Source organism: Chlorocebus sabaeus, chromosome 3, assembly GCF_047675955.1.
Source record: "Chlorocebus sabaeus isolate Y175 chromosome 3, mChlSab1.0.hap1, whole genome shotgun sequence".
NCBI lineage: Eukaryota > Metazoa > Chordata > Mammalia > Primates > Cercopithecidae > Chlorocebus > Chlorocebus sabaeus.
This window is the reverse complement of record NC_132906.1, coordinates 70,831,246-70,903,334: the sequence shown is the minus strand read 5'-3', so window position 1 is coordinate 70,903,334 and position 72,089 is coordinate 70,831,246.

Sequence of the window (72,089 nt, the reverse complement as noted above, 5' to 3'; positions counted from 1 at the left end):
AAGCAACATTATCCTCATAAACTCTGCTGTGGTGAGTGTGTAGACCATAAATTATGTTGGGAAAGACATCCCTAAAATGAATAAAGTGATTTCCATGAGTGTGATTACATCCAGAACAGCAGAACCAAGATATTAGTACTCAGCAATCAGAGACAAAGTAAGCTTAAATACAGTTACAGAAAGGAAGAATAAGATAGTAACTGAAATGCTTTGATCTACAGCTTCTTTGCAGTGATCAATGAATGACAGATTACTAGCAATAAAATATGGGGTCAATGTACTAAGTTATTATTTCCCATATATTTTTGAAAATTATCTTTAGGTTTAATAAAACTGTATTTGTATTGCCACATGGAGAGTAATAACCTTGCAATAAACTATGGACCTTAGTTAATTCAAAGTTCTGTAATCACTTGATTCAATGTAAAGCTAGATTTCTTCATAGAAAGACCCCTATCACTGACAAATATATGCTATAATTTTGTTTCCAGTGCTATTCGTAAAGGAACTGAGGTCATTTACAAAGGCGACACAATGCTAGAAATGGATACTATTCAAAACATTTGAGGCTTAATGGATGTAATTTTGATTTAATGCTATTTTCCAAGGATCAAAAGCAATACTCTGCCTATAGTCACCTGAAGATGAATGGAGTTTTGGTACAAGTTCATCTCACAATGGTATAAGGGGCTTGTAAGGACACCCTATAATTATTTTGGAAATTCTTAGATGAATAATTGAAATAAGCATAATCTATGGCTTTTAGAATCCTAACAAACATTAGCTCCTGAACCTATGGACTGAGAGAAACACTTGTATTTACTCTACATTTTTGCCAAACCCAGTTCTCATCTTCTTGTCCAAATAGAATAACTGCATTCCCTTTCACCCAGAAAAGTATTTGGGTATGCACAATAAATTAAATGTTCACCCCAGCTATTATAGTATGAAAAATACTATAAATTACTCTTATCAGAATAATGAAAATATATGATAATAGCACGTATCTTGAGGAAATGCAAAAATTAGTGCCACAATTAAGACTTGGAAGATACAGAGATGAGGATTCTTATTCACATCCTCATGTAACTGGACTGTTTTTCTTGTGCAAAAGTCAATGAATCTTAACAATAATGTGTGGATGATAATAATCTTACTCAGAAGCAAATGCTTCTCCAGGCATGCTATATCACCTACAGCAATTTTTACCTGACACTTGGTTTACAGCTATTGATTTGACACATGCCTCTTCTCCTGTACACTGAATTACATGCAACACCTTGAGTTGTTTGCTATCATCTGACTGGGACAACGGGACAATTTTATGGTCTTGCCTCAGGGCTATGCCAGCTCTCATATTCTTATCCATAATCTCCTCCAGTGCTATCTGACATCTAGTCTCTGGACTTATGTCAGTCTGTAACAAGGTAAGCGAAAGCTTACATTCAATATGTACTTCTCTCATTGTAGGCCAATAAATATGCAGTTTTTGAATTAGTGCCAGACCACAGATCATACTTTGAGTACCACTGATCAAGTTCATCAAGATATTAATTGCTAGCCACAGACAATCACAGTGGTCAATTGAATTCATGACATTATGCTGATTGGACTGAATAAGAAAAAAAAAGTAGCAAGTCTATGAGATGCCTTGGTGTTACATATATCCCGGTTAAAAGGAAACAAAGCTATTCATCTTAGTAAAATGTATGTTCAGTGGTCTTGACTTGGAAAAAACAGACCCTTCAAAGTCAAAGCCAGTTGATTACATCATGCATTGACTATGACTGAAAAAGTGGGATATATTTTTTTGTTGTTGTTGTTTTGAGATGGAGTGTCACTCTGTCACCCAGGCTGGAGTGCAGTGGTGCGATCTCGGCTCACTTGAACCTCCCGGGTTCAAGCAACTCTCCTGCCTCAGCCTCCCGACTAGCTGGGACAACAGGCACACACCACCACACCCGACTAATTTTTGTATTTTTAGTAGAGATGGGGTTTCACTATGCTGGTCTTGAACTCCTGACCTTGTGATCCACCTGCCTCGGTCTCCTTTTAATGGAACTTTTTTTTTTTTAACTTTAGAGGGAATAAAAATTATATATGTATGTTTCTGTGACTCATTAATGAGTTAACCACAAAGTTGTGGTTTCAAGTTGGGCTCAGAACAAGAGAAGACCCTGCAGCAATTTTAGGCTACTATAAAAGCTATTCTGATATTTTTGTTTCATAGCCAAGCAGATCTAAATATCTCAGTATCCTTGACGAACAGAATACTGTATAGATCTACCATAATGCCTTAAATGGAGAATCACTAAAGGAACTTCCAGAGTATTGGAGAAAGGCCAGACTCTTTTTCTCCATTTTTGTGAAACAATTTCTGTCTTATTACCAGAATTTGGCAGAAAATAAATATTGATCATAGAATCAGTAAACTTATGTTTATGAATTGGTTTCCATTTGATTCAACATGTTATAAAATTTGTCATGCACAAGTATAAATGATCATCAAGTAGAAATAGCATATACATGACCACACTTGAATATGTCTTTCTGATAAAAAAAAAATTACAGAGGCATGTGGCTCAGTCTCCCACTGCACCTGAACTTTCTACATTACCTCTTTTGCTTCATTCCACAGCAATGGACCTGTAGGAAGTTTCTCAACACCAGTGGTTTGAAGAAGAAGAAGAAAAAATAAAGTTTGGTTACAGATAAATTTGCTGGCATCAATGAAAACATTTGGTGTAGCATTAACATTCTAATTGAAAGTGTTCCTGACACACTGGTGAAAGGAATCATCTATTTAATTTGAACTTTGAGTACTACATCTGGTTTTCTTGTTTTAACTGAAATAGCACAGAATCACAAGGGCAACAGTGGTCAAAAGTTTGACCAGATGAGCAGAATCTTGGAAATAATGGGATTGGAAGATTTGTGACTAAGAGGTTCATAAAAGAAATGTGTGGATGAACTTCTCAGAAGGGGTGCAGTGATGAAGATACTTGTATTATGTTTTTATGTTTACAGAATAATAGCAACAGCAGGGCCATGTCTTAGTAATCAGGTAGACAAGGTTATATGTTCTATGTATTCCATACATTCTCTTTACTATCTTGCTTCCATAATTGCCTGTGTACAAAGTTGTCATGACAGCAAGGATGGAGGCTAAGCCTGAGTTAAATAATGTGGATATTTGTTTAAGGTTGATGTGAAGACTATAATTTCTAACAGACAAACCTGCCAAAACTGAGACCATTTCTGAGACCCTGGCATATTATCCTTCCTCCAGGTGAAAAAGCCACTCACCTGATAGCAGTATATAGCACTGGATCCTTTTCTCAAGAGGAAAATCATCCACTCTCACTGCAATTTGCCCATATTCCAGATATGGATTTCTCTTCCTTTCTTAAATGAATCTGTTAACACCATCATCTGTAGGCTTCCAGCATGCCTTATCCAGCACCATGGTACCCAAATCCAACATTTTTCTTGAAGGAACATTATCTCACAACAAAAGATGTGCAGCAGTATTCTCACGCCCATGCATTACATTGGTTTCATCATATAGCCCATGGCCCAGAAGCATTTGGTCTTTCTGTATGGTAGAATAACCTACTGTAAAGTTGAAGTGCTGTATGTTGAAGAGATGTTTCTAATATTTATGATAAAACAATCGTTCTTGGACTAACAATCACGTGGCATAATTCTGTGTAGCATCTCTCACTATTAAACTATAGTTCTTCTGAAGAATGTTTGCCTCCTGTCTTTGCAATTCTGGGCTCTGTTGATATAGAATTCTCAATTCCCAATAGGAAGAATGCCTCCATCAGTTGATACCAAAATAATTACAATACAGAAGAAGTTTTTTTAAAAAAAAATCTTATTGTGGTATTTTACAAATGCTATACTATAAAATAGTTAGTGTTTAAGTCTTTTCTGTGAACTAGAATCTTGTTTATACATGTAACATCAAATAATTTTTTACCAAAAATGTTTACATATATGTTCAGTTACCAAAGATGTTCGTTAGTAGCATACTAGTACCAGGGGTTCAAACTGATGTGCTTTCCAAAGTGTAAGGTAGTAACTATTTTGTAACACAAGCTTCCATTACATATGGTCCCCCTATGCTTTTTTCTTTTAACTTATCCAGAAGATGACAAGCCCTCTCATGGTAATTAACATTTATTTTTCATTTTCATCTCCTCAATATGTTACACTTATTGCACATGATAAATTTATACTTACTGAATCAGTACATCTAGTTATTTAAAAAAGTTTTAAGTTTTAATTTTATTGTTTTCACATAGTTGTGTTATCCTCTTACCTAATATTCACTTGTAAGGTCTATTTAGTTTCATTTCATGTAACTTTATATAATACTGATGACAACAAAAACTAACTGCAAGATGAAAAGTATAGTATATATTTAAGAGAAAGTTAAAATCCAACAAAAAATAAGTACATTTGAAATATTGGTATAAGTTCCAAGTGATATTCCAAAACAAAGATAAATATCTAGATAATTTAAAAGTAGGTATTAAGAAATATCAGGTTTTTATTGTATATAACATGAATAACATGCTATACAGAAAAATAAATCCCAAGAGGATGTAAAATATAAAATATTTAAAAATATCAAAAACTGGCCAAGTGCGGTGACTCACACCTGTAATCGCAGCACTTTGGGAAGCCAAGGTGGGCAGATCATCTGAGGTCAGGAGTTTGAGACCAGCCTGGCAACATGGTTAAACCCTTTCTCTACTAAAAATACAAAAATTTACCAGGCTTGGTGTCAGGCACCTGTAATCCCAGCTACTCGGGAGGGTGAGGCAGGAAGAATTGCTTAAATCACGGAGATGGAGATTGCAATGAGCTGAGGTAGTGCCACTGCACTCCAAACTGGGCGACAGAGCAAAACTCCATCTGGAAAAAAAAAAAAAAAAAAAAAAAGAAGAAGAAGAAGAAGAAGAAGAAGAAAAAGAAGAAAGAAAAGTCAAATACATCAAAGCTCTTGCAAACATGTATGTATGACAATATCTTTATGACTTTGGGATGTGGAAATGAAAAGCATTCTTAAAACAAAGAACAAACACATATATATCATAAAAATGTACAAGCATATCATATGGACATGCACACACACATTCACATCCAAATAAATAAATAAAATGAACAAAGTGACAAACTGTGGGATGACATGTGAATTATATATAGCAAGTTATGTCTTTTCAGACTACAATTTCAAAAAGTCAGTAAGAACAGGACAAAATATTCAATGAATAAAATCACTTGTATTTTTAAAAGTTCACAAAATGGGAAATACAAATGACCAATGAATATTTTTAAAACATTGTCAATCTCCTTAATAATCAGGGTAATGCTAATTAAAGCAATAAGGTGTAATTAGTTACTTGTAAGCTTGGGAAAAATTTAAAATAATCTAACAAAATCAACTGTTGGTAAGAATGTGAGAAAATGTGCAAGTTTATACCCTGCAGTGGAAATGTAAGTTAGTGTATGAATTTTCTATTATTATTTGGTCAATTTTCACAAACTTACTGACTTAAGACCACACATTTATTGTCTCATGGTTTCAGTGCTTTTAGAGTCCAAGCATACCAACACTCAATTGAGTCTTCTGCTCAGGGTCTCACACGGCTGAAATCAAGATGGTAGCTGGGCTGCATTTTCCACTGGATGCATAATTAGGGATAGGTTATTGGCAACATTTGTGTGTGTGTGTGTGTGACTGTAGATTATACAGTAAGTTGCTTCCTCAAGGCTAGCAATGAATAGAGTCTCTGCTGGTTCAATTCTCTACCCTTCAGAATCTCTGATTATCTATAGAAGTTAAAGTTTAGCTCAGTTCCAGATACAATTATTTCCTTTTTGATTAAATTCAAGTCAAGTGTTTGGGTGCCTAATTACATCTACAAAATACCTTCATCTTTGCCAAATAACCTTATATCTTGGCAGTGATATTATAGCACATTTGCCATACTCTGCAGGTTAGAAGAAAGTTTCAGGTTGTGATCACACCCAAGCAAAGGGAAATAACACAAAGCCTGGATAGCAGGAGGCATGACTCTCTTGGGTTGTCACAGGATTCCGCTTATCTAAATGTGAAGGCATTTATGAGAATAACTTTTAGTGCCTAATTAAAGGTATGTGTATACTGCATTTCTGTAACACCATTTCACAGATACATAGCCATGAGTAACTTCCCCACATATGTGCAAGGAACTATGTCAAAGGATAAATGTTGCAGCATTCTATGTGACAGAGAAAAATAGAAATCAATCAATCATTCTGTTAGACTCAATGGCTGGAATACTGTCTGCCAATTAAACAGAATGATTTAAATCTAAGTAGATTTAGATAAAAAATAATATTAATAAAAAAACTCCAAAGTAATTAATAAAGTACATATTTCATTTTTTTCTTTTCTTTTTTCTTTTTTCTTTATTTATTTTTCCTTTTGAGACAGAGTCTAGCTTTGTCTCCCAGGCTGAAGTGCAATGGTGTGATTGTGGCTCACTGCAACCTCCGCCTCCCGGGTTCAAGCAATTCTCCTGCTTCAGCCTCCCCAGTAGCTGGGACTACAGGTATCCACCACCACACCCGGCTAATTTTTGTATTTTTAGTAGAGACAGGGTTTCACCATGTTGGCAAGGCTGGTCTCAAACTCCTGACCTTGTAATCCGCCTGCCTTGGCCTCCCAAAGTGCTGGGATTACAGGCGTGAGCCACTGTGCCCAGCCTAGAGCACGTATTTCATGACAATGAAAATATACCTACACAAAGACAGTATTACAGATTATTCATGCAGATATATAACCCAGTTAAAATGACTTGAAGTATAAATCAGACTGATGTTCATGGCTCCTTTTGGAGACAGCTGTATGAAACTAAGAATGTGGCTTATAGGTGACTAATATTTTAATGTTTTAATTATATTTATATATCAAAATGTAAAACAAATAATGCAAAAAGGACTCATTATATTATTGTTAATATATAAACTTTGAAGCCGAACTGTTTAAAATGCTGATCCAGCCATTTACTAGCTTTGTAAATTTGAGTAAGTTCATTTCTAAAGAGAGATACTAAAGGGGTAATCATACTGGAGATTAAAGCAGCTATTACATAGTTGGAATAAACTTAACTTTTTTTTTTATAAAACAAAAAATGGGAAAACTGATTGGATATATTATAATATAAAGGAACTATGCTAATCGAGTGATAAGAATTGTTTAAGTTGGTATTTGATACAAAATAAGGTGGGGAACTAAATAAAATAAAACTGACTTGTTGAACCTTAGATCTAGATAAATCAAAGTCATATTATTTCTTCTAATTGTGAATGTGTGTAAAATTTTTTATAATGAAAAGTTTTTAAAGAATAAAAAGTTAAATTTTTTGTTAACCAACCATCCCTCAATCATTGCAGGAGTTTATTGATATTTTATAACATTCTAATTTGCCATTTTGTTTTAAATTTTAAAAAATTAAAAGGACAAAAAATCAGAATTTCTTTACTAATATTGGGTTAATTAACCCTATTAAACTTAGAACAAAAATAATTTACAAATGTAGTGTTAAATTATTAAAGATTATTTTTAAAAACTTGGCAATGCATGTGGCTTTACGATATTCTCTGTCTTGCAGTTTTGCCATTATTAACCATATATGCCGCACTGTAAACACAACAATTCAAAAATGTCCCCTTATTGTTCTGAATATTCCCCTATCTTGCATCTTGCATGGATAGGAATATATTTAGTGGCAGTGGGAAAAAATCTTGAAAGTATCTCAAACCATGGTGTTTTTATGACTGCCTAGTTCATTGGTACTAAATGATTGAACTTAGAATCAATAAAATATTTCTGACATGTTATGGTATCTGAATGATATCAGGTAGTAGATGCGAGCTATTTTCTTTTTCTTCTCTTTATTTTCAGATGTTTAAAATTGTAGGCAGAGTTGGTGGTACTCAACCTCTTTTCTCCTCTCCTTTCTATCAGTGATAATGTATCTTTTCTACAGTGATTCATAAGTATTCTGAAAATATTCTTATTACCTGCTAATGTTGTGTGTGTGAGGGAAGGAACATCTATCTCCCTGGGAGACATCTAAAACATGGCATCCCTAAAACTATTCCTTCTATTATCAAATGTAGCAAGGAATAAAAAGAAATATAGTGACAACTTACAACTTAAAGAGACAATCAAATACAGTGAAATGGACCTTATTTGAATCCTAAATCTAAACGTGGAAACTGACAAAATATATGATAATATAAAAGAACTATGCTAATAGAGTGGTAATAATTTTTTAAGTTGGTATTTGACACAAAATAGTAATAGAACAAGGAAACAAAATAAATTGACCTTTGTTGATGCTTAAGTCTAGAGGGATCAAAGTCATATTATTTTTCTACCTTTGAATATGTTTGAAGTTTTTCATAATGAAAAGTTTTTAAAGAACAAAAAATTAAGTATCTATCTTAAACTAGAAATTTATCATTCTGAATTTCTGATTGACCATGGAAAAAATATTTTCTGACATCCTTTTAAAACCTGTTATCAGTTTATATATGTTTTAGAATTATCAGAGGATATCGTTGCTTTAATATCTGACTCAACACTTAAGTTCAGACGTATTTAAAACCAACTTAAATAAAATAAGGCAGAAAAACTGTTAGAACGTACTAACAGTAATTCTGTCTGGACAGAAACAAGAAAAACCGTTTCCTGCTAACGCTTGAGGGCTTTTCTATCATATACTCTAAGTAATAGTCATTCCATAGAAAAGGCCCCACTTGTTTACTGTTTAAACAAATTATGTTACATTGTTTATAGATTGTATCAGAATTACTGTAAAGGGTTATGAGTGGATTTGCCAGAATGGCACATTAAATACAGCATGATTGATTCTTTGGTTCATTCTCCCAAACATTTTTATCATTGACAGAGCTTCTCGGAATATACTAAATGTTACAGTTAGATCATGACATAAAACACATGTATGCACGCATTTACAATTTTCTGAATGCATTATTGCATACAAAAACTTTATGAACCTAAGCAGGGTTATTGAAATGTTTGTTTTAAAATAATGAAAATATTTCATATTTATATGTTTTAAAAAAAGAAATGGGATACTTCATCATATCATAATCTTCTTTGTAACGACTTCCCTGATATCATTTTAAAAATGACTTTCTTAATTGACTTACAGTAAAAATGTTTACAAAATCATTTTCTCATATCTTTATAAAGACGAGAGTAGTCATCTTGTGTTTCTTCTTTACTTGGACATATTTCTCATTCTGGAAAAGAAATACATAGCTTATATTTTCTCTTCTTATATAGTACATTAGTCCATTTTCAAACGGCTGTAAGGAAGTACCTGAGACTGGGTAATTTATAAAGGAAAGAGATTTAATTGACTCACAGTTCCATGTGGCTGGGGAGGCATCAACAATCTTACAATCATGACAGAAGAGGAAGCAAACACGTCCTTCTTCACCAGGTGACAGGAGAGAAAAGTGCAGAGCGAAGGGAGAAGCGCCCATTACAAAACCAACAGATCATGTGAGAACTCACTCACTATCACAAGAACAGCATGGGGGTAACTGTCCCCATAATACAATCACCTCCCACGAGGTCCCACCTTCAACAAGAGGGAATTACAATTTGGATTACAATTCAAGATGAGATTTGGGTGGGAACACTGAACCAGACCACATCACATAGTTTCTAAAATTCCGATGGCATTTGAAATTAAGAATAGTATACTTTCAGCAGGATAACTTTACATAAGCTATAGCTTTTCTTCTTTAAATTAATTTCTATTGATTTCTGGCTCATGCACTTTTTTCTAATAATAAACAAGATTCTTAGACCAAATTTAGTTGGTTTAAACATGCTTAGGAGACCATCCATGATTTGTGGGTATGAATATTTGGCTAAATTTTTCATGAGATCACACCTGTTAAAAAGACCTTAATAATTTTGTGTTAGAAAAATTATTTCATTTTATCTGAACCATAAAAATAAGTAAATTAAAATATCACCTTTGTCTTGAGCCTTCAAATATGATTTTTATTTCCTTTACCAGCTCTCGTTTGGAACCCGTTGTACCTTTGATAATTCAGGAGCAGGTCTAAGAAAACACGACTGTGGTAATAAAACATAACAATAAATAAGTGGATTTGATTAAACAATCAGCATATTAACATAATAATTTTGTTTAATTCAAATCATGGAGTCAAAATGATTGCTCTGGCAGCCTCTTGCTCATTAACCCATACATGATCCCTGTTCTGCACTTCTTACAATGACTTTTTCCTTAGCGGGCATCACTTCATCTGTTGGGAATCTCACCTCAGGTTTAATCAAATTCTTTTGTAGTTTTGATTCAACATTGCCTTTTTAACATTCCGAGATAAACTGAAATTCTAAACATTATTGAAAGTCAAAACTCTTTTAACACTTCACAGGGAGCTGGTTTCTGAGAACTTTATTTAATATTGAGTTCTCCAGCATCTGTTCAACATACACCTTGAAATTTCTGAGTTAAAGCAAATAGATAAATGGTGCATGACCTCTACAAAAACTGTTCCCAGTGGTCTCTTCTTTCTATTTGAAGTCATATCAGCTTTTATTTCCCCACAGTTATCATATGCTGAAATATTTTAGTGTAAAACACAAAATATTAAATTATAAGATATATTCAATAAAATAAAATTCAGTTTACTCTAAGATCTTATAACAAATAAGTATTATGCTTCAGAATCTAAGGTCAAAGGTTTTGTTTTGTTCTGAGAAGCAACAAGATTAGATCACACATGTTATTTGTATCTTTCAGCTTCTACACAGAATAATCAAAATGTATGTGAATAGCCCTGTCATAAATAATGTTTTCAGGACTTTTGTGCATTCTGGTTTATCAAAGCATTTGTGCAACATTAATTTTAAAGCATGATCTCTTTGAGAAACTCCTTAAGACATAACTTTGTTAGTATCATTTAAGTCTTGTCAATATTATGAAGTACATTACAACTATATTCATAACATTTTAAAAAATGAACAAAAACATAAAATAGGAAATATAGTAAAATTTTAAAGAAATATATGGTAAGTTTTTTACAGTCATAATGATTCCATAAAGTCCCTTTGGAGCTATTTTATTAATATGAAAAAAATGTTTTCCTTGAATTGAAAGTTGTTTTAACAATAATAGATATGTTCACAATGTCAGGTTTATTAAAAAAGAAGCAAAAGGAAAATAAAAGAAAAGAAAAAGTATTGGAAATTTTCCTTCTGGGTCATAAGTTGAATGTAGAAAATGAGATTTTTGTCATTTCTTGAGTGTTAATGGATAGGGAAAAATCAGTTGAGAACAAAAATAACAGTTCTGAGATGCAGAATGTAGGCTGCACAGCTGGACTGAGCAAAAAGCCAAATCATTGGCTTTAACTTACGTAGCATCTTTGACGGTCCATAACATAAATTCATGACCAAGTAGTAACAGGTCACTTTGTATCGTGAGGTTCAAATCACTTGCAAAACTTTTAAACTAAGAATATTGAACTTTTTAGCTGGGCGCAGTGACTCATGCCTGTAATCCCAGCACTTTGGGAGGCTGAAGAGGGCAGATCACCTGAGATCAAGAGTTCGAGACCAGACTAGCCAGCATGGTGAAACCTCATCTCTATTAAAAATACAGAAACTAGCCAGGCAAGGTGGCAGGCACCTGTAGTCCTAGTTACACAGGAGGCTGAGGTAGAAGAATCATTTGAACCCAGGAGGCAGAGGTTGCAGTGAGCCAAGATCATGCTGCTGCACTCCAGTCTGGGTGACAGAACCAGACTCTGTCTCAAAAACAACCAACCAACCAACAACAAAAAAAAGAACAGTAAACTTGAAAATTCCCAAGCATTTGCTATACTTTTGCACTTCAAATTAATTTGAAAAATGGGTAAAACATGAGTTGTCTGATACTTTTCATTGTTTAGAGTGGTATTACCAAACATATCAATAAATATAATCAGTAAAAATATATAATCAATAAAAATAAATCTCTTAGTGGCTTAACATTGCAGAACATTTTTCCTCATTAATTTAATCTAAAATGATTTTCCCTATTAGGAAGAGGGTGATTCAGAGATATAAGATACTTCTATCTCCTGGCTGTGTGGAAGGGAATGTTTATAGAGAAAACTGAGCAGGACTCAAAACGGTATATAGTACTCCCATCCACATCCTTTTCCCTAATCATATGGCCTCACAGACAAGTAAATGAGGCTGGGGAATTTAATCCAACACTGTAACTAGGACGAAGGGCAAACCAATTTAATTATCATCCAGAAATCTCTCATACCCAACCTGCAGTACTTTCTGGTTCCATAAAAATGTGTGGTGGGCCTGTGCAGAGTTGGAGGAGCAATTTTACTGAACAGATCAAGAGTTGGAGACCAGCCTGGCCAACATGGTAAAACCCTGTCTCTATTAAAAATACAAAAACTAGCCAGGCAATGTGACTGAATTTTGACCTAACCTGGTTTGTATGCTTATAAAATCAAATGGCAATAAGATTTAATTAAAAACTTTAAAAACTTGACATTTAACATTTTCAAATAAATGATTCTAAATCAATAACATCTGCTTTTCTGGAATATATTTCCATCTGGTTTTCTTGTCACATGTTGGAATCTCAAAGATAGGAATGTGCAATAAAATTAGTTAGTGAGAAGAAGATTATATGTGTGTGTGTGTGTATATACACACACACACATATATATATGTATTTTCCAACTCTCCACATCAGTAGCTGAATATTCAGTGCTTTGCTCTGTTAATTTGTTAATTTGTACATATATATATATACACACACACACACACATATATAGAGACAGAGAGCATATTATCAAGGGTAACAGATCCTTTACCTCTTAGTCTGTTTTACATAAATAAAGGTTGTAGCTGTGCTTACAGTAGCAGTTTCTAGTATCTTCTTACTAAGTGTGTATGCCACCTGTGTTCCCCTTGCTTTCATAGATGGAAACCTGTATGTTTGGTTTATTGCTTATTGTAATTCAAGGGCTACTCAAATTCTAGATTAAATACTCATTTCATCCTGATTAGTTTTAAATTATAAAATTATGCTTAAAGAAAAGATGACAAAATTGAAAAGGGTGAATATTTGTGAATCATTATTAAATTAGGCTGTAAATCTGACCACCAGTCTCAGTTACAGACAATGTTTGCGAAGCTAAGAAACTACTAGCACTGAAGAATACGTATTGCAAATTCAAGTAACCTTTTAAAGCAAAGCCTTTTCTTTTGGTGGATATTAATTTCCCATCAGATTTAGCATATCTGTATTTCCAACTAAATCTGACCCAGGTTTTTTACCTAGTTACTAAATAAAAATTGTAAGAATTAATACTGAGGCATGGATCTCCTGATAAGCTAGGCAGGGCAGCTGAAGATGAGCTTAATTCAAAGTTGCTTCTCATGTCATGTCGGTGCATGTGCAAAGCAGGAAAACAGCAAGGATATGTGGTCATTAGTTAATAAGTCTTAACTAAAGTTACATGCCATTAATGGCTATTTTAATTATTATTGTTTTCACCACGTTTAGAGCAAAAATAAAAACATAAAGCAGTCTAGATGTTTCCATCGAGGGTATGGAAACAGCATATCTGTTGCAAAATCATTAGAAAAAATCTATAGGGCAGGGAAAGAAAGAAACTCTTGCAGGAGGCAGGGCCAAGAGAAATAGAAGGGAGATACCTGTGGGCTAGAGTATGTAAGTCATCACCCACTCTGCAGCTGAAGATAATGTTGCATTTAATTCCTTTTCTGCCTAACATGCACCACCTCAAATTAGCCTAGAGTCACCGAAATTGTGCTGACTCTGTCCTACCCACTGAGGACAAGAAGAAAAACTGACTTCTGCCATGAAAGCAACAACTATTGGAATCAGAGCCAGAAGCTTTTCCATATCTTGAAGCCATCTTATTTTTTTTGATGACCTAGCAATTTCAGCAACATTGGGACAAATTTCCCTCATAGAAGTCTATCTGTCTGAAATAAGGAGAATAGAGACTGTTTTCTTTTTGGTCAGGAGTGTGGTTTTTTTCTCTGTCAATGCATAAGTCTCACAAAGGCATCTAGGATACTTGCTGCATCCAGATCACCAGTTCTAATTAGCATGCCAGCAGCAAAGTGGATGGGCATGATGTTCTATGGGCTGCTGAGAAAATCAAGGCCCATGAGTGATAATTAGGGAAGATAGTCAGAATATCGACAGACTTTGATTTAAGATACTGCACGTGAACTGCTGTTCTGGACATTTGAAAGTACTTACCTCTGGTGGTCTTTGCTTGTTGATATAAAGGAGAAAAAAGAAGGCACAAAGTATTTTCCAGCTCTCCACAACAGTAGCTGAATATTCTGTGCTTTGCTCTGTTAATTTGTTCCAATAGAGAGATCACAGCTTGAATAGCAGCTACAACTGGAGTCACTAACAAATTATTCTCTGTAATGGATCATTCTCTATAATGGATGCCTGTGATGAGCACTCATAGTAGATACTAATATCCTTACACTCCATGTCATTATATTTATCTTTCTCAACTTCATTTTGAATAAGCTTCTAAGCATGTTGTTTTTTATTATCCTACATAGCTATTTGGTTCTATTCTATTAAATTGTTCATGAATCAGCATCAACCTGTTCCTCTTACTATATCTCTATTGAGGCACAGTCAACAACCAAATGTACTTCTTGATGTTTTGCCTATTGGCAGAATTTTTCCTCCCTACAATCCTAGGGTGGAGCCCTTTAGGGGACTGTGATGTTTCAGCTGTATACTTCCGGTTCATGAGAACCCACTACAAAAAATATTTGAAACTCTATTCTTTTTTTTTTTTTTTTTTTTGTATTTAGTGAACTGGTTCTAGGGAGCATTAAATGCATCATCCGATATGCAAGGAAGGAAATAAAGCAAGATACTGAAGTGCATGTCTCGGGAACCTGAGCCACATATTCTCTTAAGACCAGCCTAGGTAATATAGTGAGACCCTGTGTATTAGTCTGTTTTCACACTACTGATAAAGACATACCTGAGACTGGGAAAAAAAAAAAGAAAAAAAAAAGGTTTAATTGGACCTACAGTTCCACATGACTGGGGAGGCCTCAGAATCATGGTGGGAGGCAAAAGGCACTTCTTACATGGTGGTAGCAAGAGAAAATGAGGAAGAAGAATAAGCAGAAATCCCTGATAAACCCATCAGATCCTGTGAGACTTATTCACTATCACGAGAATAGCAGGGGAAAGAGTGTTCCCCCATGACTCAATTACTTCCCCGTGGGTCCCTCCCACAAGATGTAGGAATTCTGGGAGATACAATTCAAGTTGAGATGTGAGTGGGGACACAGCCAAACAATGTCACCTTGTCTCTACAAAAAAAAAAAAAATCAAAAATTAGCTGGATGTGGTGGCATGTGCCAACAGTCTTAGCTACTTAGGAGGCTTAGGCAGGAGGATCCCTTGAGCCCAGGAGTCGTAGACTGTTATGAGCTATGATCATGCCACTATACTTCAGCCTAGACTCAAGGATTCCTCCTACCTCAACCTCCCTAGTAGCTGGGACTACAGGCATGTGCTACAACTCTGGGCTATATTTTCAGATTTCTTTTAGAAATGGGATCTTGCTATGTTGCCCAGGCTGGTCTTGAACTCCTAGTCTCAAGCTATCCTCCTGCCTCAAACTTCCAAATAGCTGGGATTGTAGGTGTGAGCCACAGGGTCTGGTGGTTTTTAAAAAATCGTCATAAACTGTTTAAATGAAATGTTTTCTGTAGTGTGCTGCTATAAGACTGTCTTATGAACATTAAAGCAAACACAAATACCATTCAGTGAAAAAAATTGTTAATTACATCTTGGATTATGTTTAATTGAGTTAATTGAATAAGATGGATTTATGTTTCATTATTTATTATACTTTACCTGAATATATTTAAGAAACTGTATAGATATGGATTCCCAATTAATACTCTTTAATCTTAGGCTTTTAATAATCAGTGTTTGAACCTTTGAAATATATGTGGTTACCTGATTCATGAAAACTATTGTTGACATATATAACTTTAAAAAGTTAATTGTCATATGTGAAATACATGAAAACATAGGTAGGTATAAATATTTCTAACACCTGTTTTTTTTAAAGGGTTGTTAGAAAGATATGGAAGTTAAGCAAAACCATCCTCTGTGCTATTGAAATTGATATTAAATTATTGCTTATTAAAAAATAAGTAAGACTAAGATTTTAGACACATGTGTTTCTTATAGTTCAAACATTCATCTATGGTAATGTCTAACATTATAATAATAATTATAATTGTAGTGATTTAAGATATCTATCAATATATTATTTATAACAATTTCCTTCCATAAATTTGATTGGAGCACAATGGATTTATTTGTTTTTAAACATTGATCTTTTTGGAAAAATCATATGATTTCTTGAGGAAGAGCCTTAAGCATCTTAAACAATAACTTTTTTCTTGAACAATCTATGAATGAGAATGTGAAATTTGGCAAAATAAAAAAATTTAAATGTCCATTTAAAATATCTACTTATTATGAGATTAATATAACATCAGAGGTTTTTAAAAATAGGCTGCAAGAGTTAACAGGGTATATATTTAAAAAGTAAATTTGAAAACAGACTGTCTCTCAAAGATGTTGATTTAAACAGTCACATTCAAATAATAATGGTTAGTAGCTTTCAAATTAATTTAGTAGTTAAACAAAAAAGGTTATTCTTAGATTCTGTTGCTGTTTCTCTAGGTTGACATAGGCCTCAAGTTTTGACCTTAAATAAAAACCTCCTTGTAACACTAGATGAAGAAATGTATAAGTTTATACTACTAGATCCAAGAAAAATGACATCCTGGCCATATTCCCATGTACCAGAGCAAACAACTCTACTTCCTGTTGAGGTTATTTATTGAATAATGAATAATCAGATGCAGCTGCACCAGAAAATGGGCATTAGGCATGTAACCTTGAGGATGCTTTTTAATTAGCAAGAGAACACTCAGAAGAGATTCTGAGGGTTTCTCTGAACTGGAAACATCTAAACCCACACAGTCTTATCACTTGTGAATACCCAGAATCCCAGTGCAGAGAAACTGTGAAGTTGTAATGTGTGCCTGTGAGTGCAGTGATCTCTACTTTACTATTGCCATACATGCCGTGACTTTGACTCATGTTTATTCATTCCTCGGGCTAAAAAACTTGGTATTGGGTGAAGCCCATTTTGTCTCATAAATTGCAAACCTCAGGCCACTGCTGCTGGTCAAGTAGAGTGCACACTGTAGTTGTAAATGCAGTCAATTATCCATTGATCATAAAAGTAGTGAGTATTTCCTAAATGATGTGAGACAACATTAGGCACTATGAAAACAATGAAGAAACATGACTAATGCTTCAGATAATCACATTCCACCCATTTGATGTGAGACACCATGTAAGACATTTTATAAATTTGATTAGGTAAGTGATATATTAGAACTGGAAAAAGATGTTGAAGGAAACATGATGAAAAACGGTATTATAAATAAATTAAAAAAAAAAAACAAAAAACCAAAAAAAAAAAAAATTATAAATTATGCTGCTATAAAGACACATGCACACGTATATTTATTGCAGCACTATTCACAATAGCAAAGACTTGGAATCAACCCAAATGTCCATCAGTGACAGATTGGATTAAGAAAATGTGGCACATATACACCATGGAATACTATGCAGCCATAAAAAAGGATGAGTTTGTGTCCTTTGTAGGGACATGGATGCAGCTGGAAACCATCATTCTTAGCAAACTATCACAAGAACAGAAAACCAAACACCGCATGTTCTCACTCATAGGTGGGAACTGAACAATGAGATCACTTGGACTCGGGAAGGGGAACATCACACACCGGGGCCTATCATGGGGAGGGGGGAGGGGGGAGGGATTGCATTGGGAGTTATACCTTATGTAAATGACGGGTTGATGGGTGCAGCACACCAACATGGCACAAGTATACATATGTAGCAAACCTGCACATTGTGCACATGTACCCTACAACTTGAAGTTTAATAATAATAAATAAATTAAAAAAAAAAAAAAAAAAACAAAAAAAACAGTATTATGAAAAAATACAAAGTGCAGGAAATCTGACAATCGTGAGCAAAATATGTGTCCCTTGCTTTCATGGAGCACAAGGCAAATATCACTGATTATAGGATAAATGTGGGGGGATATTTGCAGTTTCTGAAGCTACAACTGCATCCAAGAGGAATCTCTTGATCATGCTAAGGGAGACAAATTTTATTTAGTCTTCCCACGTTTTTGCTTAACTTCCATATTTTTATTTTTAAAAAAATATTTGGTAGAAACTGGGGTCCCATTATGTTGCCCAGGCTGGACTCAAACTGGACTCAAGTGATCCTCCTGCCTCTGCCTCCCAAACTGCTGAGATTCCAGATGTGAGCCAACATGGTGGCCTTTGTTTAACGTTTATTCATTTATTTATTTTACTTATTTATTTTTGAGACAGAGCCTCCCTCTCTCTCCCAGGCTGGAGTCCAGTGGCGTGATCTTGGCTCACTGCAACCTCCACCTCCCAGGTTCTAAGCAATTCTCTTGCCTCAGCCTCCAGAGTAGCTGAGATTACAGGCACACATCACCACATTTGACCAATTTTTGGTATTTTTAGTAGAGATGGGGTTTCACTATGTTGGCCAGGCTGGTCTCCAACTCCTGCCCTCAGGTGATCCACTCACCTCGGCCTCCCAAAGTGCTGAGATTACAGGCTGAGGCACCACGCCTGGGCTGTTTAAATTTCAAAGTGTCACTTAACTGACTTCCCATATACTCATCTGTCTAGAATCTCTAATTACATTTTTATATTATTTTGCTGAATGATAAATAGTATCACTGATACATAAATTTACATTCCTTCTGTTACAATTCAGAAAATAGTAAGTTGTTTATTCAAAAGCCACTGTATCATAAATAATCTGATTGCTATATGGCAAAGACTGTGCTAAGTATTAGCAAAATAAAGATGGCTGGGTAATATCTGCTCTTCTTAAATCATTCAGCCTAGAATTCAAATTAAGAGTAAATGAGAATCCTGGCCCTTTTCTATTCTCTAATTATTACATTATTTTATCCTATATAATTTAGAGTGGTTTTCCTCTGAATTGATCTGAAAATATTAAGTTGCACAAGCTCTGGCCTCAGTAATATTTAGTACTTAAGATACTAAACGCATTAAAAACAAAGGGCAGTTAAAAGTGTTATGTTAAATGTCATAGTCCCCATCAAATAACCTAAAACAAAATCTTGTTATCACATACATGTGAAAATTATTTGCTTATCTTAAATACAAAAAACTGTATACAATATACATAAAAAAGTATATATGTGAACAAGGACAGCAAAGCAAAATTTCTCAAGCATAAAAACAGTATATAAAGTAATACTTCAATTTTTCTACATAATTATATATGGTTTTGTTAATGAAAGAAAATTCATTTTCAAAAGTTAATTCCTGAACCTCTGCCCATGTCTACTCCATAACTAGAGTTAATATTAATTTAACATTAAAAGCAATTAATTATAAATGTAAAAGTATGTTAACATATGAAAGTTTATGGAACCATAGAGTGAATTTTTCAGATGCAAAAGTAATTATAACATTAGGATCAATTTGAACATATAGAGTGGTCTAAAATTTCATATACAGTTCAATATATTTTATAAGAAAATTTATGTCATTGAAATAAATAAATGTATCATATTATTTTAGAATTGATTTTTAAGCATTCTATGAAGCCATCTGCTTGCTAAGAAAGTAATAAAAGTCAAATGCAAAAGATACCCATAATATATTCATGTCCTTCAGCACTCAGTAGATAAATCATTTTTATTCAAATGAAATCCTTGAGTTATTTTTTTTTCCTGCTCCTATGTTCAAGAGATATGCTATGGGTATACAATTTTTCAGAGAACACTCTGTCGCTCCATTGTTTCCCCCTCTGAGGATGAAGAATGAAACTAATGGGAAGAATGCAACCTAAAATGAATCCTCAAAGGATAATTCATTGAAAAACGATGCAGGACATGGACTATTTGGCAGAGAATTTTCACGTATCTTGTTATTTCTAGCCACAAAGTCCTGTGAGATTTTTCTCTTTATCATACAGAATGTTCAATGTACTAAGGAACGGTAAACTTAAGGAGAACTGAGACATTTTATAACTCTATTACTGCAGCAATGTTATTTTCCTCTAAATTGGCTTAACGGTGATTGCCCAGGGACCAGTTTGAAGTATCAGAAAAAAACTTAACTAGGGCCGGTGTCACCTGCAGTGTATGGCTAAGGCAGAATTATTCACTGTAAACATGGTGACAAATTAAATGGAAGTCAGGTGAAAGGAGTCAAATGTGTCTTAGCATTATAATATCAGTGCTATTATGTTTTTAGAAATAGTAACAAGTTCTTAATAATGAGAAGAATGTGCTTTTTGTGTGTATATATATAAAATGTTAGAATGGATTACCTCCAGAAAAGTAGTCATAAATGTAATTATAATAAAAAATTGGGTTAATCCTCACATTTGTAATGTATATTTGATTTCTAAATTACTAGCACGGAAATCAATAAAGTTCTTTTATTCATTGGAGACTGTAATGAATGGCATTATGACATAAAAGATGAGCCAAAGCAAACATTTTCCCTTTCAGTCTAGAAGCAGATACAAGAGAGGCTCCATTTGCACCTAGTCAATGTCTGAGAAAGCTGCCTTTGCAAGACAAAGGTATTAAAACATATATATTTCTTCCCCTTTCTATGAGAAGTAGCTGAAATCTCTAAAGAGAAGATAAATCAGATTGAGGGTGTTCAAAGACGAGATTGCAAAAGGAAAGAAAAATACTTAATGACATTAATACAATCTTTGACATGTGTCTATTTTATATTTGCATTAAAGTCATAATTTTACCTTTTTAAAAATTATACTTCAACAGTTGTGTAACTTATTCCCAAGTCATACATGAGAATTCACCTGATAAAGGCAATAAACTGTGTGCTGGAGAAGTGTTCCTTATGGGCTGCTTAACTCGTACATGTCTTTTCTCAGCTTCTAAGAGTAAATACAAATCGACTTCTTTTTTTTCTTTTTTCCTTTTTGTATATAAGGTTTCATATTTGAGTATAGTTCTTGTACAATCTGTTCTGACAAGGACACTATTATGGAACACAAACACTTGATAGGTTAAATCAATGCCCACACAATGGTCTCAAGGAAACCGGGTTGGTAGCTACTTGGAAGGGATCCTGTCTCTCTGGACAGGCAGGTCAAAGACCTTAGTAAATTTTTGAAACCTCAGTAAGAAAGGTATTCACCCATATTTATAGAAACTAAAGGTAAAATTCAATGGAGGGAATGACTTGAGCTTATTTTCTTTGTGTCAAAATAGAAGGGATAATTGTAGAATCTTTTAAAAGTTCAAGAGTCTGTGTGAAAATTTACAAATAGAAGTTAATTATCTAGTCTTAGTTTTCTCAATAACATATGTTTAAAAATAGTCTCTATCGTAATTAATACACTTGGTGAATCTATAGAAATAAATAGGCCAAACTTAATGAGAACAGCCCTTTTGCGATTATGAGTAATCTTTGGAGATTATTTATGACCATACATGGTTTGATTGTCAGGACAATTATCAGAACCTGGGAGTAGGCTAAAGAAACTGATGATTTTCCTTGCAATGATGTACTGGGTTTGCCTCTTTAATTGATTTTGTATGTACTGATCCATCTTACTGTTCTATAGAAAGAAAAGTTAACAAAGTAGATATTTGTCTGTTACACATGTAGATAATTTCTGTCCAGCAGGAAAGATAATCCCAAAGGTCATCATTTATTGCACTGTTGTTATTTAAGCAGTTTGTAGTTAAATAAAAGAACATTTAGCTAATATTCCTTTTCTAAGATATCTTTATTACATGGCCTATAAATACTTACCTCTTTAAATGCACTTAAAACTAGCTGTAGTATCTTGCTGATTCTTTTACCTTTGAAACACAAAAAAACACATTAGCATCCACTGCATAATACATATTTGAAAATAGATAACATAATTTTGAAAAATATATGCTGAAAAGTGTGAACTTCTAAACATAAAAATACATTGTAGGCAGTATAGTTCTGAAATAAAAATAAATGACTCAGAAAAATAGACTAAAATATCCTGAACAAAGTGTGTGAAGTTCTTTTTTATTATCAATTTGGTTTTAATTATAAGATAATATATGCAGATTATTTTAGTAAAGAGACAATTTTATTACATATTATATGCAAATAGGTACACAATATATAAATGTTTAATGTGAGAATGATACGTCACTGATAAAATTAAGAAATTTAGACATTTAAATTTCCCTATATTAAAAACAAAATTAAAAATATTAAATTATATCATATATTAAAGTCACATGAGAGAAAATATTTTCATTTTATGAAATTAACTATAATTCAAATCATTACAGATAAATAACCTACATGGAAAATTGGATGAAAAATAAAATTATGAAGTCACACAAATACTAAACTAAAGTTTTAGGCTTCCATTTAGCTAAATGAATGCAAAGTTAAACAAACATTTTGTAAGATTTTACAAAATGGTTTCTTTTCAAATTGTTGGCAAGAGGGTGGGTTGTATAGCAGTAATAGGCAATGTTGTCTCAACCACTTCTTTTATAAATGGAATGAATTCCGGCTGGGCGTGGTGGCTCACACCTGTAATCCCAGCACTTTGGGAGGCCAAGGCGGGCGGATCACGAGGTCAGGAGACCGAGACCATCCTGGCTAATACAGTGAAACCCTGTCTCTACTAAAACTACAAAAAAATTAGCTGGGCATGGTGGCAGGCACCTGTAGTCCCAGGTACTCGGGAGGCTAAGGCAGGAGAATGGCGTGAACCCGGGAGGAGGAGCTTGCAGTGAGCCGAGATCGCGCCACTGCACTCCAGCCTGGGCAACAGAGCAAGACTCTGTCTCAAAAAAAAAAAAAAAAAAAAACCTGGAATGAATTCCAATAATCTTGCAAAACATTTTATTGTACAGGAATAGACAAATGTATAAATTGTAGAAAGAACAGTGATTATCAATTAGCAAGTGATGTATTTCAATGTGTAAATATTTGTGTGTTGTATGAATTAGTTTATTCTATATCATACTAACAATTTTACTGGATTGTGATTTCTATTGGTAAAAGGATAAAATTTTCAAATATGTGTATATAGATATATATGCAAGGGTAAAAATATCAAAGCTGGAAATCAACACTTTGAAACACTGTTTTGTAGTTTCCTAATTCTGTAATTACCTAAGATACATTGTTTCACAATAAAATATGAAAACATCAGGGGAAAAGATTGGCATGTAACAACTTTTGGTTTTTAAAAAGTTACAATTTTGTACTTCAATTTACTTAAATTTAAAAATTGAACTAAATTAAAGTTTATAATTCAGGAACTATAAGGGTATATAATAGTGGATATTATTGTTGAATGTTGAGTCATTTTACCTAATACTCTTAACATAGTGGCAATGTAGCTGCTAGTGTTTGATTCACAAGTATGATCAAATTATAGCTAAATATTAGCAAAAAGTATCATAAGAAATTAGCTGAAAGTCATGATGCTAATTGCTCCCAACTTCCACGTCAGATATGAAGAAACCTCAATCTTCCCCATCTCTCTCTTTCCTTCCTCCCTCTTTTTTCTTTCATAAAGCATTTAGCCTAATTTGTTTTTTTGCAGCCATCCTACAACCAAGAGATTACAGAACCTATAGAACTGATAAAACACTGTGGATTTCACATTGAGACCCAGAAATACTTGTGTGCTTTGATGACATCATTAAACTGTTGGATCAGCCTGAATACTCTTCCTATTCTGGACTTTATGATAAGTGAGAATATACTTTCTCACCATTTGTGCCACTTTGATTTCAGTGTTACCTTGTTACTGATAAAGATTTTGAGACCAGGAAGTAACGGTATTGCCGTGAACATACAATGGAATGGATTTGTCAAAGCAAAAAGAAATGCACAGTACAAAGTTAAACAGGCAAGGGAAATTTTATTCAAGGAGATTGTAATGGGGAATTGAGGACAGAATTTAGCCTGAACTCAACTCTGCTGAGATAAAAGGCTGGAGGGTTTTAAGAGCTGGATGGGAGACTCATAGGCCATCTGTGTTTGCTAATTGGCCTTTATCCAAAGGAAAAGTAAACTTTTTAATACTTTGATAACAGGCAGTAGGTTTATAACTTGGAACAAGGTGGCCACAGAAGTTAAGTTCTTATTCTTTCACAGAAAATAAGAGATAAGGGAACTCTCTTTCTTGATGATTATAGATATAAGAAATGGCTGACTGTCCTTGAGAAAGACTTCCCTGGATTGTAAAACTAGCAAAAAGACTTTTTAAAGATTTATATCACAAAGGATAGGAGAAATAATTTACAATGACGGTTGTTCCAAGAAAAGAGAGATGATGGGCCTAGCTTTAGGCTAAGGGGAACAGTAAGGCCTCTTGCTCAGGCTGAGTGAGAAAAAGGGCAGAGGGAGGATAGTGAGGACCTCACTGTTCCAAGCCTAGGAGATGTCAGCACTTGTGCTGTTGGGGAAGTAGTATGTAATGTATGGCCTGGTGCCTGTTTCTTATTTACTGATGGAGTGGCAATAATCCCTGTTGCTGGTAATCAATAAGCAAACAAGCAAGCAAACAAATAAATGAAAACATTACATTTGGTATTTCTCAGGGCATTTAGTTTGTCACTATGTGTAAGGGACTTAAAGACAGAGAATAGAGGAAGTGTAGTTATTCCTAAAAAGATTGTTTTACAGAATACAATTAAAATGTGCTGTAAATAAGATATCTGACACTCTATCTGATTTTAAACTAGGCAAATTTTCTTATCCAATAATGAATGTACCAGCATATACACAGAAGTAAGAAAAATTTGAAAATTACATTAAGAGAAAAACTAAGCATCGTGGATCATCTGGGCTTCTCCTGAGTCTCCTTATGTTACTCTCTTTACAGGAAAAGTAGAGCAAACATACTTATTATTCAGATGCTCCTAGAAGGTCAGTGGGGGCAGTTGACTCCCTAGTAGTCAAGGGTATACTTTCAAATACCTGAATTAAAAGAACTTCATTAAAATCAGCACAAAAACATTAATAAAGTTGGAGAAACAGGAATTTCAAGAGTCGAAAACCCATTTCTAGAACATTTCTCAGACTCTAGTTTTTAATTTCCTAGAATGGATCTAAACAGCAGGCTCATGCAAATATGGTTCACAGAGTGGTGAGGCCTCCTAAAATGTTTTTAATCAATTTGCTTGTAAATAAATACAGAATGAGAATGACTAGATGACAATCTAGGCAATACCATTCAGGACATAGGCACAGACAAAAATTTCATAATGAAGATGCCAAAAGCAATTGCAACAAAAGCAAAAATTGACAAATGGGATCTAATTAAACTAAAGTGCTTCTGCTCAGCAAAAGAAACTATCAACAGAGTAAACAGACAACCTACAGGATGGGAGGAAAAAATTGCAACTTATGCACCTGACAAAGGTCTAATATTGAACATCTATAAGGAACTTAATAAAATTACCAAGAAAAAACAACCCCATTCAAAAAGCAGGTAAATGACATGAACAGACATTTCTCAAAGGAAGAAATGCATGCAGCCAATAATCATATGAAAAAAAAGCTCAACATGACTGAACATTAGAGAAAAGCAAATCAGAACCACAATAAGATACCATCTCACACTAGTCAGAATGTCTATTATTTTTTTAAAAAGTAACAGGTGCTGGCGAGGTTGTGGAGAAAAAGAAGGAACACTTATATACTGTTAGGGAAAGTGTAAATTAGTTCAACCATTGGGGAAGACAGTGTGGCAATTCCTGAAAGACCTAGAACCAGAAATACCATTTGACTCAGCAATCCCATTACTGGATATATACTCAAAGGAATATAAATCATTTTATTATAATAACACATGCACGTGTGTGTTCATTGCAGCACTATTCACAATAGCAAAGTCATGAAATCAACCTAAATGCCCATCAATGATAGACTGGATAAAGAAAATGTGGTGCATATACACTATTAAATACTATGCAGCTCTAAAAAAGGATGAGATAATGTCCTTGCAGGGATGTGGTTAGAGCTGGAGGTCGTTATCCCCAGTAAATTAACTCAGAAACAGAAAACCAAATGCCACATTTCTCGCTTATAAGTGAGAGCTAAATGATGAGAGCACGAGGACACTTAGAGGGGAACAACACACACTGGGGTCTTTCAGAGGGTAGAGGGTGGAATGAGGGAGAGGATCAGAACAAATAAATAGTGGGTACTAGACTTAATACCTGGGTGATAAAATAATCTGTACCACAGGCTCCCATGACACACGTTTACCTGTGTAACAAACATGCACTTTTACCCCTGAAATTAAAATGCAACTTCAACAAGAAACTTCTGTAATATTGCCTCAGTATTTAATACTCTGTGTTTTTCTTTTCATTTTTCTAGCAATTCACTTTAAATTGAGTTTTTCAAAATTGTATTCTGCTTTGTTTTGTTTTTGAGACAGGATCTCACTCCGTCACCCAGGCTGGAGTGCTGTGGTGCATCACAGCCCATCACAGCCTTGACCTTCAGGTATTAAGCAATCTTTCCACTTCATTTTCCACTTCAGCCACCTAAGTATGCCCACCATGCTCAGCTATTGATTGATTGATTGATAGATATGGGGCCTCAAGCAATCCTTCTTCCTTAGCCTCCCAAAGTAAAAATTAAATTTCTGAGAGATTGGAAAAAAAAAAAAAAAAAAAAAAAACCTTCACAGATACATTTAGATGCATTAATCTAAAACAACTAGGTCATATACCTACTAAGTATTTAAGAAAACTACATGGTCAAAGAAATTTCAAATTCCAAATTGATAATGTTAAAGACTTGATTCCTTTCTCAGGCTCCAGACCTACACCAACAGAAAGTTTTCTCATAAGGATGCACAAGAACAGTAGAAGTGGCGAACCCCCATCCCAAATAAAGCAAGAGATGACAATGTTCAAGGCAGTGTAACCCAGAAACTGTCACTGGGTCCTTGGGGTGTTGCTTTTCTGGCCTGAAACCTCTGTGATTGGTGGCACATTTGCCCTAGTTTTGCCTTGGACTGTTGGGCTTGTTCCACCCACTTGGCCTGGAAGGCTGCCCTTGGCTCATGCTCCCAGCCTGGATCCCATGCCTTCCAAGGGCAAGCCAGATGTGGAGGAGCATGAGGTGTGTGAGAGTGTGAGCGTGGGATCTGGCCACTGCCCACAGCCAGGCATGCCAGCTGTGGCAAGGCAGGCAGCTCCAGGCACTGGCACTGTGCACCGGCTCTCTGTGAGGCTGTGGCTGGAGCAGGCATACCACAAACAACTTTCATTGCTGGTACTGGGGAACCTGGTGGTACTTGGAAGCTTGGAGACACCAGGAACTGAAGAGCCCCAAAGAATGAGTCACAGTCCTGGCTCAGGGAGTTCCTAGGTCTAAGCTCCCCAAAGGACTGCAGCTCTTCTTTCCTTCTCCCCTATCCCCTTCTTGTCACCTGCAACGTGGCAAGCAAGAGACATGTTTCAGTCCTGCCATTTGGTGGATCCTGAGTTCTTGTCCTGCATCCAGGAAGAATGAGACATGTGGACATGTGGAGGGTGAGCAAGGCGAAGAGGTGTTTATTGAGTGACAGAATATCTCAGAAGAGACCCACAGTGGGTAGCTCCTACCCACAGGCAAGTCATTCACATGACTGTCCAGCTCTCAGCAGAGAGGAGACTCACAGCAGGTAGCTCCTCTCTGCAGGCAGGTTGTCCCATCTGCTTAGCTCTCAGCAGAGAGGAGACCCACAGTAGGTAGCTCCTCTCCACAAACAGCTCCTCCATTTGTCTGCCTGAGTCTGGCTGAGTCTGGGATTTTTATGAGCCTCAGAGGGGAGGAAGTGGGTGCTGATTGGTCCATGAGCGACCATGGGTGGACCTGGAAAAAGTACCATAAGTTTTCACTCCAGTCCACAGAACTGGCAGCCTGGGGCCCAGGCCTCAGGTTATCCCTGGCCTGAAGGTGGGGTTTCACTAGGGACTGCCCCTTTCTGTTTAGGAACCTGTCTGGCTCCTGCCTATATTAACCTGCCATCTACAATGCCCACAGTGCCCAGGGTGTTCATGCCAAGGGGTGCCTGGAGGCTCATGCTGAGCTGCCTTTAGCACCCCCTCAGCCTGTCTCCTGTGCTTGTTGGCACCCATATTCCAGAGGGACCCAACATGGCAGGGGGCTGGCATACCACAATTAGTGCTTCCCCAAGTGTATGCATACCTGACCTAGTCATGACAGTACCTGGGCAAGGCCACAACTTTGCTACAAAATCAGAGTAGACATCAGGAGTGGGGAGAGGCCAGGCGGTGGAAGTAGGCACTTCAGAGCTTGCAGGGGCAGAGGCCTTCCCAGGCTCCTGAGAGTGCAGAGATGCCTGAGTTTGGTGGCTGCAGCTGCACCCAGGAAGGCAGAGCTGCACCCAGGAGGGCAGGGCTCCCACCCCTCAAACCTGGAAGAGGGAAGTGCTTATACCTGCTCCCAGGTCACACCAGCTCCATGGAGTGTCCAGCCCTGGCTGTGCCTCCCCAACAGCCTCTGGCATCATGGCAGCAGCCACTCCAGATGAGCCACAGCTGCCACCAAAATCAGATCTTTGTGTATTAGTACATTTTCATGCCACTGCTAAAGGGAAGAGACTGGGAAGGAAAAGAGGTTTAATTGGACTTACATTTCCACATGGCTGGAGGCCCCAGAATCATGGCAGGAAGCAAAAGATACTTCTCACATAGCAGCAGCAAGAGAAAATGAGGAAGATGCAAAAGCAGAATTCCCTGATAATACCATAAGATTTCGTGAGATTTATTCATTACCACAAGAACAGTATGTGGGAAACTGCCCTGATGATTCAAATTATCTCCCACCAGGTCCCTCCCACAACACATGGCAATTATGAGAGTACAATTTAAGATGAGATTTTGGTGGGGACACTGAGCCAGACCATATCATTCTGCCCCAGCCCCTCCAAATCTCATGTACTCACATTTCAAAATCAATCATGCCTTCCCAACAGTTTGGGAACCTCTGCCTACATTGCAGTTGGAAAGTTTGGGAGTCTGAAAAGCTACACTTAGATTTCAGAAGATATATGGAAATGCCTGGATGCTCAGGCAATGTTTACTGCAGGGCCAGGGCACTGGCAGGCTCAACACCATGTGGAAGCTGCCAAGGTTTGGGACTTGCACCCCCTGAGGCCCCAGCCTAAGCTCTACGTTGGCCCCTGTAAGCCATAGCTGGAGCAGCTGGAGCAACTGGGGCACAGGGCACCAAGTCCCTAGGCTGCACAAAGCACAGGGCCCTGGTCCTGGCTGACAAAACCATTTTCTCCTAGGCCTCTGGGCCTGTGATGGTAGGGGCTGCTGGGAAGACCTCTGACATATCCTGGAGACATTTTTTCCCATTGTCTTGGGGATTAACATTCAGCTCATTACTCTGCAAATTTCTGCAGCTGGCTTGACATTCTCCTCAGAAAATGGGTTTTCCTGTTCTACCACATTATCAGGCTGCAAATTTTCCAAACTTTTATACTCTGCTTCACTTATAAAACTGAGTGCCTTTAAAGCAGCCAAGTCACCTCTTGAATGCTTTGTTGCTTATAAATTTCTTCCACCAGATACCCTAAATCATCTATCTCAAGTTAAAAGTTCCACAGATCTCTAGGGCAGGGGCAAAATGTCACCAGTTTCTTTGCTAACATATAGCAAGAGTTACCTTTGCTCCAGTTCCCAAAAAGTTCCTCATCTCCATATGAGACCACCTCAGCCTCGATCTTATCGTCCATATAGCTATCAGCCTTCTGGTCAAAGTCATTCAGCAAGTCTCTAGGAAGTTCCAAACTTTCCTACATTTTCCTGTCTTCTTCTGAGCCCTTGAAACAGTTCCAGACCTCTGCCTGTTACCCAGTTCCAAAGTCGCTTCCACATTTTCGGGTATATTTTCAGCAATACCCCACTCTACTGGTACTAATTTACTATATTGGTCCATTTTCACACTGCTGATAGAAACATACCGGAGACTGGGAAGGAAAGGAGGTTTAATTGGACTTACATAAGTTTCACATTGGTGGGGAGGCCTCAGAATCATGGCGAGAGGTGAAAGGCACTTCTTACATGGCAGCGGCAAGAGAAGATGAGGGAGCTGCTAAAGCGGAAACCTCTGATAAAATCATGAGATCTCATGAGACTTATTCACTACCACAAGAACAGTATGGGGGAAACTGCCTTGATGATTCAAATAATCTCCCACCAGCTCTCTTCCACAACACGTGAGAATTAAGGCAGTACAATTCACGATGAGATTTGGGTGGGGACTCAGAACCAAACCATATCACTTGGGAATATCTAATTGTCCCACTGTGTTAATCCTGAACCTCTAAAGGGCAGATGCCCGATGGTATCAAATGTACAAAGATTTTATTAGGGAAAATACCTGCCTCAAAGAAAATGGTGATGTATCTGGAAAAGGCTGAGAGATCCAAGGACAGTGATACAAGTTTGACCATAAGTGAAGGAGAAAAAAAGGCAAGGTTGGGTGGAAGCATGTAGACTGCTTCGAAGTCTAAGGAGGGTTTAACAAAAGCTCCAGGAGTCACTGAGCCTTGAGTGGGCTGTTAAAGGACTCCCCAGTTTCCCAGGAATAGACTTTCTTTAGGTTCCCTTTGTGGTCTGTCACTGGTAGGCAGGAGCAAAGCAAACCTTGACGATCCAGGTGTGACTGGATCCCTCTAATTTATACCGCCATCTTCACATGATCATCTTGTCTTTTTGTATCTGTGTCTTAATTTCCTCCTTCCTGTAAAGGTACCATATATATCAAATTTACAGCCTACTCTCATCTAGTATGACCTTGTCTTAACTTGATTACATCTGCTAAAATTCTATTTATAAATAAGGTCTCGTTCATAGGTTCCATGTGGACATAAATTTTGGGGAGACACTATTTAACCAAGAAAAATGACATTTGTATATACTTTTGAACAATGAAGAAGTACAACGAATATCTAAGATTACCAAAATGTCCTCTATATTTCCAAGAAAATAAAATAGCTGGATACTTGCTGAGGAATTTTTATTTTCATTTTAACTGTTTTGAAAATTTATTTAGTTAACTTTATATTAGAATCTTGAACTTATGAAAAGATATTTTTAAGTATATGACAAATATGGGATATTCACTGTGAAGTTATTTGATAAAATATTTTCACTTGGTACTCTAGCAAGTAGGCAAAACAGCCACCACTCAATCCCTCCTTAGCTAACTTTACCTGAAATTATATTTTTGCTATATTTATTTGTTTATATTTTTACCTTTTAAAAATTTTGTATCTGCTTGTCTATCTCTCCCACTGATATTTCAGTTCCATTAAGGTAGGAACTTTGCTTTATTAAACAAAGATGAATAAATTAGGGAATAAATTAGAGGGTCCTTAAAAAATCATTATCACCTATTTTGAAAGAAAACTACTGAAAGACAAGCAAGTGTTAATCAATTGCTCAAGAAGCTTTCAATGTTATAGAGCATTAAATCTCTATTGCAATTCTAAAATTACAAATAATGCAGTCATACAGTCTCAAAATGAATTTACAAATTGGGATTAAACTCTGCTAATTTATTAATATTTTCAAAGATATTTTAAAGTTTCATATTGTTATACACTATGGAACACTACAGAGTATTAAAATTCTTTATAATATTAATACATTAAAATATTTATGTAAATTCAAACATACAATAAAATCATACCTAACAAACCTATAATACCTGCAATTTCATTCACACATTTTTCTTTTTCCCACTGTCAGAATGGAGAAAGTATCTCTCTTAATTTCTAAAGCTAATCATCTGTTCTGAAATCCATCCTTTCTTCCCTCCTCTGACCTCATTTTGTGCTGCTCCTTCACATGCTATTGTATAGCTTTGGGTCAGTGTTTTCTGGTTATTGTTATATGTGATCTGATCACTGAGTCCCTTTGTCATGTGCCCACCGCATCACCTGCTTTGCTAAAATGTATGTCTTCATTCTAATACAAGTAACCTGCTTTGGTGAATCAAATACTGTAACCTCACATAATGCTTCTACATGAGGCTCCGATGAAAAGGCAACCATACTTGGATAATGTTTACAAACTAGTCGAGAAGAATCACTGCCCTTCCATGAATCAACTTGGTAACAATTAGATGGCTTATTTTCTCAAGGTATAGTGCATTATACAAATGATGGACTTGTGGACTTATTGTGCCAATTCTGACGAAGGTGTGTTGACATCAACTTTTCAAGTTGTCTTATCTACTTCATTGGTAATGGTGGCTGCTTTCTGTTTGGTATTCATACAGTATTCAAAGATGTTTAGGAGTAATGTATACTCCTAAAGATTCCACTCTCTGCCTCTACACTAAACCTCTTTCTCTCTACTAATCATTTTATTTCTAACCACCTAACCATCCAATCCAAACTAATGACTCCAAATATTCATATTTAGAGTCGTTTTTCTTTCTGGAACTAAAAAAAAAGGAGGCATGACAACAGTACTAATGAAATTTCTGCCCATAAGCAGGTTTTCTTCTCTCATCTCTCTTCTGTATTTTAGGGTCATAACTGGATGAACTATAGATGGACTATAGGGTAAGAACTGTTTATTTTGAATTGGTACTTACATGCTGAGCATACAAAGGCTGAGAGAAAGTAGGGATAACAGATTTACAAATGCATCTAGGCTGATGTTCTCACTGCCTTACCTTAAGGTTTCACATTTTCCAAATATGAAATATTTGCATGGAAGAATACTCTTTGTGCCTCAACAGCATTCTATAATACTTAGTTTTATAAGTCTGCTTATAAAGTCTGCTGTTTATAATAGAGTTTATAAACAGTTTATATGCTGCTTATAGAGTCTGCTGTTTAACAGATTATCTATTTTTGTCTGAAAATGACTTAATTAGGCTTCTTCATTAAATGATGTTTTACTTGGATAAAGACTTTTAGGATGGCACTTACTAACTTTTAACATTTTAAAGATAAGTATCTTTTGGATTCCATTACTTCTGTTACCAAGTCAACTATTAGTATTATTTTGAATCCACTGAAGGAGGTATGTGTTTTTTTTTTTAAAAAAAAAATAAGCCCTCAGGCTGATTTTTAAAATTTTCACTTTGTCTTTGACTAGTTTTTATATGATGGGCCTAAGTATAGTTTTATTTGAATTTATCCTGTTTGGGGTCTTCATATCTTCTTCAATCCTCATCTTCAGGTCTTTAGTTAGTTTTGGAAAATTCTCAGTTCTTAACATTTTAACTATTTCTTCCCTCTTACGATCTCTTTCCTATTTATCTGGGTTTTGAACCCTATTTATCTGGGTTTTGAACTAGACATATGTTAGAACTTTTATCACATCCTGTATTTTCTTATGCTTCTGCTACTTAAGAGAACATTTAGTTCCTTCTATCGAGCAGCTAGTAGATGACATGAACCAATAAGAAATTGAGATAATTCACAGCTGGTTTTTCTTAGTTATCCTTTATTCCCACTTTTTGCCTTTATGTGACCCATTGAAAGTAATGGACTCCAGCTTTTCTCTCATTGCAATTTCTGCCAAAAGTTTTCTCCAACCTTTCAGCCGCCGTAGTTTTGATTCTGCACATACCTCAAAAGTTGAAGGGCCCAAAGTCCTTGGATGTTTTGGGTTTTCTTCTCTCCTGATATATGCCCTGTAATTTCCTGCTACCTTGGTGACATCCCAAAACATCTGAATAGATTTTAAAAATCATCCTGTTCATACTCTCTAGTGGAAGTGCTGGTCAAAATCAATCTAGTCACCATTACAGGAAGCAGATTGTTGGCAAAAAAAAGTCAGCCCTTCCTATTTGCATGTTATGCAGCTGTAGATTCAACCAACCCCTGATCAAGAATATTCGGAAAAAATATATAAAACAACACAAATTTGAAAAATACATTATAACAATTATTGACATAGCATTTACATTGTATTAAGTGTTATACGTAATAGAGAGATATTTTGAATGGGAAAATATGCCTAGCTTATTTGCAAATACTAACACCATTTTATGTAAGGGACTTGATGGATTTTGGCATCCAAGTGGGGGGTGGCAGGTGGCGGGGGTGGGTTCTGAAACCAATCTTCTGTGAATACCAAGGGACTGAAACTGAAACGGGAGAGTTGCTTGATTCTCCTTGCAGGACTTGTGACGGGTGTGGCTCACCAGTTCGGTTCCCATGCTGCTCAAACCCCTAGCAGGACAGAGAGCATGCAGAGGGGCAAGCGCGGAGGCCAGGAGGAGCGCTGTGGGCTCCTGCCCCACCTAAGTGTCTAGGGGTCACGGTGCCTGCCACCCTCGTGTTACAAAGCTCTTTCAGCTTTGCTGTCTGCAGATGGCTTGAGTGTTAATCAGCTCAGTGGCCCCTCTGCCTTTTCTCAAGGGCAGAGTCAGTGTGTCAGCTTTCTGTATTCGGAACTCTTGCCCAGCGTCCTGGAAACATCGGGTCACACACGGGCTTGAAGGATGAATAGGAGGTTTTACTGAGTGGCGGAGTGTCTCTCAGCAGCCTGGATGGGGAGCCAGAAGCGGGGGATGAAGTGGGAAGGTGATCTACCCCTAGGGTCGGGCCACACCGTGGCCAGACTCCTCTCTAACCGCCTGGCGGAACTCCTCTCCGCGTTTAGCTGTCCCTCCTCTTCCGTTCTCTGCCGCATCGTTCTGCCGTATATCTGCTGATCTGCGGGCTTGCTGGTGGGCTTCTGGAGCCTGGGATTCGCGGTTTATGTGGGTGCAGGACAGGGGGCGTGGCGGGCCAAAAGGCAATTTTTTAGGTGTAAAAACAGGAATGCCTGTCCTCATTTAGGGTCGCGGGTCTTCAGGCTTAAGGCTTGAGAGGAGCGTTGGTGGGGTGGTTTCCTGGTAAACAACCCTCTTCTACCCAGTATTTCCCTGTCTCCTGTCGGTATCAGGACTACTATACAGTGCAACATTTAGAGAATGGGTTTGACAACGGGGAATCGTGAAATTGAGCCCTGGCTCTCTTATGTAGAAGCAGCTTTAGCATTGTGTTTAAGAGAATAAGCATTGAAGCCAGAGTGCTTTGGGATTGAAGAGGGAGACCCTTAGATACTTGATGTTTCTTTTTATTTTATATTTATTATTATTTTAATTTTTTGTGACAAAGTCTCGCTCTGTTTCCCAGGCTGGAGTGCAGTGGCACAGTCATGGCTCACTGCAGCCTCAACCTCCTGGGCTCAAGCAATCTTCCCACTTCAGCCTCCCAAGTAGCTGGCAACTGCAGGTGTGTGCCACCACACCCAGCTAACTTTTATTTTTTTGTAGAGAGGAGGTCTCCCTATGTTATCCAGGCTGGTCTTGAGCTCCTGGGTTCAAGCAGTCCTCCCACCTCAGCCTGGGCAAGTTTCCTAATGTACCTCTGCCTCATACCTTCATCTGTAATAAGGGAATGCTGTTAGCTTCTACCTCTTCTATTATTGTAGGGATTGATATGTTTAAGCAATTATAACAACATCTGACATTAAATAAACACTTGGTAAACATTAGGTTATTATTGCCCGATATGCTCATTGGTAAAAAGGGGATAATAATGACTTGCTAGTAAGACTGCTTTAAGAAATGGAGGTTTTAAATCGGGTGCACTATGAATCTGTAATCCCAGCCACCAGGGAGGATGAGGCAGGAGGATCTCTTGAGCCTAAGAATTTTAGTCCAGACTAGGCAACATAGTAAGAACCCATCTCAAGAAAAGTAGAAGCTTTAATATAAAAAACAATCTTTTTCTCTGAAGCTTGGTAAACAGTATATACTATTATATAATATAGAACATATAATAAATGAATGATGTCAGAAATTGTTTTCCCTTTCATAGCATCCCTGAACTCCTTTATGTTTCAGTAGATTACACTGTCAAATTGAGAGTTAAAGAAGGGCTGATTGATGCTCTGATCCTTATTTTTAAGATGATTACTTGTCATTAAAATCAAATTAGAAATGACAAGAAATTGAATAGTGTCTCATTGGAAAGCACTTTTTCATAACTGCATGATTGATCATGCACAAGCTAAAGAAAAATTGTATTTACTTTTCAAGTCAGAGGTCAGAGATCTGTAGGCAGTTATAATATTTTTAAAGAAAGTAACTTTAAAAATTTTATGCATTGATAAATGTATTATTTTATTAATAGTTGTAAATGTTCTTTGTAAGTAAAAAGTAGTCAAGTTTCTCATAATAATAGACATGATACAATAATTAGATTATATATACTTTCGTCGAGCCTCATAATTACTATAACTATAGAATACTAAATTACGAATCAGTGTTACCATGAAAAATGATCTTTTATTGACACTATGTTTTGCAAGAATTTTATTAGTCTTTGAAGAAGCTCATCAAATGTGCAAACAATTAACCTCTGAGAGGATAATAATAGATTTTGGATAGAAAACAACAACAAGAACAACAACAACAACAAAATGTGTGTAATGATGTATCTGTAACTTCTGCATTTAAGGTCAGAGAAAAAAACCACAGTAATTTATATATATTGTCCAATAATTAAAAATGCAAAACATAAACCAGAACAGTTGAATTCAGGATGTTAAACATAGAAATTAGAAGACAGGTGTTAGAAAACTGTATATAGATCTTACCTAAATTTATTTGATCTTAAATGTAACCTAAAAATAGAAGGCACAAAATAAGAGGTCAACAAATTATAATTTATTGTAAAATTTCAAAATATAAAAAGGAAGAGAGCAATGTAACAACCACCCTATGCCATTACTTAGGTTAAGCAAGTTACAAATATATGGATTAAGTATCCTTGTGTGCACCTAAACGAGCTCATTCCTCACTCAAACACTTACCTTCACGAGAGCTAGCCAATCTCCTAAATTTGGTATTTTTCATTTACATGCATGTCTTTAAACATTTACTTCACATAATTATATACTTAACACTACATAGTATTTTTGCATATAACTTTAATCATGTGTTTTAATTTATATTTTACCTTCTGGGAAATGATGTTTACATTATACAACTAACCTATTTCAGTCAATAACTATATGCTTTATCCATGCTGATATATGTAGTTTGAGGTATTTACTTTCACTGCTATATATTTCATTTTATAGATGTGCCATAATTAATGAATTATTTACTTGTTGATAGTATTTGCTTCCAATATTTTGCTTCCCAAACAGTAGACACCAGCCATGTGTAGTACTGTGTACTTGAACTGTACTCCTGTGGCTGAAGCACTGAATATTTACCTTCATTTAATTTTAATAAATACAAGTATAAATTTAAATAGTCACACATGCCTAGTGACTATGACACAGTACTAAGTACTACACTACAAAGGTACTATACTACTAGAAGTAGTACCACTGGAATAGATGTCTTTGTCACTTGGGCTGTTAAACAAATCACCATAGGTAGAGATTTAACATCAATTCATTTTTCACAGTTCTGGGGGCTGGAAATCAGAGATCATGATAACAGCATATTGGGTTCTGGTGACAGCCCTCTTTAGGGCTGCAGACTGCTGACTTTTTGTATTCTCATGTGGTAGAAGGAGAGTGAACTAGCTCTACAGTTTCTTCTTATAAGGGCACTAATCCCATTCATGAGGGCTTAACCCTCATGATCTCATTTTCGCACAAAGACTGCATCTCTCAATACTATTTTATTGGGGATTAGGGTTTCATCATATGGATTTGGAGGGGACACAATCATTCAGTCCACGGTAAAAGGTATATTTATCTTCAACTACTATTTTAAATTGCTTGAAAAGTGTTCAATTTAAATTTTCGCCAGCACATATAAGAATACCTGTTTCATTTTCGTATCTTCACCAATTCTTGGTATTATCTGTCAAAATGATGAGTTCAAAATTGTTTACCTTTTAAAATAAATTTTTTTGAGATGTAGCTTCTTTCTACCAATAAAGTATTATTTCTTATGATTATTAGCTATTTGATTTTCTTTCCTATAAATTTTCTATTTGTATTATTTGCTAATTTTCTTTTTGGTTTATTTTTCTTATTAACTTATGAGAGCTTTAAAATACATTATTAAAATTAATCTCTCTTTAATTATATTCCAAAGCATGTCTTCACTTTTCTGGCCTGTCATTTTACTACTTAATTATATATTTAGGCTGAGAAGACTACAAATAAGTCATGTAGTTTAATTAATCAAAATTTCATAAAGTTTTGCTTTTAGGGTCTTTTTTAAGAAATATTTTTCTAATTTCAGGTCTTCAAAATCTATTCTCCTATATTTTCTTCTAAAATAATTATATATTATATTTTCTATTTCATGATTTAACTAAATTGGAATTGACTTATACATACAATACGAAAGATAAATCTAATTTGATTTCAATTTATATGGAAAACATTTGTTTCAACACCTTTTAATTGAAATTCTACTGTGTTCCCACTGATTTTGCAAAACCCCTTTCCCATATATCAAATTTTCAGATATTCATTGATTTGCTTCTCATGCTCAGGTCTATTTTTCTCTTCGTGCACAAATATTGGATGGTATTACTTGTTCTACTTTTACAATTATTGATAAAAGGCAAAAATAAAAAAAAAATAGTGCCCTCCATCTTTTCCTTTATTTTTATTTATTTATTTTTTTGAGATGGACTCTCGCTCTGTAGCCCAGGCTGGAGTACAGTGGCGCGATCTCGACTCACTGCAAGCTCCACCTTCCTGGTTCACCCGCGTTCTCCTGCCTCAGCCTCCTGTATAGCTGGTACTACAGGCGCCCGCCACCGCGCCCGGCTAATTTTTTGTATTTTTAGTAGAAACGGGGTTCCATCGTGTTAACCAGGATGGTCTCGATCTCCTGACCTCATGATCTGCCCGTCTCGGCCTCCCAAAGTGCTAGGATTATAGGCGTGAGACACCGCGCCCAGCCTACCTTTCCCTTTTTAAAAAATTGATTTGGCAGATAGGGTAGGACAATCTTAAGATTTATTTAAAACCATTTTCTGCCGGGCGCGGTGGCTCAAGCCTGTAATCCCAGCACTTTGGGAGGCCGAGATGGGCGGATCACGAGGTCAGGAGATCGAGACCATCCTGGCTAATTCGATGAAACCCCGTCTCTACTAAAAAATACAAAAAACTAGCCGGGCGTGGTGGTGGGTGCCTGTAGTCCCAGCTACTCGGGAGGCTGAGGCAGGAGAATGGCGTAAACCCGGGAGGCAGAGCTTGCAGTGAGCTGAGATCCGGCCACTGCACTCCAGCCTGGGCGACAGAGCGAGACTCCGTCTCAAAAAAACAAACAAACAAACAAACAAAACCCCCATTTTCTATATTCCCTTACCCGTGGTGTGCTCTTGGTTCCAAGCATCTTAATGTTACTGGAACTCAGGGTCTATAAACAGGAAGACAGCAGCAGCCCCTAAACAATGACTGTGGAAACGTAGATATATGAAAGACCAGAGTCACTGTCTTGAAAGGACATAATTGCGAGCAGTCAGTTTACTCCAGAACTTTCCTATGAAACCAGACTAGATCTGTTCCTTATGGTGATTTATCTGAAATCACAGCCTTGCTAAGTTCCCTTTTGTCCTTGCCACATTCCTCTCACCTTGGTAGGGGGTTTCTCCTTGTCATGTTTTTGTTGAAAACACTAGCACAGGAATGCTTATTTTTCAGGCTGCTTCTGAAAAACGGGATTAAAACAGCAGCTGCAAACCCTTTGTTCCTTAATGTATCTACATTCCGCTTGTTTCTCACATGCAAATACGAACACCCCCCCCCCCACACACACACACACACACACACAAACCCCACCAGTGCACACAGACAGATAAATTATTTGGGATTTCTGATGAAAAAAACACTGAATTTATCAAATAATTAATCATATTGCTTCTTTTTCTCCAGGAACCTACATCCCCACTTTTACTCAGTTCTATTTTAATCATTCAATTAAAAACACCTTTTAATATTAAAAGTCATGTATGTTTTATTAGATTTATTTGTAGGTGCCTTGGACTTTTGTTGCAATTACTGGTGGCATTTTGTTACCAATTTAAAAGAATTGAATTTGCACTAATCTAATATTTACTATCATTGCTAAACTCTCTTACTTGATACCTTTCTTTGGATTCTTTGTATTTCTAAGTAAATTAACATAAAATTTGAGAATGATAGTTCATTTTCTCTTAAATTATTGTATTCCTGTAACTTTTCTTACAGTGATATTAATGAAATTATTGAAGAGATTTCGTGATACAAGGTTGAGCATTGTTTATAAGTTTGTGATTTTTAAAAATTTACTATTTAATCTTTTGTTAAATGTGATTTGTAATTTAACTTGTATGTGGTGATTCTGCTTTACAGAAAGTCTAATTTTAAATTTATTAGCATTCATTTCTGTCATCTATGTTCCATCTGTTTAAGAGATTTTCCCATACACTGATGTAATAAGCATAGTTTCTATAATTTCCTAATATGTATTAAGAAAACATAATTATTACACTTATAAAAATCTATTTTTAATTTTGTTTTATATAATGCAATTTATAATAGGTGAAAATAATTTAGAATCCTTGTATATTCCTGGTAGATTAAAAACATATTTTCATGTTACACACTCTTTATTTGCAATATTAATTTGCAACTCTAATTTTATTTTTTTAGTCACATTCATATGACTATGTAGGTTTCCTTTGTTTCATATTTGCATGAAATTTATTTTGTAATTTGATCTTATGTAAATAACTTATAATCATTTAAAAAATATTTACTCTTTCAAGTTTGGTCTTTGTATTAGTTTGTTTTCACACTGGTATAAAGAAATACCACCCAAGACTGGGTAATTTACAAAGAAAAGTAGTTTAGTTGACTCACTGTTCCATATGGCTGGGGAGACCTCAAGAAACTTACAATAATGGTGGAAGGGGAAGCAGGCATGTCTTACATGGCAGCAGGTGACAGAGAGAGAGAGAGAGAGAGAGAGAGAGAGAAAGAGAGAAAGAAAGGGAAAGAGAAGAGCTCCTTATAAAACCATCAGCTCTCATGAGAACTCACTATCACAAAACAGCATGGGGAAACCAACCCCATGATCCAATCACCTCCCACCAGTGCCCTCCCTCAATATGTAGGGATTATGGGAATTACAAATCGAGATTAGAGTTGGGTGGGGACACAGAGTTAAACCATATCAGTCTTTTAACTGTAGAGCCTTTTAAAACTAGATTATTAAAATACTATGCTAATAATACAATTGAAAGTATTTTTAGATTATGTACCCTCTATTTGATTTTTTTCTATGAATTTTTATCTCAATCTCTTTTGTTCCAGTTAATTTTTAAACATACTTTTTCTGCATTACAGCTTTAGAAATTATACATTCAACTTTTATTTTATTTATTGCCCTTCAAAGCTATACTTATTTAAAAGAATAAAAATTATTCATGTTTTTACACTGCTTATAGATGTTTCAAAGATTTTTGGAGTCAACTTCAGTTGCCCATTTGAATTTTAAATGTAATTGATATCCAATAGTAGACTTACACGATTTCCCACTAAATTAATCATTAATATTATTGTTTGCATAGTTGATTAATATTTACATTTTCCACACTTATTCCTATACTTCCCATTGTCTTTCACACCTTAGATTTTAAGTCCAGGCTTAATTTCCTTATTTTAAGAAATGTTATTTAAAAGGACTTTGGATTTGAATGTTTTTCCTAGTTTGTCATTTCATTAAAGTTGAAACTCTTTAAAAGCCTTGGATTTAAAAAGCATCCCAGGTTGTGCTTTCCAGATAATGTGGCCACAGGGCCTTTTTTTCTATTCCTGTTTTAACTATTTACTAAAGCCTGTTTATTTTATAGGTAAGAAAAGCCTTATCTTTATTTTAAAGATAAGAAAAAAACACATTCTTCACTCCTTTTTTCCTTCCTTCCTTTTCCTTCCTCCCTCCCTCCCCTCCCCTCCCTCCCTCCCTCCCTCCCTCCCTCCCTCCCTCCCTTCCTTTCCTGTCTCTATTTCTCTCCCTCTCAATACTGACTGTGTCTTACTTTCTTCTGAGTGTTTTCAGACAATTTTTGAAAATATATTTTATCAGTATTTGAAGGTTTTTTTTTTTTTCAGGGTTTTCAGGATATTTAGTTCATCATCTTATTAGAAACAATAAGTTTTGTCTAACCTATTAGGATTATGTACTTCACACATCAACATCTCTGATTATTCATATGTAAATAAATACCTATTCAATTTCATAATCTGAATGAAAGGTGAATGCTAGTGTTTTTTTCTTTTTGTTTTTTGTTTTGTTTTTTTTTTTTTTTGAGATGGAGTCTCGCTCTGTCGCCCAGGCTGGAGTGTAGTGTCCGGATCTCAGCTCACTGCAAGCTCCGCCTCCTGGGTTCATGCCATTCTCCTGCCTCAGCCTCCCGAGTAGCTGGAACTACAGGCGCCCGCCACCTCGCCCGGCTAGTTTTTTGTATTTTTTAGTAGAGACGGGGTTTCACCGTGTTAGCCAGGATGGTCTCGATCTGCTGACCTCGTGATCCACCCGTCTCGGCCTCCCAAAGTGCTGGGATTACAGGCTTGAGCCACCGCGCCCGGCCTAGTGTTTTTTTCTTAATGTTTAAGGTATTCCAGCCATAAACTTCTTTTTGTCACCTTCCTGATAATTTAGCTTCAACATATTCTTGTTCTTTGCATTTGTCATAAAATGAAATATTCTTCTTATAAAGCTACATTGTTTGCATTTAGAGTATTTGTGTTTAGATGGCATTACCGAAAGCCCCAAATCAGAGTTATAGCAAGTGCAATGCTAGTCAAATGGTTGAGGCTAATTGTTGATAATAACAAGAGTTCTTCCTATTGCATTTCTTTTAAAAACTGCATTTATTACTGGATATCAAGATAAAACTGACAACTATAATAAAGAGCTAATAAGAGAGATGTACTGAGGATGCCATTCTGTATCTCTCTGTACACATAATTCAATTCTAAAAATTGAATTGAAGTCTTCCCCCAGCTTTTTCTGAAGCAGAAAACCATACATAAACCCCAATAATGTCCTTAAATTGTAACATATTTTATAGTAATTTGAAGTTAAATTAGCACTTTTACTTCAGTGATTTCATGTGATTTGATTCTGATTATCTTTGTAATGTAGACAAATGGAAGCATTCTTGTTATTTGTATGATTGAGAGAACCGAACTTCAGAAACGAAGATCAAATCCTCAGAGATTCTTACTTCTGTAAACACGATAAGGGAAGAGGTTTTGGGGTCTCTGCTGCATATTACAGAACAGCAAATTTTTCAAGTCTACTGTGCTTTTAGGCACATTCTGCAGGGGTTTAATAAGGAGATCTTAATAAAATGATTCTAACATGCAGAATGCATATTCTTTTAGCATAATGGGGCAACTAATCAATAAAGTAAATGTACTGTTATGCTATCAATTTGAATTTAGTAAGCAAATTCAGGATGAGAAATCATGTTGAAAGCCATAATACCTTCTGTATGATCAGAGTTAAAGTACCAACTCACAAAACTGAATTTTTAAAATACTTTTGCTTCTATTATGCATTTGAATAAACACTTTCCACTGAAAGTATCAATGTGGCTATTTTATATATAAAGAGTAACACTACCATTTTTAAAAAACTTTCCTCCATTCTTGATTCCTTGTCATTTTCTAATGTTTAAAAAATCAAACCACATGGCAACAGCAACTAAAAGGACTAAATATGAAATACAGTAACACTCTAATGGCAGTATCAAATTTTGTGAAAAATTTCAGATATTTGAGAAAATAACAAAGGTATGTGTGAAATCTTGTTTTACTTTTTTATCTGAAGAAATAGTAAAATCATTTAAAATATTAACAGAGAAGAAAAGAACCAGTGAAAATGTACAGTTAAGAAAGGGAACAGGGTTAGGTGCAGTGGCTCCTGACTGTAATCCCACCACTTTGAGAAGCCAAGGTGGGAGGATGGCTTGAGTCCAGGAGTTCGAGAGCAGCCTGGGCAACAAAGCAAGACCTTGCCTCCATAAATAAATAAATAAATAAATAAATATAAATTAGTCAGGAGTAGTGGCATACACTTGTAGTCCAAATAATTCAAGAGTCTGAGGTGGGAGGAGGATCACTTGAGCCTGGAAGGCAGAGGTTGCAGTGAGACATGTTCACACTGTAGAACTCCAGTCTGGGTGACAGAGTGAGACCCTATCTCAAAACAAAACAAAAAAAGGAAAAGATTTTTTTATTGAGGATGTGAAATATACCTCCAGGTCTTACATTTTAAAACAAATAGTACCAAAAAATTATAGTTTCCTAGCCTTTCCCTTATTTACAAATATCTTCCCATTTTGCTCCCAGTAAATTATGTTTTCCATCATTGAAGCCATGTTCTATTGAGAGGACCTAAATAGGTATGTTAATAAGGTGAACATAGTGACATCATAGTCCTTATTTTCACACATCATTAAACACTAAGCCATTGGTTATCATCATTTTAAAATGTGTATTAAATATCTGAATCTCAAATTAGAAATCAACTATATATAAAACAGCATAAATACTTTATCTTTCAATGCTTGATGAGATTATGCAATGAAAAATCCTGAAAGTAGATTATAATATTTTCTCTTTGTTGACATGCAAACATAAATAAACTGTATGCCAATTTAGTAAAATCCATGTAAAATTTTATGTAGTATTAATTATAAAAACATATGTGTGTGTAGTATGTATGTATATGACATGTAAATGGAAAATATGTCAAATTAGTATTAGTTAGGCTTCACTTTTTGTATCTGTAAAAGTAAAAAATTTTACTGGGGATGTAAAACCCATAGACTGAGTGGAAATGCAGATATCTGCTATATGATCCAGTCATTCCACTGGAACATAATTACCCAAGATAAATGAATATACATACAAAGATTTTACATGAATATTCATGGCAGTGTTATATATAATAGCCCTATACTGGAAATTACCCAAATGGCTGTCAACAAGTGAATAAATAAGCTAAGTATACTAAATCCATGTGAAAGAATACTACTTACCAATAAAAGTGAATAAACTACGGATATATGCAACAGCAGGATAAATTTCAAAATAATTATGCCAAGTGAAAGAAGCAGAGAAAAAAAGAGCAGGTACTATATGTTTCTAAATATCTAAAACTCTGGAAATGTCAATCTAATCTATAATGACAGAAAGCAGATCAGTTGTTACCAGTACTAGAGTAGAAGAAAGGGAGTAAGACAGAGATGGACATGAGAAAGAAATTCCAAAGAACCATGAGATAGCTGTTGGGAAGCTTGGATATTTTCATTATTTTGATCCTACTGATGGTTTCGGTATGCATACTTACGCAAAAATTTACCAAAGTGTATTCTTTATGTATATGCAGTTTACTATGTCAATAACACTTTAATAAAGATGGTATTTAAAAATATATATAGAACAAAGCCAAAATGTCACAGCCTCCACCCACTTCTCAGCTTCTCAGATGGGATTCAAGAGAGCTTATTCAAGAAAGACAACACCTTTATTTAACTGATGTGTAGTCTCCTAACAGTGTAATCTCCTAACAGATGTTTGTGGAAATCTCTTTGACCCATCTCATAGGAGCCTAAAGAGTAAATGTGGTCAGTTACCCACACAGGCTTCTGTCGTTTGTCTTGAGTATTTTTCTTCTACTCCATGAGGACAGCTGCCCTAGTGGGTACTGTGCTACTTTTGCATGGTAGTGCCCTTCCTGTTACTAGAACTTCCTTCCCCTGGTGACATCTATCATAGATGGGCTGTCTCAGGCAGGATGGGGCTACAGGATGGAGAAACCACTTCAGCTATTTTAAGCAGAAAGAAATTTACTACTGAAAGATTAGACTGTAACAACTTATTAGAAGGGCTAAAGAAGTAGATTCCAGACTAAACCTCCAAGAAATTAACCTTCAGGGGAAGTTCCTGATGAGGAAGTTGGAATTAGGAGGCTATCACTGGGACTCTTAACATCAATTTCATGCTATCGTTCAGTATGATCTGAGGATTAGGAAGACACTGCCTCTGTAACCTGAAATGACTCTCAGCATTGTCAAAGCCAGTGATTGTGGACTGGGAAGCTTCTGCAAATTCCCCAATAACTTTATTCCTACAAATGAGCAGGGAGAACATGAAAGTGTAGCAAGATTGACTCTGTCTTACCTTTGACCTTTCAGGTATGATTGGGGGTATTTTTATTTGGTGGAACCTGATTTACCTTCAAATCTCTTGATATTTCCCAAAGTCTAGAAGTGTAGACATATATATACACACACACACATATATATATATATATATTAGACAAATCTTAATGATAAACCCCATGCTGTGCTCTGAATTTTCCAACAATGCAGGCTTTGTCAGTAAGTCACGTTTGTCTCCCTAGCACTCAGCTATTCTACGGTGAATTCTCATGTTCCATAGAAGTTGACTTGAAAGAGTTTGGCAGAATATGTTTCCTAAAATGGCACAACAATAACTCCCATTCCACATGCCCTATTGCAATGTGACCTTGACATTCCCCAATTAAGAGATGAAGTCTATTTCATCTCTTTTTGAAAATGTGCTGTCCCTGTGATTATTATGACCCATAGAACTCAAAGGAAATGGCATTCTGGGACTTCTAAAACCAAACATTAAGACAGCTTAATAGTGTCCAACTTTGTGTTCTGGGGTAATCATGGCAGCATGTAAGAAGTTGCAAAACCACCATGCTGTGAGAAACCCAAAGGTAGTCACATGGAGAGGTCATGCAGAGAGAGAGAAAGAAAAGAGAGAGAGAAAGAGAGAGAGAGTGAGGATGCCCAACCAGTTCTGAGCTATTCTAGTCATTTCAACTGAGGCAGAGACATATGAGTAAAGAAGCCATCTTAAAAACTCTAGCCCCAGTGTCAGTCCATACAGAACAGAGAGAAGCCATTCCTAATGAGCACCACCAAAATTTCAGAAATAGGAGCAAATAAATGATTGTTGTTTTAAGCACCTTCAATTTTTAGTAAAATTTTTAGTATAATAAAATGTACGTGAAGACTAGGCTCTGATTTTTTTATCGTGCACAAATTCCTACCTAGGGGGTCTAGGGAGTCATGCCCTACAAGCCATAAATTATAATCAGATGGGTTTTAGTTGACTGTATATATTGTGACTCACTTTTCCATCTGACTCTTGCATAACATTACGAGACAAGGAAAAAATATTTAACCCCAAAATATATTCCCTCGTCATACCTTGAAATTGCCCTGCAAAGTCTCTTGTGGGAAAAATCCACATCCTACAGAAAAGCCCCTTTCCCCCTTTGTTTTCCTTCCTTTCTTTCCAGATCCAGGAGATAATCAACTAAGAGTCAGGCACCCTTTTAGGCCTGATGATAAACATTTTACAACCTGCTATCTCTCTGAAGTCGGCTATCGGAGAGATTCCTCTGCACAGTGAAACTTGGTCTCCACAATCCTTTATCTTAACCTGAACATTCCTTTCCATTGATCCCAGGTCTTCAGATAAACTCAACCAACTGTCAACCAGAAAATGTTTAAATTTGCCAATAACCTTGAAGCCCCGGCTTTGAGTTGTCCCACCTTTCTGAATCAAACAATGTATTTCTTAAATGTATTTGATTGATGTCTCATGCCCCCCTAAAATATATAAAACCAAGCTGTACCCCAATGACCTTGGGCACATGTTCTCAGGACCCCCTGAGGACTGTGTCATGGGCCATGGTCACTCATATTTGGCTCAGCATAAATCTCTTATAATACAGATTTTGTCTCCTTTCATGGACATGATTATAACATGGTAAATAAGAAACTGATATTTTAAAAACAGTGAGTATATTTTTAGGTATTTTATAAGGTTAGACAAAATATATTCTATAAGCATTCTATTATGAATTAAAGTGTTTCCAACTTTTTTCTTAATGTTCCAGCCTATGATTGGAACTGATATTTCTTATCTGAACTATCAATTCTTACAAATTCTTGACTTTATAAATTCAGTATCGAATTATATAATTAGGAGTAAAATTTTGTTGCAACTTCTATTACTACCACTACATACAGTTAAGAAAATAGATTATATTTTACCTCAGCTGTATTTTAAGATGAATACAATTTGCAGTTGATAAGTAATGTTGACTCCAGTTGCCTAAATTAAAAGAAGAGCTTTAAAAGCTTGATCAATACTAGCTTTCCTTCACCTAGCAGTCCTGAGCAAATGGGAAGTTATGGTCACATGCTTAAAACAGTTTATGTCAGTGAAGATTCACTTAGTTCTTTGGAAGTGTAATACATTCAAGGAACAACTGTTTTTAAAGTTAGAAAGTCTGTGCATATTTAAATATTTTAAATTCAATAGAGTAAAATGAATCAATTTTAAATAAATTTAACTGCAGTCCTTTACTGGCAAGACGTCTATTGAGTCAAAGAAGATGACTGGATCAGTGTAATGACTGGTTCTCTTAAGGCTAATGCAAAAGCTTTAGCTTTCTCTTTTCTTAGGATCATTTACTAAGAAAGCCTGCTTAAGCACAAACTGACTTGTGTTGGCAGCGAATTTCTGAATCCTGACACGACAGGAATGAATATCTTCTTTTAAATCTTCTTTCTTCTGGCGTGTCTGAAAAATCCAGCATTAGCCTGAGGAATAAAGTCACCAAACATTACTGTATTCCCAACAGAAAGAAGCTGTTCTGGGAGAAGTCTGTACCATTTAATTGGAGCAAATTTGACAAGACTCGCTTCCTCTTGTCACAGGCTAATAGTCTCACCATGTTCTGAGTGATCTTTGAAAAACATATTAGTGCTCCAGGCCACTCCCTGCCCCTCCCTGTAAATAAGGCTGAATCGTTTGGAAGTTATCTTTGAAGGACTGAGCTGACAACTTCAGATAAAAGTGTTTCTAATTTACAGGGCTGAACTGGGAGGGGACAGGCTGACTGGGAGGCCAGAAAAAGCAAGCAAAGGTTGAGGGAAATTAGCCAGAAGTTCTGCAGAGGAATTCTCCATTACACCTTTCTTATCTGGTTTCTTAAAAGTTTGTCTAACTCTAGCTTGCAGAATCTAAGAGAAATGTATTGTTAATGTAGCATTTAGAAAGCAAAAATAATGAATACATGTGAAAAAGACCCTGTAGATCGCAAATTCTGAGAAAATCAAGAAAACAGCTGATGATTTCTGGGACAACTATTGTCTTCCCAGTATCGCTAATTTTGCTGCAATGCAGTTAGGCAAAAGCTCTATCTCCTTAATTCTAAAACAGCTCTCACTTTAAGAGACACTTCGTAATGGCTTTACAGGGGATTTGGGAAATCTAGAAATTTATTTATTTACTTATTTATTTTATTTTATTTTTTGAGACGGAGTCTCGCTCTGTCGCTCAGGCTGGAGTGCGGTGGCCCCATCTCTGCTCACTGCAAGCTCCGCCTCCCGGGTTCAAGCCATTCTCCTGCCTCAGCCTCCTGAGTAGCTGGGACTACGCCCACCACCACGCCCAGCTAATTTTTTGTATTTTTAGTAGAGATGGGGTTTCACTGCGTTAGCCAGGATGGTCTCGATCTCCTGACCTCGTGAACTGCCCACTTCGGCCTCCCAAAGTTCTGGGATTATAGGCGTGAGCCACCGCGCCCGGCCAGAAATCTAGAATTCTACCTAAAAAGCTTAATAAACATTTTTCAACTTATTTAAGTTCCGCAGTTTTAAAAGGCATGCTATTGGGATGCATCCTAGTCGCATTGTAAGAGATATGTTAAGGTTTTGGATCTTTCATTTAATTGAGCTTAAAACCCATTTCTTTTAGTGGAGAACATCAGCTGAGTCACTACACTTGTTCTGCTTTCTTCTTCAGCATGTTTCCCTCTTCCTAGCCAGTGAAGACTGTGCTGATTCACTCTGAGGATTTTAATTGATTTTTCATGATGTATGCTTAGTGATTTTTACTGATAGAGTCTATGTTTACTATATATGAGTAAAATTTAACACTACTTAAGATATTACATGCATTATTTATTTAAATCATTTGTACTAATTTTTAGTTCAACACAGAATTTGTATGGGATAGAGTTATATATACACAAGCATAATACTAGCAACACATTAATGATAATAATAAATGTTTAGAAAGATCTAAAATTCCTGCATAAAGTATAAAACACAGACTAGCTCTTTATATTTAAAATAAACAATACACTCCATAGTTCCATGTGACCTATATATTACTGAATAGATAAGTTTCATTTAATTAGACCTGTGTGTTTACATTGAGTGTAAAATACAATTTTTAAGTAGGATATATTAAACATGCTACTTCTACAATTAAAAATGGAAATTATTTTAATAATAAAACCAGCAAAGATTGAAAGAAGGAACTATTTCAAGTGTTAAATTAAAACAAAATCATCAGAACTCTTTCAACAATGTAAGTGACAAAATATTGAGAGGAAAATACGCATAATGTAGATTGAATCATACTTTGACTGGTTTTCCAAATTTGCCTCCCTTCAAGATTCAGCCCACTTTTTATTCTTTCACCATTGCAGATTAAACCATTAAAAACTTTATTCACCTGTGAGTCTGATAGAATATCTTATAAAAAACATGAACACATCCAGAGACAACATTTTCATTAAATAACACTTAAGTCAGAATTACTCAGCAGAGGTTTGATGACTTACTTTTCTCAAAGATATTTATGAAGAAACCAGCTCACACATGTTTATATTTGTTTTCATAAAGTATATAATTACCTTGCCATCAGGAATTTTAAGTAGTACTTTAAAAATTTTGTGTTATTAACACTACTCTTTAGATAAGTTAGTGTCATACTGACTCTTAATACATAGCTTTACATGCTTAATTGAAAGCTGCTTTACATACCTTTTATTTTTTTTTTTTGGAATGGAGTCTCGCTCTGTCTCCCAGGCTGGAGTGCAGTGGCCGGATCTCAGCTCACTGCAAGCTCCGCCTCCTGGGTTTACACCATTTTCCTGCCTCAGCCTCCTGAGCAGCTGGGACTACAGGCGCCCGCCACCTCACCCGGCTAGTTTTATGTATTTTTTAGTAGAGACGAGGTTTCACCGTGTTAGCCAGAATAGTCTCGATCTCCTGACCTCGTGATCCGCCTGTCTCGGCCTCCCAAAGTGCTGGGATTACAGGCTTGAACCACCGTGCCCAGCCTATATTCTTTATATATACCAAATGTAGCAAAAGTAAAATAATATTTAACTAGTTCTAAAAAAAGTTAAATTGTTTATGTAACATTAATCTCAACAGGTAATCTAATTGGTATACTAATAAATATTTAATAACCACACTCAAAAAGGTTTTTTTAAATATAAACAATCTTGATTTTTAAAAATTTGTCAATTTTTATAGTGTAAATCCTCACATGATGGCCACTTCCAAGCTGCCATCCTGACATTATCGAACATCGAGTCTGGAAAAGATGAATACTGAGATGGTCTGAGTAGGCTTCAACACAATGCTGGGTAAGTCCTTAAACACAAACTTTGCAAGCAATTACAATCATTCCATACCTGACATGTCTGCTTCTACTGTTATAACTTTCTATAATTATTTATAATTTTATGGTATTTGTACTAATAAACTTTTAAGAGACCATATGAGATAACAATCACATATAAACTAACCAAATAAACTAACCATATAACTAACAAACAAAGTATCAAACCAAATACCATCATCATTTTTAGGTTGCTCTTTATCTTTGCATCTATTTCTCTGCATTTTACTCTTACAAAAATATTTTTTCTGCCATTTATTTAGTGTTTACAGCAACTAAAATACATCATTTTTTAATAACTTGAGAATGTATCTTGAGGCCACTGAAGATTCCTTGATGTGTCAAAGTACCAGATAGGGGTAATTATTCAATATGTAAAGGATTTGGGGCACAAGAACTTTAGTGAGTGACAATAATATTCCATTTGAGGAAAGTTATATTTTTGAAAAATGTAATCGTGGAAAAAATACCTTGAAACATAAATATTCATCATTTTCATAGTTTTACTCATTTGATCTTACAGTATTACCGAAATGTCACTTGAGAGGGAATAGAACAAAGTCTATTAACCTAATTTCATCATAACTAAAGAGTAATGCAAATGTAAGTCCAAAAATAGATTAATGGCATTCTTTAATACAACCGCTTTTTATATATTTAAATTAAAGTCAAGCCATAAAATAAGCCTTTCAAAATTGCACATTAAATAATATTTATTCCACATTCCATACATATATATTTGTATGTTTTGAGTCCTGTTTCTCTCTGGCCTGAGAATAATTTGTGAATTATGCTTTCTTCCAAACTTGTCTCCTTATATCTTCAAATCCATAGTCTGGACTTCATTATAGCACCATCTCATACATTGTTTTATACTCTCCAGGTCCAGACCATTTTGTAGAGGCCTTGTCCCAGCCTTAAGTTTTAAAGGTTTAAAATTTGATCTCAACCCAAATGCTTTGACTCATTCTCTATGTTGTAATTCCTTCTGGAATTAATTCCACTAACTCCAAGATGTGCTCAATTCTCTTTACTCCAGTTTTGTTTACTGGCATTATTGTCATTGCTAAATAAATTTAAGAGCAACAAAGTTAAGAAGCTCTGGGAAGTGGGGCCAGGTAGTGGACCTAACACTAATCTCTGGGTACTTATACTAAGGCTTGAAATCCTTCGGATTGGTTTTGTTTCATTCTTGGAAACAAGTATGTGAGGTTCTACTGTAGAAAGAATATATATATATATTTTATATGTGTGTATATATATATAATGGAGTGACCTTTCTCAAGGTTACTCCATTGACCTTGAGAAAGCTGTACAACACCTATGAATTTCTTCTTTTCTACATGAAAACAAATACCACAAAAATGACAAGTGCCAAATATCCTCAAATAATAAAATGTGTTTAAAATACTTGAAGTTCTTCCTCCTTTCAGAGTTTGCCAAGATATGTGACTTCATTTTACTATTTGGCAGAAGGCTACCCTTCAGTAATATGTTGAATGTTGGAAGATAGTCCCTGAACAATTTTTTACATTCAAGAATGTCTAGCAGGAATGGAATGTTTTTGACAGATTTATGATTTAACGCCTTATTTCTGAGGACTGAGTTAAATTCTTTTAGGGATACAAAAAATTAAACTCTATGTTTATTAAGACCAATTTCATATAAAAAATACACAAAATAAAAGATAAATATAAAGATTACAAGAATAATTTTAAATCAGAATTTAAAAAAAAATTTGAAACCTTTGCCTGAAAATTGACACATACATAGAATTATGTTTTCATTCAGTAAGTTACTGACAGATTTTTATGAATATAAATAAGGATACTGAATAAAAACATTGTATATTATCATCAACACATTAATAATAGCAATGTGTTCTTGTTTTGGCATTCAAAATGAATATAAAAATAGAAAAACATACATTTTTATGATCTACAAACTTTATCAGAGACACATATTTATTAATTTCAAAGTCATTAGGTCAGTGAGGAAATTAAAGGAAAATTTAGAAGTTTTTTTAGCAAACAAGAATGGAAACATACCAAAACTTATGGGATATACTAAAACAGTTCAAAGGGAAAAGTTTATAACAATAAACAACCACATCAAAAGACAAGAAAAATCTCAAATAAAGAACTCAAATGATGGAATAGAAAAACAAGAATAAACTAATTCCAAATTCAGTAGAAGGAAAGAAATAACAAATACCAGAGCAGAAATAAGTGAAATGGAGACAAGAAAAACAAGCGAAAAGATCAATAAAACTGAAAGCTGGTTTTCAAAAGATAAACAAAATTGGCAAAACTTTAGTTAATACTAAGAAAAAGAGAATATTCAAAATCAGATATGAAAAAGGAGACATTACGATTGAAACAATAGAAATACAAAGGATTATAAGAGACCATTGTGAACAATTATATACCAACAAATTGGGTAACCTAGATGAAATGGACAAATTACTAGACACATACAACCTACTGTGATTTACTTATGAAGAAAGAGAAACTATTAACAGAGCAATAAATGGTAATGAAATTGAATAAAATGTTTTCCATGAAAGAAAAGCCCAGGACCTGATGGCTTTACTACTGAGTTCTACCTGACATTTCTCACTGCAAGCTCCGCATCCCAGGTTCACGCCATTCTCCTGCCTCAGCCTCGGAAGTGGCTGGAATTACAGGTGCCCGCCATCACACCCGGCTTATTTTTTGTATTTTTAGTAGAGACAGGGTTTCACCGTGTTAGCTAGGATGGTTTTGATCTCCTGACCTCATTTTAAAGAGAACTAATGGCATTTCCCCCAAACTCTTACAGAAAATTAAAGAGGTAGGAATTCTTCCAAACACATTTTATGGAGCCGGCATTATCTTGATACTAAAGAAAGATAAGGACACAGTAAAAAAGAGAACTACAGGCTAGTATCCCTGATGATATCCTTGATGAAGCTAGATTCAAAAATTCTCAAGAAAATACTAGCAACCTGGGTTCAACAGCACACTAAAAGTATCAGTCATCATGATCAAGTGGATTCATTCTATTGTTACAAGGATGGTTTAACATACATAAATCAATAAATGTAATACATCACATTAACAAAATGAGGGACAAAACCATATAATAATTTCAGTAAAAGAAGAAAAAATATTTGGCAAAATTAAACATTCTTTGATGATTAAACAACTGAATAAATTAGGTACAGAAGGGATAAACTGAACACAAGAAGGGCTATACATGACAAACCCACAGCTAAAATAATGTTCAATTGGAAAAAGTTAAAAGCTTTTTCTCTAAGATCCAGATAAGACATTGATTCTACTCTTGTCACTTAAAAAATCAGGCAGTACATATGTGCAGGTCTTTTACATGGACATATAGTGTATTGGTGGAGATTGAACTTCTAGTGTATCCATCATCCAAACAGGAAATGTTATACCAATAGGTAATTTTTCAACCCTCATGTGCTTTCCACCCTCCGCCTTTTTGGAGTTCCTGGTGTCTACTGTTTCCATCTTTATGTCCCTGTGTACCCTTTGTTTAGCTCTGACTTAAAAGAGAGAACATTACTCTTGCCACTTCTGTTCAACATAGTACTAGAAGTCCTAGCAAGAGCAATTAGGCAAGAAAAAGAAGTAGAAGGCATCCAGGTTGGAAAACAATAAGTTAAATTTTTCCTGTTTGCAGACAGCAATATAATATTTATGAAAAAAATCCTAAAGATACCCCTGAAAATGTACTCACCTAATAAACAAATTCAGTACAATTGTAAGACACAAAATCAACTTACAAAAATCAGTAATGTTTCTATGCACTGAGCAGACTATCTAAAATATAAATTAAGAAAATAATTTCATTTACATTAACAAAAAATTGAAATACTTAGAAATAAATTTAGTGAGATATCTCTGCAATAAAAATTATAAAATATTTTTTAAAAATTAAAGACAAAAATAAATGGAAAGATATCCTATGTTCATGAGTTGGAGTAATTAACATTATTAAAATGTTTATACTACTCAGAATGATCTACAGATGCAATGTAATCGCTACCAAGTTACCAACAACAGTCTTCACAAAACAAGAAAAGAAATCCTAAAACTCATATGGAACCACAAAACTCCAAATGACAAAAACAATCTTGAGAAAAAATAATAAAAATAAAAACAAAGCTGCAGGCATCACACTATCTGACTCCTAAATATACTACAAAGGTACAGTAGCCAAAAGAGCAAGGAACTGACATAAAAACAAAGGAAAAATATAAGACTAATGAAATAGAATAGAAAGCCCAGAAATAAATTCATGTATCTTTAGCCAACTAATTCTTTGGAAGGATCTTAAGATCACACAATTGGAGAGAAAACAAACAAACAAACAAACAAATGGAAAAGCATCTTATGCTCATAGATCTGAAGTATTAATATTGTGAAAATGACCATACTACACAAACAAATCTACAAGTTCAGTGCAATTCCTATCAAAATACTGATGTCATTTTTTCACATATATAGAAAAAAAAAAACTCCTAATACTTATATGGCACCATAAAAAAGACTGAATAACCAAAGTTATCCTGAGCAAAAAGAAAAATGATGCGACATCACACTACCTGACTTCAAAATATATTAGAGGCTATAGTAATCAAACTGGCTTGTTATTGGTATAAGAACAGAAATACAGAGCAATGGAACAGAATAGAGAACCATGAATAAATTCACTTATTTACAGCCAATTGTAAAATCTGATTTTTGACAAAGGCATTAAGAACATATATAAATAAATGAACCCTTTATAATAAATGGTGTGGGAAAACTGGATATTCGTATGCCAAATAATAAAACTACACCCCTCACTCTATATAGATACAAAAATTAACTAAAATACCTAAACGTAAGACCTGAAACTATAAAATTACTAGAACGAAAACAATGGGGAAATATTACAGGATATTGATCTAGGCAAAGTTTTTATCACTAAGACACCAGAAGCCAAAGCAAAATAAAAATAGACAAATGAGATTCTCTTCAACTAGAAGGCTTCTGCATAACAAAGAAAACAATCAGCAGAGTGAAGAGACAACCTGTTAAGTGGAAGAAAATATTTACAAACTGTTCACATAGACAAGAGGCTAGTATCCAGAATGTATAAGGAACTCAAACTCAACAGCAAAATCACTAATAATCCCACTAAAAAGTGGGCAAAGGACATATATAGACATTTTTCAAAGGAACATGCAAATGGCCAACAAGTATATGAAAAAAAATGCTCAGTATCATAAATTATACGAGAAATGCAATGCACAATGAGATAACATTTTACCCCAGATGAAAAGGCTACTATGAAAAAGACAAACAATAACAATACTGTCAAGGAGGTGGAGAAAACAAAACTCTTATACGCTGTGGGTAAGAATATAAATTAGTACAGCCGTTATGGAAAACAGTATGAAGATTTTTCAAAAAACTAAAAATTGCAACTATCATAAAATTTACTAAACCCACGGATATGATTTGACTGTGTCCCCATCAAAATCTTACCTTGAATTATATCTCCCACAGTTTCCACATGTCCTGTGAGGGACCTAGTAAAAGATAATTGAATCATGGGGGATGGTCTTTTCTGTGCTATTTTCCTAATAGTGAATAAGTCTCACAAGATATGATGGTTTTAAAAAAGGAGTTCCCCTGCACAAACTCTCTCTCTTTGCCTGTTGCCATCCATCTAAGACATGACTTGCTACTCCCTGCCTTCTGCCATGATTGTGAGGCTTCCCCAGCCATGTCGAGCAGTAAGTCCATTAAAACTCTTTTTCTTCTCAGTCTCAGGTATGTCTTTATCAGCAGCATGAAGAGAGACTAATACAGTGAATTGATACCAGTAGAGTGGGGTGTTGCTGAAAAGTTACCCCAAAATGTGGAAATGAATTTGGAACTGGGTAACAGGCAGAGGTTAGAACATTTTGGAGGGTTCAGAAGAAGACAGGGAAATGTGGGAAAGTTTGAAACTTCCTAGAGACTTGTTGAATGGCTTTGCCCAAAATGCTAATAGTGATATGGACAATAAAATCCAGGCTGAGGTGGTCTCCAATGGAAATGGGAAACTTCTTGGGAACTGGAGCCAAGGTGACTCTTGTTATGTTTTAGCAAAGAGACTAGCAGCATTTTGCCCCTACGCTACAGATTTGTGGAACTTTGAACCTGAGAGAGACAATTTAGGGCATCTGGCAGAAGAAACTTCTAAGCAACAAAGCTGCTTCAAAAGGTGACTAGGATGATGTTAAAGGCATTCAATTTTATAACAAAAGCAGAGCATAGAAGTTTGGAAAATTTGTAGCCTGACAGTGTGATAAAAAAGAAAATCCTATTTTCTGAGGAGAAATTCAATCCAGCTGCAGAAATCTGCATAAGTAACAAGAACCCAAATGTTAATCCCCAAGATGATAGGAAAAATGTCTCTAGGACATGTCAGAGGTCTTCATGGCAGCCCCTCCCATCACAGGCCCAGAGGCCTTGAGGGAAAAGACGGTTTCCTGGGCTGGGTCCACAGCCCCCGTGCTGTGTGCAGCCTAGGGACTTGGTGCCCTGTGTCCTAACTGCTGCAACCATGACTAAAGGACTCCAAGGTACAGCTCAGGTTGTGGCTTCAGAGAGTGCAAACCTCAAGCATTGGAAGCTTCCACATGGTGTTGAGCCTGTGGGTGCATAGGAGTCAAGAATTACGGTTTGGGAACCTCCACCTAGATTTCAGGGGATGTATGGAAATGCCTGGATGTCCAGGCAGGAGTTTGCTGCAGGAAAAACCTGCAGTTTGCTCTCAGGGAGAACCTCTGCTAAGGCAGTGCAGAAGAGAAATGTGTGCTCCCACATAGAGCCCTACTGGAGCACTGCCTAGTGGAGCTGTGAGAAGACCCCAGAATGGTACATCCACTACCAGCTTGTACCCTGCACCTGGAAAAGCCACAGACACTTAATGCCAGCTTGTGAAAGCAGCTGGGAAGGAGATTGTACCCTGCAAAACCACAGGAGTGGGGGTGCTCAAGACTGTGGGAACCCACCTCTTACATCACCATGACCTGGATGTGAAACATGGAGTCAAAGGAGATAATTCTGGAGTTTTAAGATTTGACTTTCTGCTGGATTTTGGACTTGCATGGGGCTTGTAACCCCTTTTTTTTGGCCAATTTCTCAGATTTGGAATGGCTGTATTAACCCAATGCCTGTATTCCCATTGTATCTAGTAAGTAACTAACTTGCTTATGACTTATGATTTTATAGGCTCATAGGTGGAAGGGACCTGCCTTGTCTCAGATGAGACATTGGACTGTGGACTTTTAAGTTAATGTTGAAATGAGTTAAGACTTTGGGGGACTGTTGGGAAGGCACGATTGGTTTTGAAATGTGAGGACATGAGATTGTGGAGGGGCCAGGGGTGGATGGTATGGTTCGGCTATATCCCCACCCAAATCTCATCTTGAATTGTATCTCCCAGAATTCCCATTGTTGTGGGAAGGACTCAGTGGGAGGCAATTGAATCATGGGGGCCTATTTTATTCCGTGCTATTCTCATGATAGTTTATAAGTCTCACAAGCTATGATGGTTTTAAAAAGGAGAGTTTCCCTGCACAAACTCTCTCTCTCTGCCTGCTTTCATCCATGTAAGATGTGACTTCCTCCTTGCCTTCCACCATGATTGTGAGGCTTCCCTAGCTATGTGGAACCATAAGCCCATTAAATCTCTTTTTTTCCCCAAGCTCTGTTATGTCTTTATCAGCAGTGTGAAAATGGACTAATATACCCACTATTAGGTATTTATTCAAAGGAGAGAAAATCAGTACAAAAAAGGAATTCATGCACTTGCTTGTTTATTGTAGCACTATTCATAACAGCAAAGATATGAGATCACCTAAGTTTCCATCAATGAAGGAATAGAGTAAAAAATGTGGTATGCATATATATATATGTGTGTATATATATGTGTGCATATGTTTGTGTATATATTATACATATACGTGTGTGTGTCTACATATAGACACACACACATACAATGGGATACTACTTAGCTATAAAAAAAATGAAGTGCTATCATTTGCAGCAGCATGGATGGAACTATACGTCATTACATTAAGTGAAATATACCAGGCACAGAAAGACAAATAGGTTTTCACTCATATGTGGGAGCTAAAATAATTGATCTAATAGAAGGAGAGAATAGAATGATAATTATGAGAGGCTAGGAAAGGTGTGTCTGTGCAGGATTTGAAGAGAATTAGGCTAAGGTAAACAAACATACCATTAGAGAGAAAGTACAAGTTTCAATATTTGATTGTGGAGTATGGTGACCTACAGTTAACAACAACAAACTGTACAAGTGAAAAAAGAAAAGGAAATATGGGGACCCCCCACAATTTTCATGCAAAGGGAAAACTTAAGCCTGTGAATTGAATCATGCAATACTGCCATTCTTATTCCCCAATCAGAGAGCTGTAATTTTGCAACCCTGTGTCATAGCATTATACATATGCAAGATTTCCACAAAAACAAAAGGAAATTCCTCACAAGGAAATTCCTTGTTACACCCTAAATCTTTCAGGATATACATCACCCTACAAAACAAGCACCTGCCAGATGTAATCTTTGGTCTGCAACCTAAGTTTAACTCCTAACACTAAGTTATTTTAAATATCACACTGACAATGCCAGTAACAGGATTATCTTCCCAGATACACAACAAGGATAAGATAAGATAAATCACTTTTCTGCTCATCCTTAGATGGCTGCATGATTGGCTCTTTCCTCTACTTCCTCTTTTTACATTTTTACTTTATGTGATATAAATAATAGATTTACTAAGTGCTAATTAGAGCCTCACAAGAATGTAATCATTTGACTCATACCTTACACCCCTCATGTTTTTCTCTCCTGTGTGATATCTCCCCTTAAATACTGAGTTCCCAAAACCCTCTTTGGAAAGCACAGGTCACAGATGCTGCTGTGACTTATGTTTTTTGCTGGCACATTTTCAAACTTTGGCTCAATAAACCTCTACTGATTGAGACACTTGCCTCAGTCACCTTTTCTTTTTTTGTTAACATGTATTTCAAAATTACTAGTAGAGAGGACTTGAAATATTCCTAACAAACTGAAATAATAACTACTCAGGGCGATGGATACCCCAAATACCCTGACTTGATCATTACACATTCTACGCATACAACAAATACTCAAAAGTACACCATAAATACATAGAAATGTTATGTATTAATACAACACTTTTTAAAAGAGCATACAATGGAAAAGGATTGTCTCTTCAATAAATGATGCAAAGAAAACTGAATATCCATCTGCAGAAGAATGAAAACAGACATTTATCTCAAACCATATACAAAAATAAACTCAAAATGAATGCAAGACATGAAACTATAAAACTGCTAGAGGAAAACATTAGGGGAAAAGCTCCATAAAATTGGTCATGGAAATAATTTTTGATATGACATTAAAGGCACAGGCATCAAATGTAAAAAATAGACAAATGTGATTCTATGAAACCAAAATGCTCTGCACAGCAAAGAAAATAATCAAGAGTGAAGGTACAACTTGCAGAATGAGGGAAAACATTTACACACTATTCATCTGATGAGGAATTAATATCTAAAATATGTGAATAATTCAAACAGCTTAATAGGAAGAAAACAAATAACCTGATTTAAAAGTAAACAAAGAATATGAACAGACATTTATCAAAAGAAGACATATAAATAGCTAACAGGTATGTATGTATATATGCTAATCATGAATTTCATGAAACATCAGGGAAATGTAAATTAAAACCACACTGAGATACCACCTCACACCTGTTAGAATGGCTATTATCAAAAAGACAAAGATAACACATGGTATCACAGATGTGAAGAAAAGAGAAACCTTATACATCATTGATGAGAATGTAAATTAGCACAGCCATTATGGAAAACAGTATGACAATTCCTCAAAAAACTGAAAGTAAAACCACCGTATAATCCAGTAATCCCACTACTGGGTATATATCCAAAGACAAAATCATAATGTCAAAGAGATGTCTGCACTTCCATGTTTATTGCAGCATTACTCAGAGTAGCCAAGATAATTAGTTAACCTAGTTAATCAATGGATGAACTAATAAAGAAATTGTTGCATATTTACATAATAAAATACTATTCAGTCACAAAAAATAACGATGTTCTGCCATTTATGACATCATGGATGAACCCAGAGGACAGTATATTAGGTAAAATAAGCCAGGCACAGAAGACAAACACTGCATGCTCTCACTCATGTGTGGAATGTAAAAACTTGATTTAATAGAGCTAGAGAGCAGAATGGTGGGGACCAACTGCTGGGGTATTTGGTGTGGGGGGACATGTGGGAGTGATGTTGGATAAATGATAAAAAATTTGAGTTAGATTGGAGAAATAAATTTAAGCGATATATTTGATAAGATAATGACTATAGTTAATAACAGTATATTGTATTCTTTAAAAATAGTAACAGAGTGGATGTTAAGTGTTTTCACCTCCAAACTGACAATGATATCAAGTAATATGTTAATTAGCTAGATTCATTTATTCACAGTGTAGATATACTTCAAATTGTGTTGCACACAAATATATACAATTGTATCTGTCAATTAAAAAATAATACTTTTTTAAAAGAAAAAGTATAATGTCACAGTTTCTTTTTCTATTGTCATAACATAATACCTGAGACTGGGTAAATTCCAGAGGGAAGAAGGTTATTTAACTCACCATTCTGAAAGCTGAGAAGCCCAAGATCAGGTGGCTGCATCAGGTCAGCTTCCGGCAAGAATTGTATGGTTCATTGTATTAGGTTGGTGCAAAAGTAATTGCAGTTTTTTGCCATTGAAAGTAACAGCATGGTGGAAAAGGAGAAGGGGAAATGGGCCCATGCCAAGAGACCAAACATGAAGGGCAGTCTTTCTTTATAACTCACTCTAATTAATCCAGTCTCACAGGAGTGAAAACTCATTTCCATGAGTAAGGCACTAATTCCTTTTAATGACCCAATCATCTTATCTAAATGACATAATTACCTGTTAAAGACCCCAGCCCCAAACACCACCACCTTGGGGAACAAGACTCATCATGAGTTTTGGTGAGAATCAACCATATTTAAATCACAGCAATACAGAACACTACCATTAACAAAAGAAAAAATAGTGTTCATTTCCAAAGATATAAAATTTTATAAAAAAGATACAAGACAGGATTAGAAAAAGAAATCATTGTGTAAAAGTTTTCTGGCCACTGGAATTGTAATAGATGAAGATTATGGTTTGAAAGATAATAAGTGAGATAAATAAATACATGTATAGATAAATAGATTAGTGATAGATGAATAATAGTTATGTAAAAATAATAAAATTAGCATGTTATTTCAAAGAATAGACTTAGGAAATAAGATGAAATAATATAAACTCACACAAATATGACATTAAAAAGGTGAATTCTCTTGCTCATTCTCTCTCTCCCCATCTCTAACCCATAGAGTAGGGCAAAGAATAAATTTTCTATATCTAAATTATTAAAATAAAACTTATATAGCTGTTTCTTAAATTTGTATTATATACAAGACATTTCTAAAATATGGAGCAATTTGTACTACATAATCTTCCAAGTTCTTTGTAAATCCAAAAGACTGTCAAATGCAGCATGGTTACTACATGGGTATAAACATAAACCACTACACATTCTTTCTTAATTATTCAACCCTTTAAAACCTTGAACAAATGATTGTTCAGGAGGTTAATATTAGACAATAATGGAAAGCAAAGCAGGACCTCAAGTTAGTTTTAGAAAAACATCTTCAAATTTGAAAAGTCAGGCAAGGTGTGGTGGCTGATGTATTCTGAGCACTTTGGGAGGCCAAGGCGGGCAGATCACTTGAGGTCAAGAGTTCAAGACCAGCCTGGCCAACATGGTGAAACACCGTCTCTACTAAAATACAAAACTAGCTGGGCATGGTGGCACATGCCTGTAATCCCAGCTACTCTGGAGGCTGAGGCAGGAGAGTCCCTTGAACCCAGGAGGTGGAGGTTGCAGTGAGTTGATGCACCCTAGGCTAGGTGACAGAGAAAAAAAAAAAAAAAAAAAAATTCAATGCCAGGCAAGTGAAGATGAATTTTGTTTTCAGCAATGTATATAAACAAACTTAATATGAGGTGCATTGGTATAAATTAAATATTTATTCAATCTTGTAATTTTTAGCTTGAATAAGAAAATGTATTCAAATAACAGATGAACTAAATTAGAAGACTGGAATCACTAGTCACTGATTTCCTTTTTCCCTCATGAATGCTAGTAATTACCTAATATACTTCTTAGTGTGGCAGTTTTTGTTTTACATCTTTTAAAATTAATATATTTTATGATACAACTTCAGATATTTTGTGTTAATTTTGATCTCTGGCCAATTTTGCTCATACATTTTCTTTTTCTTTGCCTCCAAAATGTTCATCCAAATTAGGGACCTCATTTCTGGCATTAGCCGTCACATTAATGTCAAGGAAAGAAACATTATAGAATAAAGCTTAGTTTATTTTCTATTTTCTGTAAATGTGGTGATTTTATTGTTCTCTACATTCTAAATTAATTTTATCATCACTAGACAAACAATTGAAACTCATGAAAATTTATAATGTTGGCTTGAAGATTAAAAAGTATGGACATTTTCAATGATCCTTTAGATTAGGAATCCGCATGGGACAAACCTGGCCAAGACTATTAGGTTATTTTCAGCCTAAGGCTGTTTACCATGCTACATTGGCTAATGTGAGTAGTTGTTGCAAAATAAACTGATCCACAAAGCTGAAAAAATGTATTGAAATAGCTTGCTAACTCTAATTTAGAAGGTAGCACTCAGAGAAGCCTTTTAGACAATGGTGTCTACAGGGCTATTCTATTAACTTGCTGGATAGACTAGGGTAGACCTAGCCATATTTCCTGTTAACCAAGAATGACAACTCTATTGGCATTATGTCCATCATATTTGGATCTACATGTTAGTTTACAGATGAACATTGGGGCTCCTCAACCTATATTTACATATCTTAGAAAGTGGGTCTTGCAGAAACTCAGATAATCTCAAATTAGATTTTTAAAGGATTTCACTGAATTATAAAAACTCCAAAATCACTATCCCAAGATACTTGTTCTAGGATGCACAACTCTCCCTTCTACCTCTTCTCTCCCTCAATAGACACACTCTATGTGCAAAATTAAATAGATGTTCACCAATGTCTAACAACCCTATGCTATATTTCATGGTTCTATTTGTTAAAGTTCAATTAGGGAAATAGAACACTATGAGTTTCGTGAAATAGTAAATGGCATAAGATTTTATAAGTGGAAATTATACCTCCTGCAATTGAGAAAAGTGCTGGGGAGGTAAAGCTAAGACAGGTACTGAGGAAAGCCCTTATCAGCATGAAGCTTACAAGATTCTATAGCTGCTGGAATAGAAATGGAAGAAGGACATGATCAAAGTTGTTGGCTCTTTGTTGCTACTCCCTCTGTGAGTTTGCTGCAAAACACTTGGTGGTGGGCTTGAATCATCATTGGTCAGCAAGAACAGCGATTGAGAATTAGAACAAGATGGAAAGAAGCTAAAAATAGAATGAACTGGAGTTGCCAGACTACTCTGCCCTGCTTCATCAAAGGCTCAAGCAAGAGTTAGTGGAGATTCATGGCTGCTGCTTTACCATGCAGATTTTTCTGATGAGCAAACCTAACCTGGAATCATACATGGAAGAGAATGCTAGAAAACATAGTTAAAATACAACTAAGTTTATGAGGACGCATAGTGAAAAGCAAGGGTCAGAAAAAAAGAAATGAAGATAAATTATAAACATTCTACTTTTTATAGCATGCTTTACCCACAGTCGCTATCTATCAAGCACATCTATATAGAAGAAAATCTGTATGGTAAAAACTACTACTAAGGTGCCTTTATAGGAAACATCCTACTTTTTCTGAGAGTCTTTATGTGAGAAACTTGGCTAAGGAAAAATGATTGCATAAAGAACATAGAGTTCTTGTAAATATCTTTCAAATGCTCCACATCGAAATTGTTCACAAGCCAGAACTAATATGTGGCTATATTTTAAATGCCAGAGCTATATGATAATTCTAAAATATTGATTCTATTTCCAGCCTGCAAATACGTGTAAAGTAAATTTACTCAAGGACACTCATTGAACAGAGTATTTGTGGATTTCAATTTTCTCTAACTGGATGTTATTCATTGATCTTTTTACCAGCTTTTTCCCCACTATGCTGCAATGTTGATTAAAGAGAATTGTGATTTGAGATGCAGTATTGCTATTTTCTATTTCTAAGGAACAGAAAATATCATTGCTATTTATTTCGTAAAGGGACTAAAATGTGTGGGATGACAAAGAATCTGTCCAATTTTCTATTATGGTCAGCAGCTGCACATAAACATTATGTTAAGGGACTTTAACTATAATCAATTGTAATGATATTTCCAAAACAATTTCCAGAGTAGTGCATCACACTACATATCCCTCCCTTATTCCTACTATGGACAGAGATGGACTAGGTAAAATAATATTTACAAAGCAGTTATAAAACAATAGGATAAGCAGAAACATACAAATATATAAAACAAAAATGCAAAAATTAATCCTATGAATTTTAGACTGCTTTTTCAAATTGTTAAATGAAAAACATAAAGCAAATAAAAATTGATTCAATTAATCTTGACAAAAATGCATTCTTTACAATAGTCTATTTTAAACTTTATGTATGCTATTTAATGTAATCTTCTGATTATTAATCTTATTTTTAAATTCACCTTTAATAGTATATACTGTGCTTCTATACTGATTCCCTATTAATGATCAACACATTTATGTAGTATGTGCTAGGAAAATCTTTTTCTTTTCTTTTTGTATATTTGCATCTGCATCCTTCATTGAGAATTGTGTTTGGCTATAGAAAAAGCTATCTCACTCAAAGTTATGAGGCGGGCAGCCTGTGGCACATGACTAATGGATAGAAGGATTTAAAGATCCAGCCCCTTTGCCTTAGTTTGAGAGACCTTTGTGGAGCATCCCAGCTATAACTCTTTATAAGACTGGCAGTTTCTAGAGTTGTAACCGTATTTCCAGCCAGCTTCTTCTGCCCAATCTTGCCTACCTTACTCCCTTACAGATTTCTCTCCCAAGTTCTTTCTACAATAAACTTTCTGAACAGAGTTCTGTTACAAGTGTGATGGTTAATTTTGTGTGTCAATATGACTATGCTATGGAGCTCAGTTGTATGGTTAAGCATCAGTCTAGATATTGCTGTGGAGGTATTTTTAGATATGACTAATATTTAATCAGCAGCCTTTGAGTAAAACTGATTAACCTCTGTAATGATGGTGGGCTTCATTCAATCAGTTGTAAACCATAGAGAAAAGACTGGGATCACCTGAAAGGAGTTCTGCCTCTGGATTACATTTGGACTAAAAAAACTGCAATATTAACTCTTGCAGGAATTTTGTGACTGCTGACCTGCCTTATAGATTTTGGATTTGCTATTTTGCACAATTGCCTGAGCATATTCTAAAATCTCTCTCTGTCACACACACACACACACACACACGTCCTATTGATTTTGCCTCTAGGGAGAACCTTGACTGATATAAATTTTGGTACCAAGAAAGGTCCTATAGAACAGATTCTTAAGGATGAGGTTTTGTGAATTGTTTTTGGGGTTTCTAGAGTTGGTTTAATATTGCTAATAATTATACTATTAGATTAGAGTTAAAGTTACCAATAATTCTCTTTCAAGTAGTAAAGAGAGCACTTATAATCTATGGCATGATGTGGCAATGGAGATGCACTAAATGTCCCCATTGGATGTCACTATTGGAGATGCAGTAAATGTCACCATTGGATGTCACCTTTGGATACTCCTAATCAAATGCTTTTAAGAAGCACAGTTCAGGTAACTAAGTGTTTGATAGCTTTTAACATTTCTGTCAAATTAACAAGTATAATGAGATTGGCTGGTTGTTCCTAATTGCACTAGACAAAGTGAGGAAAGAAAAGAATGAGCTCAGGGATTTAAATTCTCAATTCAAATACTGCATAAATGACTTGAAAATTTCTGTATCTTCCATGTAACAAATTTTTATCTCCTATAGCTACAGAGCTGAGATTGCTGAAGACCAAACCCAGAGTTTCATCCTGCAAATGGTGGAATAACAGAATAAACTGTATTTCAAACTTGCAGAGTATTTACTGTTACAGCGAAGGCATTGTGTGGGAAAAATGGTGTTCTAAAAATGCTTTTCTGAAAAGCTTGAGTGGAGGCTCCTCACATATGAACCTCTATATTTTACTGAATCTTCCCAGTAGAAGCAGCTGTATCATCTCTGTCTAAGGATAGATCATACTTTGTCCAAGGAATCTATAATGGCCTTTTCAGTTGTAGTTGCCTTGAAACACACTACTGATCTCCTCAGGAACCACCCTGACAACTTCTGTTTCCTTGTAGTCACATAACTAGATGTAAACACCAGTAGGTCCTTCAGGTGAGGTATAAAATGTGGCCCATGAAGTCATTCCACAATCCAAAACAACTATGTAACAATTTATACAGAACAAAATATGGAGCACATGTCTGGGAATGGATATTAAGGATGGAGGATAACTGTGAAATGGATATAAATTTGGCCACACATATTACTATTTGCTCCCTTAGAAAAAATTCTGAACTTAGTGTTATAGTTCAACACAAGCAGCATAGTGAGTTAGAAAGGACTCAGCAATATGTTCAGTGGATTGGCTAAAACATGGGCCAAAAGGTAGCCTATACAAAATGAAGTTTAAATTCCAGAACTGCCTTGGCATACTACAGAAGAGGAAATCAAAATGCTTAGGGAGAATGGAATTTTACAGTAGCCTTATCACACAAGACCTGCTCATTGGTACCAGAAGGGTACAAGGACACAACTTTCAGTATGACTGTAAGAAATACATTTGTGACGGTAGTGGTAGCATTGTTGAAGATCTCTGTAGTTGTTCTTCTTGTAGTCACATAACTAGATGTAAACACCAATAGATCCTTCAGGTAAGGTATAAAATATGGCCCATGAATAGTCATACCACAATCCCAAACAACTATGTAACAATTTATCCAGAATGAAATATGGAGCACATGTCTGGGAATGGATATTAAGGATGGAGGATATCTTCTTGATATCCAGTGTGAACTTCCAATGCTGAATTAAAACACCTAAACACAATGGAAATAATTGAATCCCTGAGTAAGAGAGGGCAAATGGTGGTATATAATTACCAAAAGTAAGGTTTATTACTGTAATAGACAGCACAGTTAATACACTAATCAGAATAGTATGATGAAAAGAGACCTATGGTGTTGCTTGTTGATGTTCCTAGAAGTGAAATAAGTGGGCATTCACTTAATTCTTATTTAATTTCTATACGCGAAAAGGTCTAGGTCAACTTTAACTTAAATAATATAAACAGTGATTCATGCCCCCTTCAATCAATTCTCAAACTTGAGCCAGTTTACAGATCCCAAACCACCTGAATGGAGAAGGACCAAGTATCTTTGAAGAAGCACGCTGCTATACTGCCAACAATTTATGCTGCTAATATTTCTTCCAGTCCTTCCCCAGAGGAATTTGTAACTTTTTGCCAGGTGATTGTGCATCAGGGAAAAGAAAATAATCAGACTTTGGGGAAATTACTTGACACTGGCTGTGAAATTACACTGACTCAAAAGATCTCAAAACGTCTCTATAGTCCACTGTTCGGAGTAACAGCTTATTAAAGTGAGATAATGAAGTTTTAACAGACCCACCTGCTTGTAGGTCCAGTGGATGACTGAACGCATCCTGTGGTTATTTTTTCAGTTGTGGGAATCACAATTACGATAGATATACTAAAAACTGGTAGAATGTCCAAATTAGTTCCCTGACCAGTTGTGTGAGGACTATCATGGTGAGAAAGGTCAAGTGAAAGCTCTACAACTCCCTCTACCTAAGAAAAAAAACCAAAAGCAATACTACATTTTCTGGAGGGTTGTCAGTTATTAATACCACTGTTGAGGACTTGAAGTATGTAGGGGTAGTGATTCCCACTACATTTATATTCAACATACACATTTGATCATGTTCTTAAAACAGATGGATCTTGGAACATGACAGCCGATTATTGAGATTATTGTAGGCTTAGTTAGGTGATGACTCCAATTTCAGCTGCTGTATCAGATAGTTTGATTGCTTGAGCAAATTAACACATCTGTTTGTACTTAGTATATAGTTATTGATCTAGAATATGCTTTTTTCTCAATACCACTTAGTAAAGACCACTGTGAGCAGTTTCCCTTCAGCTGGAAAGGCCAATAATACACATTTGCTAACTTACCTCAAGGGTATAACAACTCTCCTGACTTAAGTCACTATTTAGTCCAAAGGATCTTTGTAACCTTTCCCTCCACAAGATATCACACTGGTCCATTATATTAGTGACATCATCCTGATTGGACCTGGTGAGTAAGAAGTAGCAACTACTCTACATTTCTTGGTAAGATTTTTGCATGTCAGAGTATGAGAAAGAAATCTCACAAAAATTTAGGAATCTTCTAACTCAGTGAAATTTGGGGGGCACAGTAGTATGGGATATTTTGAGATATGCTTTCTAAGGTGAAGGATAAGTTGTTGAATTGAGCCCTTTCTTCTGCCCCCTCCTCCAAAAAAAGAAGAAAATCACAACTCTTAGTGAGCCTCTTTAGAGTTGAGAAGGCAATATATTTCTCATTCAGATATGCTACTCTGGCTTATTTACTAAGTGATCTAAGAAGTTGTAAATTTTGAGTGAAGTCCAGAACATGAGTAGGTTCTGCAACAGTTTCACACTGCTGTGCAAGCCACTGTGCTAACTGGGCCATATGCTCCAGCATATCCAATGGTGCCTGAAGTGTCAATGGCAGATAGGAATGATGCTTGGAGCCTTTGGCTAATCTCTATAGGCAAATTACAGTGCAGGAACTTAGGATATTGGAACAATACCTGCTATCATCTGTACATAACTATTCTTTTTTGGATAAATATCTTTTGGTTTGCTATTGGGCCTTAGTAGAGATTGAATGCTTAATTATGGGATGTCAAGTTATCATGCAAACTTAGCTGCTCTTCATGAACTTGGTATTTTCTGCCCCATCAAGCCATAAAATTGGACATGTATGGCAGTACTCCATCATAAAATGGAAGTGGTATATTTATAAGATTGGGCTCAAAAGGCCCTGAAGGTGCAAGTAAGTTGTTAATATATGAAGAATAGCACTAATGCTCATGGTCCCGGCTCCTGCTGAATTACATTTTCTCAGAGTGTACCTATGGCTTCATGGAGAGTTTCCTATGATCAACTGATAGAAGAGAACTTGGGCATATCTCACAGATGGTTCTGCATAATATGCAGGTACCATCCAACAGTCAACAGTTTCAGACTAAAGTCCCTGTCTTTCTGGGGCATTTCTGAAAGACACTAGTGAAGAAAATTTATCTCAATAGACAGAACTTCAGACAGCTTACCTGGTTGTTACTTTTTCTTGGAAGGATAAATAGAAAATGATGAAAACCTGAAGATATTTGTAGCCTATCTAAATGCTCAATAAAGGGTGTAATCAGCAGGGGAGAATTTTAATCATTAGGTGTTTAGAACAAACCATTTGCAGATGCAACTCAGTCTTTTACCCCCAGCCACTTATATATTTTTTTCTCAATGGGCTAATGAATAATGTTTATTGTAATGTTTAGGGCAACCACTAGAAAAACCTCAAAATATAAAGTAAAAGAAACAACCAAGCTTGGCTTTAAATTGCTGTGGTAGAAAGTATCTATTTTACACAAAAGAATCTATTAATGAAAAACGTTTTTAATGATAGAAGACATGTAAAATTCACATACCAATAGTAGGTTTAAGTCATTTTAAGCTATAATTATATTAAACATATTATGGATTAAACTCCCCAGGGTAAAAACATCAAGAAGATATAACAATATATGCAACTAATAATAGAACACCAAAATAAATGAAGCAGACTGACAGAGTTGAAAGAATATATATCCACACAGCAATCATAGTTGGAGGTTTCAACACCCCACTTGGAATAATATTTTTATCAACTAGAG